Raw genomic sequence first — 72089 nt, forward strand, 5'->3', positions numbered from 1 at the left:
CCCTCTCCCAAGTGGAAACTATTTACACAAAACAAAAATATTAGAAATAGAATCCTAGGCATTTGGACAGTGAAAGAAAATCTTGTTAAAACTTGAGAGTAGAGTTGGCTTTAGGCAAAATTGTCAAGATTCTTTTTGTCACCTTTCCTCACCTCTCTTCGGTTCCTCTTATTTTCAAATTCTCCTCTCTCCCAGATATCTTCATTACTCTGAGTCCAGTATGCCTTTTATTAATTTGTTTTTTGTTCAGCATTGAATACTTAAAATGTTCTAGGCACTAGGTACTGGGAACATATATATAAACAAGAAAGGATTCAGACCTCCCAAGAACTCAGACTCATTTCTATAGGCTATTCACAACCTCCTAAAACCTACCTACTAGCATGTAAAAACCAAGCTATGTTGAAAGATACAGGGAGAAAACACATCAACACACACACACACACATACACACACACACACACACACACACACACCAAAAATGCTCAGAGAAACCCAAAGTTATCAGTCATGGAGCAGTTTGTCATTTTTATCGTGATTGGCTGACTGTTTTCTATTTTTTATTTACTTTTTTGTTAACTTGACTTGGGAAATGAGCCTTTAAGATGAAAATAATCTTCTTCCTCACTGGTTTTCAGATAACTAAAGAGACCTCTGGGCTTATAATCAGTGGATTTGCCTTCCCAAAGTAAAGAGTCACTACTTGTATATTCATGTATATTTTCAACATTAAAGGTGAGAAAAGAACTGTGATTCTTTATTCAGCAAATCAAACAGCCTGGCTAACATTCACACAACAGAAGAACTAAAGGTAGGTAGGATTTCATAAGTATACAGATTATTTACAATAAATTTGATTTACATATTTATCTTAAAATAATTTATAAAAATTAATAAGAAAATTATTAACATTTCCAAAGAAAAATAAACAAGATACATTAAAAAGGCAATTCCAAATAATAAATACAAACAATCAATAAACATTATTATTTATATTAAATATATTACATTAAATTAATAAAATACTCTATTCACTTATGAAACTAGAACAAAGATTTTTATACAGCGCCTCTTTATTTGAAAATATTGCACATTCTACTAAGCCATGTGAAAGCAAAGAAGTAAAAGGATACAACATTGTTCTGACGTTGTGATCTCAGTGCATTATATCAAGAGTCACATGATGTCAATTTGTCTCATTCTTAGTGACTTCAATTATAATTATGTGGTTAAGGAGTTGTCTTCCAGTTTCCACTACTATTGTTTCTATTTTTTCCTTTGTAATTAGCAAATGTCTTATAGAGTAATATTTTGATAGATTTAGAAATATTTGATATATAAATCATGTTTCTAATTAGAATTAAAGTATCCACTAACATTTCTTGGTTTGAAGCAAATATTTCTATAATGGTTGTCAAATGACTATCTGATTTCATTATTTCTTCTACATTTCTCAGTTGGAATTTATATTTCTAATATTTCTAATATACATGTATGAAATATATAATCAGAAAATTTTTCTCATTATTTTGATTATCAAATCAATTGATTAAAAAGTGAGAAAATTCAATTATTCAACTTTAATTATACCAAGTCATCTGCTTAAATCCTGCCTTCTCTTGATTTTTTATGATCCGCTTTGTCCTGGATAAAAGGAGAAAAGTCTTCAAGGTGGAAGCAAGGATTTCTAATTCCAAATCAAAATATATATGGTATGACAAAAAGGACAAAGGAGTAAACCAACAAAAACAGCAATAGGATTTTTTTTTTTTTTAACTTATATCATGGACTCAGATAGTAGGGCACAGGTCCAAGTCATTGCAAATGCTGGGGAAGCAACATGATTCTTGAACTCCCAGGCACTTCCTGGCTATATTCTGGGAGAGTTCAACCTACACCTAGGAAACATACTGTGGAAGGATATGCTGAGATGTAATGAAAGCTACACTTTTACAGTGAGACTGAGAATGTCTTGTTATGCTTTTAAGAGATGTGGTCATGGTATTAAAGTGCACATTGAGAAACTGAGTATCTCATATAGTTTTGCATGTATCACTCCTTTAATCATACCAGGACAAGTGATGAGTAAAATCTTACTGTGTACTTCTTTAAAATGACTTGTTCTCTTACCATTCTGGCTATCCCAGAGAAGGTGTCTTGGTTTTTTGTTTTGTTTTGTTTTGTTTTGTTTTCATCATACTATTTTGCATGTTATTGATAGATATAGTGACAGAGGTAGGTATAGAGATGCAAATATTTTAGTTAATTGCTCCTTTATAAATGCTTCTACCTGAAGGTAGGTTCAAAAATTTTATCAAGAAAGGTTTATTGTAGAGGATGATGAAGTAAAGGAGGAGGAGAGTTCTAGAACAAGAAGCAAGTAGATGTCATCTGGTGCACCCCTCTCACTTACAAAAAAAAAAATAATAACAAAATTGGGGCTCAAAAAATGAGATGGGTAGAACTTATCAAATGAAATAGAGGTAAGAACTGAGGTGTCCTGCCACTTGTTTCAAGGCTCTAGAACTGCCATCCCTATGGCTCATCTAAGTCATGCATACTTCTGGGACTATATTAAGAAATTCCAACTGAAATCTATCTGCAGAGGCGAGATGAAATACAAGAGTAGGACTGTCATATAAAATAGAAGATGCCCAGTTAAATTTGAACTTCAAATTAAAAACAAATTTTTTTTTTTAGTATAAGGCTTGAATAGTTCATGGGACATATTTATATTTCAAAAATTATTTGTTGTGCAACTTAATCTCAAATTTAAGTTGGTAGCCTGTATTTTTACTTGCTAAATCTAGTAACTCTACCCAAGAGCTACACAACCAAATATTTACAACTGTGGAGCCAAGCAAAAAAATTATATAATGTATCAAGGGCAAAAAATAACTTTAACAAGGAATCCTTGATTTATGAAGTGGTATATTATATCCATTATAAAATTTAAATTTCCTATGCTTTTAAGTTAAGATTATTAATTGATCATCTACTAACCTTAACTGTACTACCTCATAGATTCATTATAAATATTCATTGAGATTTTACATGTAATACACTTAAACAATTCCTGAAAAGTAGTACCATAAAATTATATATATATATATATAATTATACTTCATTTTAATGTCTTCAGTAATCCTCTGAGATAAGCATAAGTATCCCTATTTAATAGAAGATGAAACTGAAACTCAGAGAAGTTGAAGTTGAGTAGCTCTCCAATAATATTATCTGTTTTTGAGCAGTTTTTTCTCTTTTGGTAGGCCTGATATTTAGCCCAGTCTATGTGACTTTAAAACCCCAAATCTTAATGATTATACTGTAAACATCATCCTTATATTTTTAAGAATTTATACTAAGAAATTAATCAAATAAGTACAAAAATGTCTATTTACTAGAATATACACCATAGTTATTATAAAGAAATAACATTTTTTTCATCATTACCAGTAATAAAGTTAAAGATCATACATTGACAAAATACTACGTTATCATTAAAAATGGTGTATTGCAAGATGAAACTCAACTAAGAATTAATTCTATGGTAAGAGAAAAGTTTATCATATTAATCTTCAAGTATATAAATAAAAATGTTATTTCCAAAAGTGGAATTCTTCATTATTTTAAATTTGTTCATCATGCTTTTAAAACTTTCTACAATACACTTTTCTAATCAGAAAAAATTTATAAGCATTTATTACATGAATTTGATCAAGTACAAAAATATACTTAATATAATCACGTTTGTTCCTTTTCTACTAGAAAAGGAACAAAGAATACCTTTAACTGTAGGAGAGAAAACATATGGAACAGAGTCAAATCAGAAATATAAAGTCTGAAACAAATTTGCAGTGGATTAAAAAATAAACTCTTACTTTTAACAATACATACATATAACTTTAATATATGTATGTATATAGATATATATAGATATATACAAATATATAGAGAGATATAAATATAGCTAACTAGATATTTCAGTTTTTATTACAGTAACTGTAATTCTGGCTAGATGTCTGGTACATTTGAGACTGGTTATCCAAAGCCATGGCTGAAATATAACAATCAAAATATAATTTAGGTATTCTAAAACCTAGACATCATCTGTAAGCAAGAGAAAATGTTCTATTCTAGAGTAAGTATCAAACTTTAGCAACTTTAAACTATCAGATGCCTGCAAAACTGGAGTTTCTAAGTTTTAATAATTGTGAAATCTGAGATCCCTCTTGCTCAAGCTCTACACATCCATGAGGGCGTTTCATTTCAGTTTGACTGTAGAATTGATTCTGGGCCTTTTCTTCCAATTTCTTTGGGTTTTAAGTATAGCTGGTCTTTTTACTTCTCTTCTTTGCGTATTTCTCATGGTGCCTAATAAATCGATCATCATTAAAGACAAGTAGAATATTAATGTTAGAATTTCAATACAATTTGGTTTAGTAAACTGTTTCTAGGCACATTGAGAATATAAAGGACAGAATTTAAATGATATCCTTTTGAACATAGAGACATATGAGCTGGTTAGAAGTGTCGCCTGAGTGTGAGCAGAAGAATCTTCTAAACTAACAGTCATTCAGGCACTTTATGGAGCAATACCTAATTTGAATAAATCTGAGCTTTGCAGAGAATAGAGGGGGTGATGTCAGCAAAGAAGGCAAAAGAAAGGCAATTCCTCTATCAAAGCAAGTTGAGAGCATTTATCTTTAGAAATAGGAAGATACAAACAAATGCAGGAAATATCAGCTAACCATGCAGCTCACTCTATGTAGAAGAAGCCAAATCCTATTCAAATTGTAGAAGTTTCAAATGGCAGAGATTTCCATTGGTATTTGTCCCCTAAACTTGGCTCTTATGAGTACCTACAAATGTATGTTAAGGTGATATATGTCCTGGCTCCCAGTGGGTGTAGAGAACCCACCTTTTAATTAGTTGCAAATTTAAACCTTATTGATTCTATTAAGCAGGGAAAGGCTCAAAGCTGGCCTGATCGGGTTCTTAATTTAGGTTTTATGGGGCTGAATTCAAGGTTATTACACCAGACAAATAAGAAGTAAAATCAAGAAGGCTGGCCACCAAAAGTCTGTGGGGTAAACCAAGGTTTGGTGAGGACAGGCAAAATTCAAATGCCCAACCTAGAAGCCAGAGATAGGAAGTAAAATCCCAAAGTGAGGTCAGAGCCACCTGAAGATGGAATCAAATGACAGGTACATAGTACAGAAGTGAGTCAGATTTACTGAAAGCTACAGGAGTAGCATGAGCCTTCATCATTTAGGATGTCACAGTTTTTTCCCCCTCTGGATCTCAATTTCTTCACTAATAAAGGAAAAATATCGATTACCTTCCCTTTAGCTCCAAAGTTATTTAGAGAATCGAGTCTCTTAAGAAATAAAGAGTGAGAAATAAAGATACAGAGGAATAAAGGAATAAAGATCATTATAATTTAGAATACTGATAAGACCATAAACTTAATAATTTTTAATTATTAAACACATTATAAGTTAAAAGTTAAAAAGTCCTTACCTTGACTCTTTATCACCAAAAAGTGACCCCTTTCTTCCTAGACAAAGCCCATCAATCTAGATTTACTTTAGACCCTGCTCATCATTCAGTCTTTTCTTAATTCAATAGAACTTTCTTCCTTAATTTGCTCTTCTTTTCAAATTTTTCTTCTCTCCTAGCTCCTTCTCAGCATATAAAAATGCTCATTACTCTCATTTAAATTTTTTTCTTGTGCTTACATTATAATAATCTCTTAATTTCTCAGTTTTTTAGGACTAGTTAGCAATCTTAGTTGCTTTAACCACTATAACAAGGCTTCTACACTCACCTTACTGAAATGGTTATCACTAGAAGAAAAATTAATAATAACAACAGTGATAAAGAAACCAGCATTAAATAATATTATGGGTGAAGCACTATAAAAACATTTCCAGAGCAACTCTAAAATGTGGGCAAAATTATTTCTTTTTTACCGATATGAATTTGAGATCTAAAGTATTGAAATAACTGCCATAAAGACATAAAGCTAGCCAATGTTGAAGTCAGGACTTGACCCAATCTCTATCAAATTATAAATTTCCAAACTGGGGTTTCCTCCTAAGCTCCAGATTTTTAAAAATTAATTGATTTATTTATTTTAATTAGTTTCAATGTACAGTCCATCAGTTAGACATCTGTACAGTTCATAAAACAATCTCCACAATTGCTCCCTCCCTCCCCAAGCATATTAATGCTAACTGCATTCTCTATTCCGTGCTCCCCCTTTCCATGATCATCTATCAAATACTAAGCTCCAGAGTTTTTTCATAGTTGCCTACTGTCCATTTTCCCCAGTTTTAGCAAGCTCCACAAGTCTAAAATCAAATCCATAATCTTCTCTCAAAATCTGTATCTCTATGGCCTCCACCGCCTACTATTTTGAAAGGCATTACCTTTCCTTTGTTCCTTCTGATGGTCAAACTCTTTCCATTCTCACAACAAGTGAGCCACATACTAGTCCTGATCTTGCTTTATCTCTGAGAAGCCTCTTATCATTTCATTTCACAAATATTTATTGAGCAGTTGCTATGTGGGACAGAGTTTAGAGACTAATGACACCAAGAGATATAAAATATGATCTTTATACTCAATAAATATCTAATTGACTTAGAAAAAAATCTTTTTTAGATTGGGTTGAAATCTATCTCTTTTTTTTCTACTCCCTGAAACAACAAATAATAAATTCAATCATTTTATTCTTTTTCCCTTCACTATTCAAAGTACGTGACTGCTGAGTCCTGCAATTATGCTTTCAGATTTCTTTATAATTCTGGTTGGCCCAATGTAAAAATAATACATCACATTATCATAATTATCATGTACTATTAATCAAACCCCACTGTAAACCAAGAACCGTGCTAAGAGATGTAGATACATAGCTGAATAAGAATAAATCTTATCCTCAAAGATGTTATAAAGAGTCTAGAGTGATAATACATGTGTACAAAACCAGGCATTATCAGTGGTGAAAACTGAACTAATCTGCTCTGGGAAGAGTTTTCGATCAGCTGAAATGTCGCTTGAAATAAGGACAAAATCTGGAATGACCATACCCAAGAGAATATGATAGGCATTTATTTAAACTATATGTTTATTTATAAAATATAATACATCTCATATATGTATAACATGTTTATTTTATATATCTATATCTATACTTATCTATTTATCTATCTACTTATCTTCTTATCTATTTATATCTTGTATGTGGAATGCTTAAAAACCATGTCTAGCTTTGAAATGTACCCTTTAGTTTCTCAATCACCCTTGTCCATCAACACCAGCTAGTAGCTCCCTCCTAATTGTTCTAAGACAAATGTTTACGAATACATTTTACAAATACATAATACTCTGTAAGCATATAAAAACATGCATGCAGAAAATGAAATGGACTCTCATTAATTGAATATCGCTGGACAAGCAAGACATAAAGAGTGAAAAAAAAAGAGTAGAGCAAAGGAAATACTTTCTGCTGGCATTACTTTGCAAATCTATCACAATGATCTGTGTGTAATAGTTAGGTTTGGAATTGTAAAGAAATTTCTCTTAAGATATCCATCTTTTGGAATAAAGTGTCAGGCCAATTTCAAAAACCTCAAGTGATTATTTGCCAAAACAAAACAAAAACAAAGTCATTTCCTTCATGGTAGAATGAAATTTATTTTAGTTTATAGGAAATGAAATAAAACAATTCCAAAATAAGCTTCAACTTCTTTGTAGATAATCATGTTTTCCTAATATAGATATTAAAAACATTGGCAGTATATTAGTTTTGAAAAGTTAATATATATAAAATATATATTTGCCATCATTTATTTCATTCAAATATTAAGTATACATAGGAATGTCAGGTAAACTATACATAAAAACATGAGGACAAATTTTCTAACGATATATAACTGTCACATAATATATTTTTAGAAATCAAATAAAAGGTACATATTACCACATAAAAATTAAATTATAAATTAAAAATATACTATTTTTTTTTCAGCTTGAGTTTTCTAAACTGTATATACACATTAACAAAGGTCATCTGTATTGGGCGATAATGACGCTTTATTTTTTCTTCTTTGTATCTCTGTGTCTTGAAAGTTTATTTTTTTAAAATAAATACTAATAAGGCTATAAATCATCTCTTCTCCAAGAAAAATGACCCCAAAATTTGAGGGGTTTTTAAGTACTGTTTATTTCTCAATTGTCAAATGTTGGAAGCTGAGATTTTTGTGGACTAAAGGAGCACTCCTTATTTGGGACATGTTGTTCCCTTGGCAGAGATAAAAAGCAGGAGAATTGGCAAAGCCATGCAATAACTCACCAAGTTTCTACCACGCACGTCTTATGACCACCTACTCTGTTATTGGCAAAGCAAGTCGCATGACCAAGCCCAACTTCTGGAGCCCACAAAAGACATAGACAATAACATGGCAATGAGCAGGTACCTATCTTTTGGCTGGTAAAAGTAATATTATTGAGTGTGATAACAGCATCTACCAGAATGTATAACTATTCAATTCTAAGGGAATATCCAGACACAAAGTATACGGATCACTAAGAAAACTTTAAATAAATAATACATGTATTATATATTTATATATATATATATATATATATATATATATATATAATGTAAAATGTATCAAGCCAGAATAAGAACATAAAATTTTGATGGGTATTTTTTAAATATTTAAGGTTTATTACCATCATCAGGAATTTAAGCATGAGCAATCTTGTTTATCAAACTCAAAAGTAGTGTCCATCAATAATTTTGTGAAGTTATAGAAAAAGAATGTGAAATATTCAAAATAGCATCCCTATTTAGGGTTCACAGTGTTATCAGTCTGAATGATCTTCTCTTGCATATCGACATGCCAAACTTGACTTAATCCAAAAAGTACATATTGAACACTTTTCTCTAAAAAAGATCACGCTCTCAAAAGAGAATCAAGATATGTGATATGGAGACAGAATTGAGTCCCGAAGTCACATTGAAGAATACCCCAGCACCCAAACGTAGCAGAGAAAGTCAGTCCCTCCCCACTATAGGAAGTCACCGTGCTGTTTTTTTTTCTCCCCACCATAAATATGTTCATTCATCTCAAGGAAGATGCTCAGATGCTGCTGTCCAGTCCGATACCTCAATGTAGGTATTTGCCCACTTTGTTAGGAAATAGGACCACACGTGAGGCCAAGGAAACCAATGTTTGATTTGAGGATGAAATAAACACTCATAACGTAAAGGGAAAGACACCTAAATAAACTCATTAGTACTCTTAAAATTCTTTTTTGTATTGCTTATATGGAGGAGCCACAGCTTCGTGCCTATGTAGCAGGTTTAGCTAAGGGATGTGGACTTAGAATTAAATGATAAAAGAGGCATAATGATAAGTTTGTGAAATAATCTGAATAATTTTTAAACTACTTAGAACATAAAGGCTTGTTGTAGCTTGTAAGTTAGAACTGGCAGGCTCTTTTAAAAATAGAATCGAAGAAAAAAAGGAAAAGAAAAAAAAAGACGAGAGGAATGAAAGTGCACATAATTCTTTCTTTTCATTATTTCAAGTCTGCATTCATTAAAGGTAATCTTTAATTTAAATATCATGCTGTTGTCCTATTTATTTTAGAAGTGGGTCAAGCTGCAACAAGGTGCTACTAAGCCTTCTATTTATATTCTTATCATAAACTATCTCATCTTTAAGTGGTTTATAACCAATCATAAAATTTCACTCTGAGATAAAAACATAAGGTTTCAGTTTAGAACCAGTATTTTCGTAAATGCTTAAAAATATTCCAGGCCATTTTGGATACAAACAAATTAATAACGGAAAGATTGTCAATAGCAGTGGAATTTTTGGGGAAGTGCTCTGGTCTCCTGAGAAGGGGGAGAGAGTGTTTGACTTCACATCATTTCCCACCAAAATGGAAGTTCTGCTTTACACACTCTTGTATTCATACGACACGATCTGTTTGGCTCTCAAGACTGTTTACATAGCTTTGAAGATTAGCAGAGACCTGTTTAAAACTAAGTTCTTTGGGACTTGGATCTTCCATCTTGCAGAACAGAACTCTATACAGTTGCTCTAATCCTGCCAATTATGTCCAAGAACAGCTCACTGGTCAGTCAAACAAAGCTGAAAGGCTAGAATTAGAGCAAATATTTTGAATTTCTGTCCACATTATGTCAGGAGTAATAAGTGAGCATCAATATTTTTAGAGACCTGCCCAATAGCAAAGTAAAGAAAAAGAAAATTATATATATATATACATACGCCAAATATAAATATATTCTGTAGCTAAACTAAACCCTCCACCTGAGCTGAGTACATTCTTGCTCATCCTTATGAAAACAGGTGAGCAAATATGGTATTTGATCATGTAAGTCCCAGTATTTGATGCCAAGGAGAAAACTTTTTCCTCTGTCTCTTGTCATTGCCAAGCAAACTGTGAATCCATCTTTAGTAAATGTTATGTGAAAAAGGTAAGAATAAAGATATCATATTAAACAGGAATCCAGGTATCAGCTCCTATACTGCCATTACTAGTCAAATGCTCATGAAATTTTGCTTTTTTATTTATATTTTTAAGCCTTGATTTCTTCCCCTTAAAAAGGGATTATTGAACAAGATTCTATCTAATTATTTTTAGCTTTAAAAATAGTAGTTTTTGTACTTTTAGATGTTATTTCCTCTATGAATTAGATATACATGGAGAAATAACAATTTTTTAACAACAGAGATACTGTAAAATTTTTATTTCTTCATTGTAAATTGACCTATTATAAATGAAATAATTGGACATGGATCTCGATAATTGCAATCATTAAAAGTTTTTCTGGACCTATCTCATTATGCTCAATAATCTCTTGTTCACAGCTGTATTCCCATCACTGGAATAGTATTTTGCACATAGGACAAGCTCAGAATATGCATTAAATAAATAAGACAATGAAGAAATGAATGAATTTGTGCCCCTGCGGAGTGTTGTCTCTTTTTTTGACATATGTAAAAATCAGGAGAATGAGCATAAACACAGTGATATAATGAAAAGGAGATCTAAGGCCACCAAATTATATTTTTTGTTACACTGTTGCTTTCAGAGCACACTAAAGATATTTGGCTTAGCATGAAGTACTTAGATATGTTCTATCCGGAGCTACTCTTACCTCGACATTCTATTGACCTTTTCTGACTCCTGAGGAGCTATGGAAAGTGAGGAATCCTGGAAGCAAAACCTTTTTTGCAAGTGCAAAGGAGTGGATCTCTCTTACCTGTCCACAGTAGTAACTCTACTTCTGCTTCTCTATGCAAGTAAAAATACTACTAATGCTTACCTAAAAATCTACCCTTCTTGAATTCTACTCTCCTTTTTAAAGGCATCTATTACTGACATCCAATTATAAACACTTCTTTTTCACTATGACCAGAGAGTTCAAGAGGTGAAATCCACTGTTCTTTTTTGTTTAAATGGTAATTCACTCTTTATTCCTTGATCAGAAAATATATGAAGGAAAACTGTTAAGCTCTCGTTATCTTGTTTCAAGTCTGATATCTTCTGAGTCATATGTGTATTTATCATGCATCTTAATATGTAAAAAGAAGAAACAGAAAAGCGAAGAAAAACTAAAAGATAGAAAAAAATTCTCTGTTTCAAATAATGAGCATGTGCACCTTTTTGCCTCAGGCCTTCATACACAATTTAGCCAGGAAGCCAGGGTAGATCATGATTTAGCTTTTGACATCTCCTGCCTTCAGGCCAGGAGAGACTAATACCGATTTCTGACTCTGAGCACGCCACAGGAAAAAAAATGTGTGAGAGAGAGAGGCCTTTTATTGACTAAATGATAAAGAGGTTTGTAATGATAAATAACAGTCATTTTATTGTGGAATTCCCCAGAAAAGATGCATTCTACAGTATCTGAAGGAGCCTAAAAGCTGAGGTTGGTTCCCTATGGAGCCGAACCTGTTAAACTCCAATTTTTACAGCCAGGGATAGGGGTCACAAATTGCAGGGACCTCTGGCTATTGAAACTGCTATACGTACTCATGGTTGTAGTCTGTTTCTTGGTGGAGAAAAATTCCCAAAGGTTGCATCCCAGGATGACTAGTAGAATATGTGTCTGTCTGTCAGTCTGTTACCTATCTGTCTGCATCACTTTCTTTAGGCTTCATGCACTCAGGTTCTGATGCAGTCCAGTGCTTTGATGCTCAGTCTGCTGGAGGAATCACTGCCAGTTTTGATCGATAGTTTAATTGTAAACTTTGGGAATGGTAATGGATAATTTAGCTTGAACCGTCCATTATAAGCAATATTGTCTAGGAGAAAGCTTTCAAAATTAAACAAGAGTTGGGTTACGTTATTGCGTTTGTACAACTCACCCAGAGTTAAATAAATCCTCCTTTACAAATGCTGTCTTGGCATTCTATGAAGTTTAATAAACAAAGGCTCAGGCAGAGAAGAAGAAAAGAAAATAGCAAATAGACCAAAGTTAGAACTATTTACCTATCATTTCTTTTGAAAATTATTATTATTATTACTATAATAATTCTTTAAAGTACTCTCTTAATAATGAAAAACCAAAATAAGTGAATGAATTATTTTTCAGAGGAAAATTTAATGGAAATTGAAGTTGGTAAAACTAAGAAAAGATGGATGTAAGTTACTTATCGCAGGAAAAAAAAATATCCCTAAAATAGGTATAGCATTGTTGACTGCAGTAGAACAGATTTCTCAAAAAAATACATAAGACCATTTGGGCATAAATTATTTTTTCATAAAGAAACTCTGAATTAAAAAAAAAATAGCAAAGAATCATTTACTTACATTCAGGGTTTGTTTTCGCTTTTGTTTTGTTTTTGTTTGTGTTTTTTTTCCCCTTTTTTCTTTTTAGGTGAGGCAACTCTTGGTTGACCTCACAGATTGCAAGGACCTTGTCAGCTTACAATCCTTATTTTTTAAATTTTTTACACCTACAGCACCTAGTCTTCCTAGGTAGTCTCCCATCCAAGTACTAACCAGGTCCAGTCCTGCTTAGCTTCCAAAGTCAGTATCAGGCTTATTCAGGGTAGCATGGCCATAGACAGGTTCAGAGTTTAAAACTAGGAACATCAAACCACATGTTCATCTCAGACATTCAACCATGAGTTTAGAACCAGTTGATGGGAGACAGGGAAGGATACAGGGGTGAGTCTCAGCTCCAAAGTTCAGTGAGAGTTTAATTGTTATCTCACAGGAGCATTTTCCCAAAGAAATATCCAGCAAGAGATTGAAAAGTATATTATGCAGAATAGAGAGACTCTATTATGTAGAGGTAAAAAAAAAAGAGGAGGCTCTGAAGACACCTGGATGCAAGTGCCAGCTCCATGACTTATTAATTGCATGACTTTGACAAGATGCTCAACCCTTCTGTGCATGGGGTTATTATAAACACTAAATAAATTCAAACATGAAAAGCACTTAGAACAATAGAAGGCACATAAAACTGTTGGGCTGAGTGATGATAAATTTGTTATTCCTAAAAAGTGATGAGTTTTCAATAATATATTTTAAAAAGTCTGTATTTCTATCATAAAGATTTGGTAATTCCTTTTGTGTGGGTAGAGGAATAACTTTCTTTTGACATATTTCCTTGTTTTAATCCATACTTATGCTAACCTTTACTGAAGCCAACATTCTAAGTTTCTATGAGATAGAAAGTAAAGAGTGATTCATAGTTGTCTTGCACCAGGCACCTCATGTCATCCTCTCAACCCAATAATGTTACATTGACCAGTATGATAGTAAATTACCTTTCAGGTCAGTACTAAACTTCAGGACTCACAGGTCCCTAGCTCTTACATTTTATCCTTTTAACCACCTCAGGGCCACTGAGCTCTATCTTTGCACTCACAGCAACCCCTAGATTCCTTGGCAAGGGAATATGGCACGGAAGCCATATTTAAGAGGCTTGGTGAACTTGATCATGAATAAGGGCCCCAGAATTAGATTGACCTGCCTGTGATGTCAGACATGTACTTTATTACTCTGAGTTCCAGTTTTATCATTTGTAAAATAAGAATAAGGATACTGACCTCTCAGGATTGTAATAAGGATTCAAAAACAATCGAATAGATAAAACGTGAATTTAAAAAATAGCAATTGGTTGTTGTGATAATTAAAATTATATTTTAATCAACAAAGTTCTTCTAGCAGACATCGAGGCAGTGTTCTATTACTTCTACAACAGTTCTTCATTTTTTCTGGATTCAAGATTACTTCATGTGCTCTGTTTCACTTAATGAGGTTTGTGCCTATGTTTACATTTTGCAGTTTCCATGATGACAATATGTCCAATCTTCCAGTCTTTGTTGAAAAAATATAGACCTGACTCACTCTTTCTAAAATTCATGTGACTAGTGCCCCATGAATATATATTATTATATCAAATAATAAGATAAGGCAAACTTCTATTATAATTGTAGTGCTTAAATAAATAAAGGTAAGGAACCTTAGCTATCAATGTCAAAATACATACGGAAGATGAGGCTCCAAGTGTAAAGAGGCACCACGAAAAACTAATTATGTTCAGAAGAGGGTTACCAAGATGAGAAAGGGTCTGGAAATCACTGTATACAAAAAACCTTTATAATGAGAAATAGGAGAAAATTTGGGGGGAGAGTTATTAGGTGTCTTAAAGGGCTGTGACAGCGAACATACATAGTTGTAATTATGGTTAGAACCAATATCGATAAAAAGGACATCTTTTCAACACTTAGAGCATGCATTAGCATCAGTGAAAATATCTGTCCCAGAAAGAAGAGACAGTACCATTCCTGGAAACCGCTTGCTGTGCCAACATATGGATTGAAATGAAGAGTCTCATTTGAAGGAGGGGTGTGGGATTAGATGGCCCCAAATGCCATTCTAAACCTCAGACTTTATGATCTGATCATGCTTCAGGGGATTAATGCTGTAGAGTGCCTTGGTGAGTCTCAGATGCCAGTACTGTATAATGAATTTGACATCTAGTGGCAAGAAGCTCACAAATATCCTGTCCATTTCTCAGAGGCCCAGCTACGGCTCAGGTGCAGAAGTTTTTTTTCCTGGACTGTCACAAGGTGAGGAGGGCAAAGTGACAGCAACATGCATGAATATCAAAATATCATTTTGACTGTAAAATGTTTCTCTATCTTTGGCAACTTTGAACACAAAAACATTATAATTTCATTAAATTTGGTTATCTTAAAAGTAACCTCACTATGAAGAATCTGTATGTAGAATAAATATTAAATTATTCTATAAAATATTTCCAATACTCTCCTAACTTGAGGACTTTTTTAAAAAAAATTTTCCTTGATTTATTTGAGAAAATATTCACTCAGATCCTTATTTCTTTATTCTTCAAAGCTCTCTTTCTATGTTATTTAAGAGCATGAATCTTCTCACTGATGGAAATATCAAATGCCCTTTATAACCAGATTTAATCTTAGACTATTCTCTTCTCTTCTTCTCTTTGTAGACATTTGAATTAGCTTCGCCCACACAGGAACTCAGGATGGATAAGCTATTCTTTGCGTTGTTATTGACAAATACTTACTTGTTATTGCAATGGACTATGACAATAAGTTATTTGTTATTGACCAAATTTTGACAGTGTCATAAAATATTTTAACTTGAACTGACAACAGGAGTAGATGATCACGCAGTCATTCCTCCTAAATAATACCCAGGGGGTGCCTAGATACTCTTTTCCAGAATGAAGACCCCTCCAGGGATTAGAGATGAAGGACCATTATTAACAAGATACAGCCAATCTGTAAGGGTTTTTATGAAACATATTATATTAAAAATGCATGTAAAATTGTAATGCTTGCAAACGTGCCCTTGCCATTCTTGATATTTTACAAGAAAACAAATTAAGGTGCTCACTATGGAAGCATTTGCTAAAAATATTTCTACATGGCCTCCTTATTTGGGTGACTGACACATATGTGAATCTAGTAAATTAAATCCTGTGGTCAAAAGTCTTCAACCTGCATTCAACCAAACAATGGCCTGGTGAGCATCCTCAAAACAGCCAGGCAATCTGGCTTTGGGGTTGAATAAATGTCTTGACTTTTATTCATAAATACTGTGTTTTTCCTCCTTAAATTTAGAATCCTGGATATCTGTTGACTTTTTTTGTTTTCAATGATGAGTTAAAATTGCCAGCTCATGTAGAATTATTTTTTTCATAATTAATTGTATTTTATTAAGATAGATTTCTGAGACTTTATTTTTTTCATATCTCTAATTATCTCTAGAAATTTAAATCCTAGGGCCAGTTCCCCCACAGCTACAAAACACATCAAATTTGAAGAGGTTTCCTAAATTAAATGTCTGCATAGGTCACACTTGAGCATGCTCATGGATTCCTTTGTTCCTGTCACTGGGAAGCTATGAAATCTATCTTTATCCTGGTTATGGATATTTCACCTGAGAAGGAAAGCAAGGCTATCAATATTTTAATTTCAGTTCTTTTATAATGAAATATCTTTCTGCTGTAGATAATAATGTTCATTTTGATCAAATGCCAGTATGCTATAAATACCATGTGTCCTCTTTATCGATACCCATTGACTATTGTAACTTGGAAAACTAAGTAGTTACCAAGACACTGAGCTTTTAAGTGTCATTATTTTTTTAAGTCCTCTAATGGTCTTTCTCACTCTAGTAGGGAAAAGGTGAATATATTTATATTCAGATATATCTATTCCCCAAAAGAGGGGCTGTGTCATGTTGCATCTGACTTTAGACAAATTTTGATTAAGCATGATTTTTGATGGCCTATTCATTTTCTTTTTAGGTGTCATTTTACTCTTTTTGAGCACCCTTCTTTCTTTTTTTCCTGAATTTTCTAAATATCTCCTCTTCACTTTCATTCGGTAATTTTCCTCTTTTTTTTTTTTCTTTTATCCTTTCCAGACACTTTGGAATGTCTCAAGAAAGCTATAGATTCCCTCACCAGAAAATGCACATACCCTCAAATCCTGTTGACAACTTTGGAATATTTATAAGTACCAGAAACATCTTGATGACCTAAGAACCTATAAGCTCAACAGAAATTTTAAAAGATTAAAAGATTATTGCTATGACAATAACCCTCATACAAGTTAGTTCTAAACTCTAACTACTGCTTAAAGGGGTATCACATGAGTAACATTGCAAGAGTTTCCTGGGAAACACTAAAATAAATATAATACACATTATTCAGTTCCAAAAATTTCCTAGGGTTTTGATTTTTTTCAAGAGGATGTTAATCATTTATTAACTATACATGAAAATTGATAATACACTATCTTCATTCCCATCTTTAATTTTATCTAGTACCTTAATTCAATTTAGATATATTGCATAGGAGGTGCAACAATCATTAATAACCAAATAAACTTCATGACTCTGTTTGGGTGATTCTCTTAACAGTGAACTCCAGGTCATAATACAGTAACTGTCAACTCAATTACACCAAGGTTTCTAAAGACAGTGGCTTCTGCATCCAAGCAGTTTGTAAATAAATTTCTGATGGAACCTGGCATCACCTTGAATGAATTATAACGTCACACTGTTAGGATGATTTACCAAGATAGCTTCAGAATAGACTAACCTTACATAGCACATTAAAAAAAAAAAAAAAAAAAAAAGGCATGTTACATTTAGCAATCAGCAGTATAGATACAAAAAACAAGCAAACAAAAAAACTACATTAAAACCCTTTGTTGGAATGCTTTACACTTTCCACAGAACAAACTAAAATAAGGTGTTATACAAATGGTCACAGCCCTAGAATTTTGCCCATATACATGAGTATTGTATAAAACATGTCTTCTTTGTAACAGCAAGACCCTGTCAGCACTGTGCTTGGCTGAGTTCACAAATCTGTTGTAACCTGTAGCTAGCTTCTCTGTCATTCCTCTGGCTCTCCTCCCCTGCTAAGCTTTGTTTTCTAGAAGTAATTAAAACCTTCTGCCACAGCCATCGCCACTTATTCTGCTGAATGGCCCTCGCCATCTAGGTTTGTGGCTCGTCAAAGTATTGGCTGCCACCACTGTAGGGACAAGAGTGTCTACCTCCAAAGTTTTCTTCTTTCATGAATCCAAAATTTGAATATTTATTGCTATAATTGACAAAACTATTGTAGCTTCTTTTTGCCACCTCCAAAATTGCTTCCATTATTATGAAATTCATTATAACCATCCCCATTACCACCATGTCCCTCACCACCATGGCTGCCACCAAAGTCACCTCAACCACTGAAGTTTGTTCCACAAACAAGGTTGTAATTCCAACCAAAAATGCCTTCATAATCACCACTGAAGTTTCCAGAACCACTCTGACCTCTTTGACAGAACGAAGCATTGGCCATGTCTTGCTTAAATAGAGCTTTCCTTACTTCACATTCATGGCCATTAACGGTGTGGTATTTCTGAATGACAATCTTATCTACAGAGTCATGGTCATCAAAGGAATATTATTCAGCTATAGAAGAGATGAAATACTGCTATTTGCAACAACATGTCTGGATCTTGAGATAATTATGTTAAGCGAAATAAGCCACAGAAAACACTGAAAACCCCATATATTACTCCTATGTGGGATATAAACCTAAAAGCAACAAACAAACAGGACAAACAAACAGAGACTCATGGACATGAACAAAGATGAGTGGTTACCAGAAGGTTGGCATGTGAGAGGGAGGAGATAGATGGGATAAAACGGGTCAACTATGTGGTGACAGAAAGAAATCTAACTATGGATGTCGAACATACAATGCAAACTTGTGTGTGTGTGTGTGTGTGTGTGTGTGTGTATTCAGCAGCAAGGCATATATATGCCTTGCTGTTGAATTGTACATCTGAAATTTACTGAATTTTGTTATCCAATGTCACTATAATAAATAAATAAATTAAATAAATAAATAAATAAATAGATAAAGTAAGTAAGTATGTTATAAACATAAAGCCTCTTTTCTTGTTGCTGCCTCAATCAGTCATGATTTTAATCACATGAATTTTCCCATACTGTTCAAGATAATCTCTTAGGTGATGTTCTTCAGTGTCTTTTTTAATACCACCAACAAAAATCTTTTTCACAGTTAAGCAGGCACCGGATCTTTGAAAATCTTTTCTTGAGACAGCCTCTTTGTTTCCACAACTCTTTCTTCTATTTTGTGTGGTCTTGCATTCAGGGCTGCATCCACTACCTCCACAGTTGCATATGTGATAAACTCAAAGCCTCTGGAGCTTTCACAGTTGTTTGGGCTCTTTGAGAGGTTCTGACTTAGACATGATGACAGCAGGAGAGGAGATATCAAGGATGCTTACCCAGCAGAGTCCTCTGGCAAAAAAGCCAGCTGACTTTTTTTTTCAGACTGATTTTTAAGTTGATAAAGCGTAATAAAGAATACTATAACTGGAAAGATTAATTTATTTTATTCTTTGAGTGTTTACTGAGTGCCGAGTTGTCAAGAAATGTGGGTAATATAGCCTTGCTCTCTTAGGGGCCTTCAATCAAGGAGAGTGTCAGATGAGTCAGTCAATAAGTAATTCTTGTTCCTCATTGTAAGGGCTTTGATAGAGACATGTTGGGAACACTGGTGCTCCCAAGAGGGTCAAGGATGCCCTGTGAGGTGTGGAGTACTAGTAAAAGTCAGCTGGGTGCCATAGACTGAATGCTTGTGTCCCTCCAAAATTCATGTTAAATCCTATGTCCCAGTATGGTGGTATCAGGAGTTGGAGCCTTTGGGAGATGATTAGGTCATGAAAGTGGAGCCCACAAGATTGAGATTAGTGCCTTTATAAAAGAGACACCAGAGAGCCCCCTCACTCCTACTTTCATGTAAGGACACAGCAAGATAGATGGCCATCTTGAACCAGAAAGCTCTCACCAGACACCAAATATACCAGTGCCTTCATCTTGGACTTCTAGGCTTCAGAACAGTGAGAAATACATTTTTGTTGTTTCTGAGCCACCCAGCCTGCAGTAGTCTTTTGTAGCAGTCCAAATGGACTAAGCAACATGGTTAAAGGGGAATGTATGTGTGTATGTTGGGGGAGAAATGGTATGCAGAGAGAGGGGAAAAACATTCAGTTGATAGCAGTTTGAAACAACATGGTGTCTTAAAAGAGCAACAAGTAAATTTGGAATTGCTAAAGCACCAAGTTTGAAGGAAATAGAGATGGGAAATGAGAAGAGATATTTGACAGTGGTTTATATATTATATTAGGATGCTTGAAAATTTAAAATATGTGACATGAAGACATTTGTGGAATTTTAAAAGAGGTGAATGGCATAATAGAATTTTCACTTTACTTGCATATCTCCTGTCGTGTAAAGGAGCCCATATTGGAAACAGAAAAAAAGGTAAAGAGACAGATGCAATACAGTTACCTTTTGCTAGAAAATTTTGCTTTTACATCATCACAGAAGACTACATTTTTTTCTGTGATAAAAAAGAATAGACTTGGAAATACAAAGAAAGTTTCTTTTTTCTTTCTCTTTCTTCATGGAAAATTTGTTTTCCTTTCTTTCCTTCAGCTTCTCCTAAAATCTTGGTCCTAAATCTTGTATTTTTTAAAAAAGTATTTTAAAGCAACTAAACATCCTTGACAAAAACAGCTTTGATATGTAATGTTCCATAATTTAAATAATGACTTTCTCCTACAGATACACAAAACCTTTCTGAGAAGTGGAAGTTAGAGGATTATGCACTAATTTAAACATAAATTCTTTGAGCACTGCTTTGGTATTTCTTTTTTTAGTTAATAATTATGCTTTTAAGATGCCTTTACTTGCTTCCTGAGTAATGGGTACAGGGATTTAAATTTTTTTTTTTCAAATTTGGAATATCAAGTTGGATTTGTGCCATTCTGAGAATCCTGACCAAAAACTAACTTACCTTCTGTTGTCCATCATAGTGTTCAATAAGATAAATCTTCTAAGTTGACTCAAACCAATATGTCTTTTCTGAGGAACATGAGTACATCAAAGTTGTGCCAAGAGTCTTCAGATCCTAAAAATTCTCCTGCTTGTTGATAGACTGTTACCTGGAATGGTTACTGGTCATAATTCTTTGCCCTACATTTTCTATTAAAGATCTGCTATTTTTTGTGTCCATTCCTCCCCTTCTTCCTTCCCCTTCTCCATCTTCTTCTTCCTTCTTGAAAAGGCTAAGGTTTTCTCTCATTTTTAATTTTCATGAAGTCCAACTTTATTTTGGGGACTGCGGTTTTAATATTGCATCTAAAAAGTTAGAATCATGTTCAAGGTCATTTAGATTTTTTTCTGCGTAATCTTCTTGGTATTTTATAGTTTTGCATTTTGCATTTCAGCCTATTATCCATTTTTAGTTAAATTTTATGAAGGATGTAAAGTCCGTATATAAATATATTTTTTTGCACATCGATATACAGTTGTCCCTGCACCATTTGTTGGGGGGGAAAAAAGCTGTCTTTTCTTTACTAGATTGTTATTGCTCCTTTATCAAAAAAAAAATCATTAAACTATATTTATGTGAGTCCATTTTTGGGCTATTCCATTGATCTATTTTTTCTATTTTTACCAATTACCACATTGTCTTAATTACTGCAGCTTCATGGAAAATATTGAAGTCGGGTAGTGTCAGTCCTCCAACTTTTTGTCTCCTTTAATATTGTGTTGGCCATTCTGTTTTGCCTTTCCACATATAGTCGACCGTTGAACGACAGTGGTGCAGACCATCTGCACAATAGAAAATTCATGTATAACTTAAATCAGCCCTCCACATAAATTCTTAATCACCAATTAACCTTTGAATAACATAGATTTGAACTGCACAAGTCCATTGAACTATGCCCTCCACACTTCTGTTCAAGATCCTAGAGAGGAGACATATGGCCTTTTCAGATCATAGCTGGAAAGCTTATAGATTCTCATCATTAAGTTAGAGTTAGCTGTAGGATTTTTTTAATAGATATTATTTATCAAGTTAAAGAAGATCTCTTTTATTCCTAGTTTGCTGAGAGTTTTTTGTCATGAATGGGTATTGGATTTTGTCAAATCCTTTTTCTGCATTTATTGATTAGATCATGTGATTTTCTTCTTCTTTAGTCTGGTGATGTGATGGATTATATTAATTGATTTTCAAATGTTAAACCAGTCTTGCATACCTGAGGTAAATCTCATTTGGCTGAGATGTATAATTATTTTTATACATTGTTTTATTCAATTGCTAATATTTTTTTGAGATTTTTGCTTCTATATTTATGAGAAATATTGGTCTATAAGTTTTCTTGTATTATATTTTCTATTTTTTGGTATTAAGGTAATGCTGGACTCAAAATGAGTTAGAAAGTTTTTCCTCTGTTTCTATACTTTGAAAGAGATCGTTAAAAATGTGGTATAATTTCTTCCTTATATGTTTGGTAGAATTCATCATGAACTTGTCTGTGCCTGGTGCTTTCTGTTTTGGAAGGCTATTAATTATTCTTTTTGTTTGAGTTTTGACAGATTGTGTCTTTTAAAGAATTAATCCATTTTACTTATATTTTCAAATGTATGATCGCAGAGTTTTTCATAGTATTCCTTTATTATCTTTTTATTGTCCATGGGACCTATGATGATATTTTCTCTTAATTTCTGACATTAGTAATTTGTGTCTTCTCTCTTTCTCAGCCTGGCTAAAGGCTTATCAATTTTATTGATCATCTTCTGATCATTTTTTTAAAACAAAACCTTCTCAACCACATTCTGTGGTGAGACTCCTTTCATGTCAGTTTCTACAGAACAGCACCTCCAGTTATTCCATGTTAGGCAGCATCCATGGGGTGCCAGCACAGACCAGCAGTCAGTATTACATAGGCAATCTTCTTTGTATAGGAAAGAACTTCAAAGTCATTTATAGAATTCTTTTCCCATGTTTAATAATATTTCAGCAAAAACAATAAGTAAGGCTCAAGGAGAAAAATTATGACATTGCATTGTGTTAATGGCTATAAATAATAAATAAACACTTCCTTCTTTTTACTTCAGTTCAAGACCTTAGATTCATGACAATTAACAGGATACTAAATTTTAAAGTTCATAGATAACTATTTAAATATAATATTCAATTGCTACGAATCAGGCACTCTTGCTATTTGACCCAGATTTTTAAATTTTTGCTTATATTTCTATAAAAGAGACAAATGTATCTTTTCAATTTGAAAACACACGCACACACGCACGCACGCACGTTATTTCTTTGGATATTTCATATTTCATATCCAAAGAAATAACCAAACCACATGTTTGCCTCGGTATGACCCAAGTAAAAATTATGAAAAAACATTGAAAAACTATTTTATTTTATTTTCACTTTATAAGAAAAAATATGTAAATAAACATATGTCGAAAGTAATGATTCATAAAATTCAAAGAAACAATCAATAAAATTTAAAAAAGCAATCTATTTTATTCAACAGATTGTACTTTGATTATAGACCACCAGAGCCCACTAATAAATAAAGTAATATTTGCTTTTGATTAATATCTTTATATGTCACTAGTTTTAAATTTCATTTGGTAACTCAAGGCCAGTGAATATTTTTATGAAAAAATAAAAAACAGAAACTAAAACCAGGCTCTGAGAAGATCATATATATACAGCAGGTTAAATTATTTAAGTTATTCTTTGTAATTTAAAAAAAAATCTAAGTAATTAAATCATAAATTCTGCTAATAGCCCTACTCAGTCTGGAGTCTGATGTGGGAAAAACCTACACTGTGAATCAGGGTCCCTGCGTGCTGGTCTAATCTCATTCCCAATTTCCCTGGCTCTACAATTTCCACATTTATAAAATAAGGACATCAAAATGCATGATTTTAAGTCCCTTTTCATTTCTAAGTTAGAGTTATACACCACTACCTGTAATAGCAAATAAACATACACCTTAAATAATGAGAAAGATAAATGTATATGAGCATGCCTCTGAAAAGTGTTAAGTATAAGACTATTTTCTAAATTCTTATTTTAAAGTAAATTTAGACATAGAAATGTTGCAAAAGTAGTATAGAGAGTTCTCATTTACTTTTCATCTACTTTTTCCTGATGTCAACATACTACCTAACCATAAAAACATGATCAAAACTAAAAAATTAAAATTGGCAAGATACTATTCACTAAACTACAGTCTTTATTCAGATTTTACCACTTTTCCCACTATTGTCACTTTTCTGTTCCAAGTTCCCATTATGCATTTAGTTGCCATGTCTCCTTAGCCTTCTCTAATCTCTGACAGTTTCTCAATCTTTCCTTTTATTCTTTAATTTTAACACAGTGTTTTAAAGAGTATAGATCTTCTATTTTTTAGAGTAAATGTTGGTCACATGTCCCTCAGTGAAGGTTTATCTAATGTTTTCTTATGATCACATTAAGCTTATACATTTTGGCAAGAATGCCACAGAATTGATGTGCCCTTCTGCATATATCATATCAGAGGTACATGATGTTAATCTGTAATTCATATATTTTTAATATTTTTGGAGTATATGTAGATAATATTTATACTTCTCTAATCACATTTTAAGCTTAGAGTAAATAAGTTTTATTAGTTTTTTGATTTAGCAATAACAAATATAAAACTACATCACCCCTATGTCTAATAAGTGAATAAAAAGAATAAACTATTCTTTCTCTTAGGAGCATGGAAAAGAGGGATTGGAAATGTAAAAGAAATGGGAAGTCTTTTTTAAACTCATGAAATTAATATGAAGTTTCTTTGTACTGGGAGCAATTGCATTGGCAGTTAACAGCATAGTCTATCAAAAACAGTGAAAATATAAAACACATGACAAAATAGAAATGTCTTGGTTAAGTATATTTGTAAAAGAATAGTGTCTTAGTGAGGTTTTTTTTTTTTTTTTATCTAAGCGGTATTATAGGTCTTGTTTTCTATTTATTTTTAATTAGCAAAAGTTTATCTATAGTTATTTTTCTACATGCTATGTAAAAAGCTCCTGAAATATGTAAAGCTGTACAACTTAATAAACCAGTTTTTTACTAGTTTATCCAATGCATGTAAACATCTTTTGTACACTTAATTGTTTTTACCATTAAGATGTCTACCTATTATAAATATCCTTTCCCATTTAATACCTCTATACTTTCTTCTTCCATGTAAAAAGCAAATACACTGCAGGAGAGGAGGATATTACATTCTCAGTGATCAGATAAGATAGTGTTGCTCCATTTAATTAGATATGTGTTATATCTACTAAAATGTAATTTGAAAGAATTAAACAAGAGGTTGATAAATCTCGAAAGTAAAAGAATCCTGGAAAAAGAAGGAAGAAACAAATGGGAAAGACATTTGAAGAACAGAATATGTAGGTATGAGTTTAAGAACAGCAATAAGGTCACTGCATTTAAAGTTAGTAAGGCAAGTGTGCTGGGTTAGAAATACAACTCAGAGTTTTAAAAATACAAGTTGATTTTAGAAATGAATTAATCGTGGTAAAAAAAAAGAGAAAATGAAAAGAATTGCTGAATCCCTTATAAATTAAATTAAAATAGTAATATAAATATTCACAGACAAAATAGCAAAAATGTAGAGAAAAATAATTATGAAATTCTTATAATGTTCCTATTTTCCATCTAACAACCTAAAAGAGCAAACTTCCCATGAGAAGCTCTTTAAACTGAGCAATGATTTTTTTCCAAGACAAAAACCTAATATTATCTCTGATTTCCTTTTTATTTCTTTGTGTTTTCTTATTATATGCTTTTATTAATGCAAATCTTAGTCAATAATTGAATGAGAAACCACAAAACTACAAGTGTAGGGACACTTGTGAATCCAATAGATACTGTTTTTTTTGCAAACTAGTTGTAAAAGATGACAAAAATTTTTTGTTGTTGTTGTGTTGTTATTTCAAGAGCAAAGATGACTCCATTCCATTCTGACTACCCTGGGGCACTGTGTTCAGGTCTGTGTGTCTAGGTTCAACAGGTCTTTGACCAACAAAATTATGAGTAACAGTTAAAACTTTTGAGAATATTTAATAGGAGATGGAAAAAGAGTGGACATATAAAAGCCATTTCTAAATATCTGAAGCATTAGCAGGTGGAACAAACATTTTCACTGATTGAGACACTTGGACAAAAACCAAATAGGTGAATATTTCAAAAAGGACATTAGCTGATTATAACGAAGAACTATTTAAAATTTATTTTGCCTGAAAATATGTCTGGGCTTCAAGACTTCCCATTACTAGAAATATAGAGAAAAATGGAAAGGCCTCTTATTATGAAAGGTATAGACAGCACTCATCCATCCGATAATGTTGTACTAACTAATCTTCATGTTTCCTACTAAACCAAGACCCTATAAGTGTAAAATGTTTACGTAAACTATATTTTACATATTTTTAAATATTTAAATTTAAAAATATCACAAAATATTTTAAATGCCTTAAAAGCACTGTTTTTTTTTTAAAACTCCCAGTCATTTATTTTATACATTGCTAAATTAAGCTTTTGCAATATAAGAAACTCTTCTAACTTTCAAAAGTTTTAGGATTTAATAAGTTGTGCATATATAATGTGATAGATGATGATGGATAGATGATAGATGATATAAATAGACAAATGATTGATAGAAAATAGATGATATAGATAGATAGATAGATAGATAGATAGATAGATAGTAGAGTTATTCACTTATATGCTAATATATGTAGTTATTTAGGCTAATAAAGTAAATGAAATAATAAAAAAACAAGATTGTAATTTCCACTTCACATGGCTTAATGTTACCATTTTGTTGCTGTCGAAGCACATACAGGGCCTAAAATAAATGAGCTTATCTTTTTAAATAAAATTTTAAAACGTGTTTTCTAAATAAATATTTGTCTTGTTAACAATTAAATTTATTTATGATGAGTTTGAGAAACGTTCAGAGAAAATTAATTTTTTGTGAAGACTATGTCCTATTCCATTTAAATCTTCTCTATTACTATTATTTGTAAATGGTCACATATTTCTACATTTTCTCCATTTCTGTCTCTGGATAAAAGGATGTTAGAAAACATAAACAACTAAGGCTAATACAGAAAAAATAAAATAAGGGTGGGAAGGAAAGGCCATGTTTCTCAAGTCATTATTCCAATTTTTAGTTTTTTGTTTCCTCATTTATTGAGGATGAATGAAAATGAGACACTGAGCTTCCCTCCCGGTAACAAGAATTGTCCAAACAAGTGAAATAGTATGAAATGATTAGGGCCAGGACTTAAAGAAAGCCAAATAAAGAAGATAGATTGCAACAGATACTTAATGAATCAGCAGTATACTGTATATTGAGACTGGTGAACATGTGTGGTACATATAAGGCAGCAGAAAATTGGCTTACAAAGGCAAGATAACTAGAAGTGTCCTCAATTATGAAAGACGTGGGATTCTAAAACCAAAATTCTCAGCTACGGAGTCTTGATACAAATATTGAAATATGTAAATCTTACCCATATATATCTACTATCTATGGGACTATCTATGCTATTATGATGATAATAATAATGAAAGTGACGATTACAAAAAATCAAACATATTAATTGACTGAAATATGCTTCGCATTTGAGCATCTTTTCTTATCGATGTCATGAAAAAGATTAAAAAATGCTTCTATATACACTCTTCTGAAAAAGATGATAGAAATTTAGACGAAGAATCTATTTTCAATAACTCTTGTGTAGAGATATTAAGATTTTTATTTTTTCAGGCTTTGAAGGGTACTATGTACTAACAAATGTTTATTAAGTGCCCTAAAGATATCTGCCTCCCCTATTCTCCACATTGCAGCATGAGGTATCATTCTAAACCTTAGACCTAATTAAACTTTCAGTTCAACCCTTCAAAGCCTTCTCATTATGATGGCAAATCAGACTCTCTACAGCCTCATCTCTTACCATTCTTCCTTTTATGCTTTATTATTCATATTTTAATATTTCTTTTGTGTTTCCTTGAACATATTCTTCCACCCTACACTTTTGCATAAGCAGTACCCTCAGTATAAGACTTTTCATTGCCTTTTCACTAACTCTCACTTATCTTTTAGGTTTCTGTCTAAATGCCCCTTCCCAGACCTTCCCGAGACTCTCTTAACTGGATCAGACAGGCCTTCTATGTGCTCCTAAGTACTCTGTAGTGTACCTACAAAGACGCCTAACATTTTATTATTTGCCCCCATTTCTTTGTCTATCTTTTTTCAAAAAAATGTAAATTCTATGATAAATGGAACACCTTATCTCCAATACCCAACACAGAGCTTGATACATAATTGGAATATAAGAAAAACATTTGTCAAAAGATGAATAAATTGAGTAGAGAAATAGGAAATATAAGTAGCCATTGTGGGAATAAGTGAGTTGTTTTAACAACTGAGTGTATTTCCTCATCTATATGTAACACATTATCCTCTTTCCTAAGAATTTAGCCACAAGAATGGTCCTTCTTGCAAATAGAGAAATGGTGGCAGAATACTAGATGCCTCTTCTAAATCGCATAATTAATTATTCGCAGGGATGGGATAAGGACACGTCTCTAGACATTTTCTGTCTCTCCTAGCAAATTAAGATTTATTTTAGTCATGCTGTCACAGACAAAAACATCATACACTAGATTAAGTTCCCCAAAAAAGGAAGGGGAAAGATATCAAATGGATCAATATGGAAGCAAGACGTAAGTGTAGTTTCTCCAGAGGCTTTACTTTTATTAACTAACTTATGGAGGAAAAGTGTTATACAAATAATCCATGGCTGTAAAATGATCCTAGTGTTTGGAGAGAACTAAGAAAAGGACTGAATTTGCCTGGAAACACTTCCAGGTTAACTTATCTACATTGTGTCCATGTTTCTCCATTGGAATTGGAAGTATCAGAAGAAATAGACATGTCCACACCTTGATTTTTAATCTATTGAGAGTTTATCAGATTTCCGGCATCATCATGTTTTTGTAATTCAGCAGAACAGGCTTGCTCACGTTAATAACTAAAAAAGACAGTTTCTCTCATATTCACTGTGTTCTCATTTAATAGGACTGACTCTGGTGTGAAATGAAGGGAGAACACTCTGGTTAGCATAAAACAAACCACGCATTGCTCTCTGGTCTTGCTCTGCTGAGACTGAAAAGATCTTATTATCCTTTTCCAGATTATATACTCCATGGAACTTTGGGCAATCTTCCATTTCGTTTTTATTTTTAATTTCTTTCTTTCTTTTCTTTTCTTTTTTTTTTTTTTTGTTTTGTTTTATTTTAGGTGAGGCAACCCTTGGTTGACTTCACAGATTGCAAGGACTTTGTCAGCTTACAATTCCTTATTTTTCATTTTAACGCCTACAGTACCTGGTCTTCCTAGGTGGTCTGCCATCTAAGTACTAACCAGGCCCGACCCTGCTTAGCTTCCGAGATCAGATGGGATCGGGCTTGTTCAGAATAGCATGGCCATAGATGACAGTCTTTCATTTCGGCATCCACTTACCTTTATGGTATAATTTGAGATTAAAAGTAGGGAGAAGAGAAGAAAAAAAAAAAAAAGAAGAGATGAAACACTTAAACCTTGAACACCAAAGGTCATGCAGAATGCTGCCATGCCCTGAGCAACAAATCAAACACACACAGCTGTGACTACTATTTATGTACCCAAAAGGCTCCCAGTTGAAAGATGAGAATCTACCTTTTCATCTTCATAGAAATGGAATAGAAAAAGAGTAGCCTTAAAATTCTCTTGGTTGGGGAGGGGGGGGAGGAAAGAAAACACCTTTAATTTATGTTTGTAGAAATCTGTTATAAAGTCTTCATGCCATACTAGGTTTTTATTTAGCATATGTAGGCAAATGTGTAGGATATTGGTGGGCCAAAATTTACCCATGAAGATTTAGGCATTGCTCTTTATCTTGAGAACGTTACTACATTACCATTCACTGCCTTTCAGAAATTTTGAACATTGGCCACTAAACCCATCACACCCCCAGTACTTAATCAGGTAGTCTTCTAGATGGGCACAGATAGATGTTTCATAAACTTGTTTGTTCCTTTCACTTGAGGCTATAGCAATGTGTTAGGAGCATCTACCTCAGGGCAACCAATTGCCTAGTACCCTCCTCTGTCTGACATTGATCAGTTGACAAGATTATATTTTCCCAGGTCATCATTTCTCTTTGGCATCTAGTAACAAATCTCTGAGAAATTTCACTTAGCCAAACAAATATTTGTTTTCAAATGTCTATTTATCCTTTAAAAAGCTTCATTCTTCAAAAATTCATTATTGGCCAATAAACTTATGGTGTGCTCATTGATCTTAACAAATTTTCAGGTGTGTCTGAGACATCTGTCAGTGCCAATTATCACACTCATTTTATTAACAGAATTTATTTAAACATATTAATTGATATTTAAGAATTTTCGAAAGCTTTGATTTTTTACCACTTTTATGATGAAAGAAATTTCCTGTTTTACTTCAACTTGTTTTTTGTCTTTTGCCCTCTGATCCATTCTTGGGTAATAAAATTAAGATTTAATTTAAAAACAAATAGAAAATGGGAGAGAAATCATTCCTAGATCCATGTTTCCTACCTTATCTGTGTCAACTTTCTTTTGAAAACTTAATATGGTGTTTAAAAGAAACCAGATTGAGGTATTCAAAAGTTTATCGGTCAATTCAAGAAAAAGACCGCAGAAGTCTTTTACAGTGAGCCGTTTTTCTGTCAGGAAACATTAGAGAAGGTGGTTTGTAAGAAATGTGCATTTTCACACACACACACACACACACACACACACACACACACACACAAGATCTCATTGGCATCGCCTAAAGAGAAAAAATATTTGAGTATTTTATTTTCATCAACTGAGGTTATCCAAAAAAATAAATATTAAATGCAGTCTTAAAGCACTATTCACACGTAATAGTAATTACTCTAACGCACTGAACTGGAACTAACCAACAGAATTATCCTGATTTCAGTAAATGATAAAGTGAAATGAGATAATGTTCAGAATATCTAAATATTATATTGAATGTTTATTGAGCTTGTTTAGGAAGAGGATTATGTCTTCCTCAATATTATAAATCTATGAAGTTGAGAGTATAGTTTTCTAAGTCTCTTGGTGTCAAATTTTAGTATAACCTAGTATTGGTTAAAATTGTAATAAGAGTAATTTTATTCATAATATTCCTTAAATCAGTCTTCATATTTGACTTCCTAAAAAAAAAAAAAAAAAAAAAAAAAAAAAAAAAAAAAGTTCATATAAAAAACAACCCAACCACCACCTCTTTGCACATTGGAGTCCACTCCCTGAAGCCATGCACAGGACATAGCAAGGTGATAATCATTAGAACCACCCAGCATAAACTCCGAGGATCGGCCACTGATCGAGCACTTTGTGTTCTTTTCTCTCACTGATGTCAGAGAAATAGAAAAACATGAACTCTATTTCTCCCTTTCCATCACCCTAGAAATTCAAGTAGGCCTTTGGCTGTAAACTTTATAAACATAAGAGGAACATGAGGAGGGACCTGAGACTCTCAGAGGACTGAAGATGAAATGCTAACGCGGCAAAGTGGGATTTCCAAAGATGAGCTCCATGTTGTTCATGTGTTCATCAAAAAGGAAAAAATCTTCTTCCCCTATCTTACTCCCCATGGCTTCCTGACTCAGAACTTAAAGAAAAATAAATTGTATGACCCTTAAGAGTTTGTCAAGTGCTTTAATATATATCTTTAAATTGAATCTCAGAACTGTGGATACAACTTTTTCTATTTTACAAATTCTGGTTCTATTTACTAGCTGTGTGACCTTGGACAAATTACTTAATCTCTGTATGTCTCATGTATCTCTTTGATAAAATGGGACCAATTATAATAGTTACCTTAGAGAACTGTAAAGATTAATAAATGCACAAAATACCAATAACCAGGTTCAGCACATAGGAAGAGCTGGAGTATGGCTGCTGGTATCGCTATTACTAACAAATTAAGTTTATGAAACATGATTTAGTGAGGAGTGCTTTCCTTTACTCGAAGATTCACAACCCTATTCTCATGACCCCAAATTTATCTTCTCTCTACTTTCTCATACTGCCTCTGATACACAATCTTAATCTGCCAGATAGGTTAAGTGGACTAACTTCAAAGTTAACCATCTTTATAATAATTATCTTCTGATTCAATGAATTTGATTTCCAAGCAATTTTCAGAATAAAATACATTAAAATCAAGGACTGTTCTCTGCATTATCATATCTGATGTTTAACATGATGTGGGGGCTAATGGAGGAGAAATAGGGAAACATTTTATAGCAGAAGCACACCATTGCATGAATATAAACATTTAAGAAAATCACTGCGTGAATGAATCTGATAGTAGGCTTTGTGCATCAGGGGTTCTGACGAAGTCTGCCAGCATGTACAAAGTAGTTACCGTCTTGTTTTTAAGTGCTTCCCAAGCATTTGGGCAAGTTAGCTTATTTAGTTTTGCCTTTGTCCTAATCAAAGGCAGCACAGATGCATTTAGTTAAAACCTCTCATTAACAGCTGAATCCCTGCAACACTAATTATTACTTTCTTTCCTTGTGACCGTAAATAGATGAATAGGATCTCAATGGCTTGTCCTGAGTAATGTTTAATTCAAGTGAACTATCAATTTAATAATCAAGTATTTGCTATAGATTTCACTTTTTTAACACAAAAAGGTAATTTATAGTCACCTTTTTTACTTTTCCGATGTACATCTTTTCTGGGGAAGAGCAATTGACTACTCTGAAAAGAGTGTGGCCTTTGGATTTGTCAGACCTGCCTTTAAATCCTAATTCTGTAACTTTGTAGCTGCGTGACTTTGAGAAATTTGTTTAGTTTCTCTAATACTGTTTTCTAAACTATAAAATAGAAATAGAATGCTCCATGACAGTACTGCGGTGAACTTTGAATGAGAAGTAACACACCTGGGCCAGTGCCTGACTCATGCATGATAGGCATTTCAGAAATGTTCCTCTCCTGTCCTTTCCTCTTGTCACTGAGTGCATCTCCCAAAGTGGGTGAGTATGGAAAAGGTATTTGCTGCTCCATTGATCCAGAGCAGTGTTGTCAGGCCATATTAACCTAGGACTAAAAAAGTAGGTTTCACATTCTTCCAGGCTGTTTCAGTACCCCCTGATAGCACCTTCAAAGCAAAATCCCATTTTCCTACGCACCTTAAATGTTTCTCAGATCCTAGAAAAATCATTGATTTTCCTCTTCTACCCAGATTAAAATAGTGGCTCTGCCATTTAGGCTGTGTGACATTGGACAAGTTACTTAACTTCTCTGTGCCTCCACTTCCTTATCTCTATAAAATGGGAATAATAAAAAGACCTAACTCACAGAGTTCTTTTGAGGATTACAGAGTTAATACAGGTAAAGCACTTAGAGCATTATCAGGTGCATAGTCAGTGCTCATATACTGGCTATTCTTAATATTCTGTTCCTGCTCCCTGATTATTGTGTTTTTTGTTTGTTTTATTAAAGTACAGTTGAAATACAATATTTTATTAGTTTCAGATGAAAAACATGTGATTCAACATTTATATTCCTTATGATGTGATCACCACGATAAATCTATCCCATACAAAGTTGTTATAATAATAGATACTACTTTCCCTATGCTGTACATTACATCTCTGTGATTTTTTTTTTACCTGGAGGTTTATACCTCTTAATGATTTTTTTTCCTAGGAGTTGGTGCTGTTGAAGTTCCCTGCACTAACTTTGTGTAACCTGAAACTCTCCAAAGCCAATCTGCCCATAGCCACTAATGCCTACAAGTCAGGGATATGTTCTCTAGTGCCTCTGAGGAGTCACTTATGAGCTGAGCTTTCTGCTACCTGAGGACATCCTGCTTTTACCACATGATCACCCACTCCAAGGTCCTTACAATCATGCAACTGTTTTCCTACAAAACAGAAATATTTATCTCTGGGGTTTTGTTTTGTTTTCTCTCTCATAGCTCCCTCCCTAACACTCAGGCATGACTCCGCACTATTGGACCAGAGGATGATGTGAATGACAAATCCTCCTCTGATCTCAGAATCACCATTTCTGATCATGAAGCACTTTTCTTGGCTTCAAATCCTGTGCTTTTATTTCTCCTATCCTGAAGGTGAGTTTAGTTTAAAAATGAAAACTAACAAACAAAAAGCCCCTCTAATACTGCCTTCAAATAAGGTTACTTTGCATCTGTTCCACATGTCTGAATCCTGGGCCCACACTATACTTAATGTTTCTCCTCTTGGCAATGCAAGTCAGTGAAATTCCTAGGAGTTTTGGGCACAAATATCCTTGCTAGAAATTTAAAATGTGATTTCCAGAAGCAGCCAGAGTACTTGCTAGTAATGTCAAAAAAATTCAGAGGAAGCCATGATAGATATTACAGGAGCAAGACTGTTTTCTCCCCCGTCCTTATGATCAGCTTTAGTCTAATCTCAAAGAGAGGAAACACACATGCCTCGTATAGATATTTGTACACAGATAGCCATTGGCACGTGCTAAGTCATTGCCATTTCTAGCCAGAAGAACACTTTGGAAAAAAAATTAATGAACGTATTCTACTATGGTTCCAACAAGTTAATGCTAAGTAGAATTCTGAGATCATAGCTTAGATAACCCCTAACAAAGCCAGCATAACCAAGTGTATGGGCCAAGGTACCAGCAGGAGCCCTCACCATAAGAACTGCGCCTGCGCCAGTACTAATCCCACAGGCATCCGCTGCGTATTCCTGGTGAAGAGCAAAGGAAACCGCTGGCATCTAAAAGAGAAAAATAAAAATAAAAAAATCTTCCCAACTGCCTTGGAGTTTAATTTGCAATGCATACATATTTTTGATGACATTTCATCATTAGAGTGGAATTTCCATGAGGGCAAGTATTTAATCTGTCATGTTTACTACACAATTGCAAGCATCTAGTCTAGACTAATTATTGTTTTGTTTATTCAGAATTAGTGATGATTTCATACATAAGCAGTTATGTTCCAAGTGTATGAAACTTCACTCGTACTCATTTATTCTTCCATTTAGCAATTATTTATTTAGATCCTAACAAAGGCACATGGAGGAATAAATTAATAAGTGAATGAATAAGTGAATAAGTGAAATTTTTAAATATCAGAATTTAGTAGATCTTACACTTGAATTTATTAATATTTAGAAACAATTTGGCCTCAAAATTGACAGTCCATAGAATGATTTTTCAAATGTTCATTCAGAGCCAATGGTAATTTCAAGCATTAAAAGTAAACACTAAAGAAAATTGACCAAATGTAAATGATAATATTTTAACAAAAACAGCTAGTAATTTTATTTCAGAGGTGACATTCAGCAAAATCTAGATCAGATGTGTCTGAATCTATATCTAAATATTTGACATCTATTTAATCTTAAATTGTGGATGATTATGAACCTAAAATATCAAATTCACAAGTTCTTATAAAGGGTCAATGATTACAAGATATTGACAAACCAATGACATTACCTAACTCTTTTGGAACTTGAACTTGTGATACTTTTTCTTAACTCAGATTTTTACTCTTCAGTTAGTTCTAGACCTCTTTGTAAAGAAATACATGTATGCTCTGTGCAAATAAAATTAAAAGTATTAGCTTTACTTCATGTTTTAATGAGGAAAAAAATCTGTTTTCACAGATCTTACATTTATGTAGGTATGAGTAGATTAGTGAGTCACAACTTGAATTGTGTCCTGTGATGTGAATGTTGTGTTTTGGTTTCATTTATGGTTTTATTGCAATCATGGGATAATGTTAAATTTCCTACTTTAAATAGAATTATAGCCTTTATGTATGACATTTTTATTTAAAATATATATATATATGAAAGCCCAAAAAATAGTATTAGATGCTGACTTGATTTTTAAATAATTTTAATTTGAAATATAGCTTATATCTGATGTTCTAAATTGATTCTCTTTTGTCATTATTCTTCAAATTGTCCCATCTTTACCTAAAATGTATCAATAGCTATTTCAATTATCACATTAAAACAAAATGAAGTAAGTTTGATATGCAGGAAACTTTGCAGCCTTACTGAGTTACAGATTTAAACATGACCTGAGGAACTAACTATCTTTGTGTATGTTTTGATTATGGTTCTGTTGTGCCTACTCGCCCCTCCTCTCTGTGTGTGTGTGTGTGCGCGCGCATGTGTGTTAAAAGAAATTGGTCCAGTTAAAAGACACTGCATGAAAGATGATTTGACATCTGCATAGGGTTTAGATACCCACAGATAAATACCAAAAAAGATGTTAGGCAAAAAGTCCCAATGAAAGTTGTTTTAATTTAGCTCCTTAAAGAGCTAATCTTTAAGGTTTGTATCTTATTTTATGCCAAAAATAATCCTCTAAATTACAACTTTATCAATCTGAAAATATTTGTTGCTAGCTTTTTATCAACCTTATCTCCCTATAACCACAGAACAAAATACTACCAGCTAACATGAACAAGATAAACAGTTAGATGATATTGTTTTTCAGTTATTTTTTTTTGTTTTTCTTTTTCTTTCCACTGTACTTCCTTCCCCACACTCCTCTTCTCCTCTCCTCTCTCTATATGTTCCCATTATATGTGCAAATGATTAAAAAGCAGAGCCTTTCACATCACAGAAATGATAAAAGGGCCACTACATTCATGATTCCTTTCTTATAAAATAGGAAGACTGGCTTAGTCCCTTGTAGAAAACTCTTTTCTAGTTTTAATCTACCTTGCATACCTGGGTTGAATTTCAATTCTACTTCAAATACAAGGGCCTTCAGGCATACATTGCTTCTTATTTGTTGTCTCATTAGAGATTTTCAAAATGCCTCTATGTCTTCCAATAGCCACAGGAAGCTCTTCAGTCCTTGGTTGTAAGTCAGAACTGGTTGATTAGATAAGTAAATGTATAAAAGAAGTGGGTTATTGCTCAAAAGTGGCACAGAGGATTTATTTTAATTAATCTTCAAATTTAAAATGTTTTGAACCAGTAGTTACAAAATAGGTATGGGGATGTAAAGTGCAGCATAGGGAATACAGTCGATAATACTGTAATAACTATGTATAGTGCCAAGAGGGTACTAGACAAATCGGGAGGATCACTTAATAAATCATATAAATGTCTAATCGCTATGCTGTTCATCTGAAATAATATAAAATAATATGCAATGTCAACTGTAATTAAAAAATAAAAACTTAGAAAAAGAATAAATAAAAAAATACACTCAACTTTATTTTCTATTGTCACAGCTAAAAGGTCAGTTTCAAGGAATGTTGACCAAAATGCAACTATTAAATTTAAGAAGAATCATTTGCAAAATAATAATGTTTTAAACCACAAAATATCTGTCTGCACATTGAAAACTACTATATGTATATACATTTTAAGTAAAAAAGCATAGAGAATGATGAATTTTTTTTCAAGGGACAAGTCTTGCATCTTTTTGGAATAAACACATTTAGAGATCCTAACACACATTTCTTCTGGGAACATACATTTTTCTCTAAACTGAACATGTTTTTGTTTGAGTAAATGAAAAATGGTTTTATTCCCAAGCTACAGAATTTCAAAAAATTTACCAGAAATTGGCATATATATAGTAAAGTTTTCATGTCTTCCATAGACTCCAGATCTTTTCATTAAAATGGTCTGTATTAATTATTTGTTGAGTAAAAGATACCTCGTGAGAGAAGAAGTGGAACTATGAACATAAGTAATATACAATCCTTACCTATAAGAATCTTTTGTAAATAGATAAGTCAACTAACTACTCAAATAAGCATGGTAGAAGGTGTAGCCAGATAATGAAATCTTCTATGGAAATGATTTAACCTGTCCATGTTTTGTTATTTTATATTAAAAAAAAAAAACTGTTCTCTGCCCTCTTTCTTCAGAGGCTATAGAGATAATGTTCATGAAGTTCAAAAATAATTGCTATCATTATTTGTCTTCATTTACTTGAATTAACTTAATCTAACTCCTGCCAATGTATTGCCAGTTTATGATACATACAGGCACACACACTCCTTCTGGAAGGATTTGCAGTACACCGTCCTAGCTGATTAGCTTAAAGGAACAGCATTAGAATACTAGATAGAATGTGTTCTGTATGCGTAAAATTAATTTACATTTGCCCTGCTTTTATCATGAAGGCTTTCTGATGCTTTTTAAACATGATCTCATTGTATGAACATGTGTATACATGCAACTCTGCATAGAGCCCTAAAATTAAATCGACTTGCTGGCTAAAGTTAGAGCAAATACTTTTCTAGCTTCTTTCTACCACTCAATAAATTATTACAGTCTGTGCACAAAACACAAATTACATGCTTTATTAGTATGTTCTGTGGTAACCTCAAAACCACAAGTGTTTACATGTGCGGCACGCATGCACTTTGGGGCTTTTTAATAGCTGGTTGACAAGAGATTAAAGGCAGAAATATGGCATTTTATTAAAGCAAACATATCAGTATGCCTACCATGATAAAATGATCTAGCTTTCTTGAGACACAAAAGTTTCTTTTGAGTGATACCTTTGAAATTCCTTGAGGGCACCCTATTATTCACTTTCCTCAACAGAGAGCAGCTGCAAATGGTCTCCAATTTTCAAAGAGTATTGCCTGGTCATTCTTTACTGTCAAAATGAAGAAGAGCATAAAAGTTAAGTCAATAAAGTAATATAAAATACTTAATATAAAAATTCAGGAATGAATGATTAACCATTAAAAACTTACAGTAGCTATTTCTTCCAGGAAAAAAAAATTAACATTTCCCCTGAAACCTATTAACACTCCTTGTAAACAATATTCTTTTTTGAAATATATGACCTTTCTTAATGCTCTCCACACACATGGCATTTTTCTTATATTCACTTTCCTCTGCTGATATGAAGTTGAATTCCTCAGGAGAGAGTGCTCAGAGCCCCTTCCTCAGATATATGTGATCTTCAACTAAATATTCCACATGGATGTATACATCAGTGTTCAATGCTAACTCTGACAACCTGTTGTGTGTGTTGCTGACCCAACTCTAGAATTATAGAATACACCAGTGGATGAACAGGTGACAAAACATACTGCCTACCTTTAATCCCATAGCTTCTTTATCAATTTAAAAAATTTGAAAAATTAATAATTATGAAAATTGTATAAATACCTCTTTTCTTGCTCTCATTCATTTCTCACTGACATCTCTTTAGTACCAGTGAATATTTCATAGAAAGTCATGTATGGATAAAAGCAGAAGTAAAAACTGTTTCTCAATATTTTTAAAGAAACTGTTTGAAAGAGCAGGGTTTAGTTTTGTCTAGGACTTCTTTTCAGAAATTAGTCATAAAAAAGCAAGAGCCATCTGTCTTAAAGCTAACCCTTCAGTACCCTGATGGGGCTAAGGAAAACAACACCCTAGGCATAATACATATGAAGAATAATTTTGATTGAAAAATTATAAAAATGAAATGTCCAGGGTCAGTAAGACCATCCCTTGAGCCTGCCAAACGTTTTCTGCACAATGGTTCTAGAATCATTGAGCTAAGCCCCATCACGTCATCCTGAGAAAACTGTCACTGTGGCTATAGCAATTTGGTTAGCATGAGAAATGAGTATGATCTAGTCCTGGGAATAAACTCACATTGTCGGAATTTTAAAGATTTTTGTAAATATCTCCTTTCACAGATTTATTTGCTTTAATAAATATTGCAAACGGCCAATTCCCAGAAGTTTTCTTCCACAAATTGGACAGAGATATCCAGGCCATTCTTACTAAGGAGAAAAGAAGCATAATGAATGGTACCTTTATTAAATTATTAAGTATTTGTTTAGCACCTAAGAGGCACAAAAAGAATAGGCGTGTGGGCAAGAAATAACTAAAGAATGCAAGCACATTCAGAACAATTATGGTCAAATGTTTTAAGCAGATATAAATGATATGTGAAATGTGTCATGTATTTGTTTGCCTTATGTTGACATTTTAATAATCTAATAGTAGATTCCCTTCATGAAGTCTATAACTACTGTCCACAACATTGATGATCCTTGCCTAGCCACTCTTACCCTCTAGAGGTAATTTCTATGATTTCCTGTGTGGGAAGATGGGAGGTGAGCAAGGCCAAGTCAGAAAGTTTACAGTCCTCCCTCCACTCTGCTAAATTAGGGAGGTATTGTTTTGTGATGATATCTTCTTTTGACAGCCATGCCAATAAAATTTTAAAATTATAATCTTTACTTATATAATTACTTTTTTTCCCCCACATGCATTTGACTTAAACTACTAATTGGCTGAGATACAAAGGAAATTTCACCAGATGAGAATAATACCCAGGACCGCAAGAACTCCGCCAACACCTGCTTGTTTCCAGATAGACACGGGAGTCATCTTTCCTGAGGCGTGTGAGGCACTACACCATTGACAATCCCTGGGCTACAAGTACCAAGATATCCATCCGCCTCTGGGAATGGACCTGACCCTAATGGGAGATGACATACCCAAAGTTATGCCCCTTCCCTGGAGGAAACTACATCCAATGACCAGTCTGAGGTGTCCAGAGGTCCAGCCATATTGCTCAAATAAGAGTGGATGTATTATTTCTGGTAAATTTTATTTATGTTGTAAGGTGGTGGTTGTTGTTGGCTGTGGGGTGGGGTTGATGTTTGTGGCATACATTGTGCTACACAATCTAGAAATAGAAAACCTAATGTAGCAGTGAAGCTAAAGATATGTGGAAATCTTGAATCTGAATGAAATTTCAAATTTTTCTCTGTAAGTCATTATAAAAACTCTGGTTATATTTTCTGCTGTATCTGAAACAGGTGCCCCAAAATGTGAGTTTTTGTTTTCTCATCACTTTTATCAAAACGAAGAAACATCAGGTTTACTTTTAAGTGTTACATAGTTGTTATAAATTTTGCCAATAATATCAGTTTCTTCTTTGGCTCTTCTGATCCTCCCTTTTTTCTTCCACTAACACTCATTAAACACTTGTATGTTTTTACATATAAATATGTTGGTCATGGTTCTAGATTTTGAACATACAAAGGTAAATTAAACATAAAGCCTGACCTCAAGGAAATTGCAAAGTAATTCAATAAATATAATAATAAGGATAAATAAAAGATTATGTGCGATAAATCCCATGGTTGTTTATTGACCTCCTGTTTTAAGCTACACAAGTGCAATAAGTGGCCTATATATTTTCTAATTTAATCCTCAGAAGTGAGAAAAATAAAATGAGACTTGAAAAGGAAGGCCCTTCTAAAGAGGGCCTTTGGAAACTCTACAGAAATTGAAGAGAAATCTACGAAAGAGACCAAGAACAAATAGATATGGAGGAACTAGAATTGAGTCATGCAACTCAAAGGTCAATAGTAAATGATATCAAGTGCTGCAGAAAGATCAAAAATTGACATGATAAATGTTAATTTACCAATTTCTTGAGAAGCAAGCCATTATCAACCTTTGAGAAAGAAGTAGAATGGAGACATTCGATTAATCATGTCAAGTTGAACACAGATATCTATCTTTGCTCTCACAAAATTTTATTAAAGTAGTGGTGCCTTGCTGTAGATTCGAGATTCCGAGGTAAGGGGTGTGAGGCTCACAGTTGAAAGTAAATGCAGGGAGCCGTAGGCAACTGTGACATAGCTCTTTATTCCGTCAAGGGTACAGTGCGCCTCACAGGGCGGCAGCACTATCCAGCAAGAGCACTGCCCACCATGTAGGGCAGCGGCACCTTTTATACATAGGTTAAACAATAAAGCACACTGCCAGATAATGGCAGCCCACGCATGCGTACCAGCATATGGTTACACAAAAAGGGAAGTGCTGACTCACTTACGCCAGGAAGTTAACCGCTAAGGGTGTCGGGAGGGAGCCTGACCATGGCAATCTTTTCTTCTCCATGCAGATGGTGAAAGAATTAAATAGGAAAATACCACAAAATAAAAATGTATTGGAGAAAACATGATAGCAGATAAAAAATTTCAAAAATACTCAAGAAGATGAAAAGTTGAAAGATGTGTGATAAAAAACTTAAGTATAAGCATCCTCCATTCTATTAAGGGCTCCAATAGGAAGCAAGTTAATTTTTACCAAAGAAACCCAGATTATCTCAAAATGTGGAGACAGCTGGTACATAATAAAAGCAAGGACATAAATTGGGGATAAGAAAAGGGAGGTTGGAATTAAGTCTATATAAATAGTAACTACACCCCAGGTACCCTTTGCTATCCAATTCAGTCAAGTAACTACATATCTGTCACCCTACAGAGGAAGGTAATCTTGCTATGGAAATATTTTGAACCAGAGAAGATCTAGACTCACAGATATCAGACACAGTTGAGCATACGAGTAATGTATCAAGGAAGGAGAGAGTGAATAAAAGTGAATATTAAACTAAGAAACCTACCCACTCCCCTTCCTTTTGCCTGATAGTTAGAGCCCGGACAGACAAGCTAAATTACACTCTCTCCTTTACACCATTCTTACTCTGGACTCACAGGCAAGCAATTGGAGGGTTTCTTTCTGGGAAACTTTCCCAGTGTAAGAGAAAAAACCTTCTATAGACTGGCATTTGGACTCCCTCAACCCAAAGGCTGAGTTTCCACACAGTCAACAAATCTACGTGTTCATCCACCTAGAACTTCCTGTTAGTGTATCACTGCATAATTTTTAAATATAAACAGGAGCTAGATATATAAAACATTTTTTAAAGCTTCCAACATAAAAGACAAAGATTAAAGGAGCTAAAGAAAGGAACTCAGAGAAAATAAGACCATTAAGAAATAAAGGGAAAACAAAAAACAAAACAAAAACCACACACACACATGCAAACCAAGCAAACAAACGAACAAATCCCTGGATTGATAACCTAGAAAAGATGTAAGAAAGTCAAAGATTTATGAGATAAAGTAGGATACTATTAAATAAGAGAAATAATAAAACAAGAGCTCTTAGAAATTAAGAGATGTTAAAAATTCAATTTAAGGATTGAAAGATAAAATTAAAGAATTCTCTTAGAAGTTAGAACAAACACTACTTTAGTGAATAAAAAGAACTCAACTAAAACGTCACTAATTTTTTTTTTTTTTTTTTTTTTAGGCCACAAGAGTAAAAAGATCTTGAAATCTTATAGGTGGATGTTTCCAAAGAAAACTTCACCATATCCATAAGGACGTGATAGTTCTTTCAGCAAATCTACAGATAAATTAATAATAAATAAATAGGAAATCTAAGAAAACAATACAAACTAAAATACTACTATACTACTAATGGCCAGGCCAGTATAAATAAAAGAAAATGTAATTTTAGTACCCTATATTACTTAACTGGGTACAATATGCACATAGTCATAATGCTGTTAACAATAACTAGTGAATTAAGAATCACAAAAATTGTAACTGAGATATAGCATATAGGCAAGTAGAAGAAAATGAAGGGGTCTTGGGTAGGATAAATTACGTTGTTTTGTTATAAGAAATCAATAGACAATGTCTCAATTAAGGTAGTCTAAAAATAGCTGTATAGAAGTGTTACTTTGAAAACCAGACATTAATGCAGAAGAAACGTCCAAAAGAATTTCTGAGGAGTAGTTTAGATTGAAACAGGGTCATCAAATGTCATTTTTATTTTCAAGCATCATAGTAGTAGGTGCTTTAAAAGTATGTATATGTATTATGTAGCTAAAAAGTTTTAAAAATGAAAACATTGTATGAAGTAAGTATAGATGCATTGATGTGTTACTATGTTCAAGATATTAAGTTATATTAAGTGAGCTACAGAAAAATGCATTTAGTACAATCCCAGTTATCTCATTAAAATTGTATATTTAGGTGTATATTTACATGTGTATTTATGTTGAAAAAGTCTTAGAAGGAGCCACATAAAACTTGGGTGGGAACTGAATGGGAGGATCTTTGACTTAATTCGGTATAGGTTGGATTCCTTGAAGTTTTTATATTTACGATGTTTTCAAATATTACAAGTATGATATTTAAATATTTGAATGTTTTAAACAGTATTTGTGGGTCCCCAGTCTGGCTGTGATCCAGGCTCACAGCGAAGAATAGGACTCCAGATTTAGAATGTTATATTAGCATAGTAGGGCGTTTGTGCCTAAAATATGTAAACATAATTCAGCTTATTGTATCACGCATGTATGGTTGAATGCCACTATTGAGCTCTAATATATGTGGAGCCATGAGGTCCCCTGGGAAGCAGAAGAGGATCACAAGAAGGAGAGCAGAAGAGCAGAAGCAGAAGTGTGCTCTTCACAGTAAAGTTGGTGCCTGCTGTTTCATTTTCATGTCAGCCCCTTGTGCACTCTTCCAACTGGGCGTCTCACCACCAAAACCCTCCTTTCTCAATCAGCTGGGCGCTGACAGTATTTAACCTATATGAAATTATATGCGAATGAACATAGTGAAATATATAAAATCGTGATCTCTAAAATATTGAAACGATATCACAAGGTATCGAAATTTCATTTAATTTTTACCCTATGTTCTACATTATTCTCTGTGGATTAAGTTTTTAAAATGATAAAGCAAAAGTTAGCATGCATGAGTATAGGGCAACAATGACTTCAACATAAAACTGCAACATAAGAGTATATATACATGCAAGTAACAGCTGAAGAGAATGATAAAAAGTAAACAGTTCTATTAACATAGTATAATTATTTTTAAAAACTGTCCACATTTTGCCTTACTTTAGCTCCAAAAAATAAATTTAAATAAACAGGAAGATATTTGGTGAATGTGGAAAGAAGTGGGGGCGTAGATGGAATAAAAGAATACATGTTGTTTAGCATTTAGTGTATGATAAGTACTAGGCCAAGTGTGTCTTGGTAGCAGTGGCAGTGACATGCATGCATGGGTTTTTTTTCCAACCCCTTAGCACAATATCAGATGTGTAATAAACAACTTTAATAAAGTATATATCTAGAAAGAATGAATTAAACTAATGAGTTATGGAATATCTTTAAATTTGGCAAGAAAAGAAAGAAGGGAAATTATGGTTCCCATGATAGCTGTAATGAGCAGTAGCAATATTGAGTAATGGGGTTCTATTTGGTTTCCAGGACAATGGAAGCTGAATATGTTTAAAGAAAGAAGGGGTTTCATAGATGGTTGCGATGTCAGATGAGGTCCTGAAAGGACAAAAAGATCAAATGCAGGGAAAAAGTCAAGCATTACCTACAGCTGCCTCTACTGAGAGATAAGGAATAAGTATGGCAGCTGCCCCATATAAGGATAGTTACTTGTGAAGGTGATTTTTAAGGTATCTTAGGGAGTTAGCTTTGGATTGTCTCAACTCTATAAGTAGTCACAAACTGTGCTTGGGGAGTGACAAAATGTAAAATGAAAGCTTTATAAAAATCTCAAAAGCTATTTCTCAAGCTTTCTTGGAATAGTTCTAAAACCTAGCTGCCAAAATAACTTAGAAAAAGTTAACAAATGCAAATTTCAAAAGCATCGATATGACATTTCACTAACGTGTATGATAATTGTAGAACTGCCTGTATTGAAAGAGCATATTGGACTGTATTAAATAATTAGATACTTTGTCATAATCCCAGACCTATTTTATTGCAACAATTCAGAAGAGGAAGGATCATGAAATTTAAATTATGTTTTTTTCTTTCATTTAAACTATTGATAAATTTGGATATTCATTTTAGATTGATTTTAAACTCTTTAGAATTTCCGTACTCACACCTATAAATTAGGATTAGAATATGTTTAGGGCCTCACAAGCTGTTAGCTTTTAGAACTATAACTATGACAGTAAACGGATGTCGTCAAAGGAATCTTCTCAATAATCCCAAAATAAGATAAAGACACAAAACTCTTTCAACTCACAGGTGAGAATAGTGGCTTATAAAGGCATTAAGGCATATGATTTAGATTAAGGATATGATAATTGTAGGGAGAATGGAGAGGCCAATAAAATCTCTCAGTGACTGAATATTGTAATTTAATGAAATGATTATTAATATGCATTTAAATGGAATATTCTTAAAGACACATATCCAAAGCATGCTTTCTCTAAGGTGGTGGTCTCAAGGTGTCCACACAAAACTGAGAACTGAAGATGTGACCAATGATTAATGTAATGGATCCCTTTAAATAAATGAATTTTAAGTGAATGGAATTAAACTCAATTAAAAATCAAGTAACTAAGATATTGGATATAGTGTACATGTAGGTTTACTTCATTTGTGTTTGAAAAAAATTCTGAATATTTTCTCATAAATATCTTACTCCAAATTCCTTGATATTAATATTTAATAGAAATTTTATACCTTGAATTTCAATTTTAAATGATGTGGAATGTATAGTGAGAAACTGGATTCATTGAAATGGTCAATGGTAGGACAGCTCTTCTATAATCTATAAATAATGCAGAGAGAAAAGCAGAAGAATAAAGACTACAATATTTGTCAATATTGAAAATATAGCATATAAAAATAATCAGAAAATAATGTATTTATTTTAAAAATAGACTAAACATATGTTTTAAGCATGACATCATGATAGAAACTGACTAAAACTATGTCAGCATCAAACACTGACTAACAGTCCATGTCATAGGATATTTGACTTTCAAGAACATTTTGAACACTTACCAAGGACATGAACCAACTTTAAAAGTCCCATGGTGAGGTGCATGTGAATAACTATAGGACTTTGTAATTTAACTAGAAATGGATTTTAACCAAGTAGTAATATTATGGGTCATGCTCAAATGCTCCTGTATGCTGAAGTTTAAAAAGATTTAGACTTTTTTCCTCTATAGTAGGTACAGATCATAGATTCTATCTTGCACTATATATCTCTTGGGTGCTTGGTAGACATTGCTACTTTTCTGATAGATCGAGAAAATGAGGTTACAAAATTGCTATACTATCACTTATTCTTAGGTGAAACAGGTAAAAATCCTTAGGGAAATCATGTTATTGGGCTATAAGTTTTTCAGAATTTAGCTATATGCTTGGGGAAAAAAAAGGGTAGAATGCAAACTTTAGATTTGAGCAGCACCCCCAATTTTATTTCTTATAATAGCAGTGTCATTTGGTGAGGTATTTTAAATTTCGAAAAACATGGCTAAAATCTCTTTTTAAAATAAGTGTATTCAACTGGAAAACTATTTTTTATTAAAACATAACACATTTATGGATATGACTATTGTAAGAAGTTGATATTAGTGCTCAAATATAGACTTTTTTATTTTTCAATTACAGTTGACATTCAATATTGTTTTATATTAGTTTCAGTGGACTTTTTGATAAAAAGACTGCTTAGAGATGGGTATAAAAAGTTTCTTTTTTGATGATTAAGATGAATTCTTATCTTGTGAAAAGATGAGAATATGTTAAGGTCTAATATAAAATAAAGTCTACCCTGACTCCTATAAGCAATACAGTACAGAAAGGGGGCGGGGATGGGTGGAAGAAAAAAAGAGAGGGCAAGGGAAGTGAAATAAACAGAAACTAATAAAAATGAGGAAAATGTAAACATTTACAACTATCCCTTAAAACTGCTTATTCAAGTTCATTACATTAACAGAAAGGGAATCGAAGACAGTGCTCTTGTTATCTAATGTGAATATCGTTAGCACATCAGCATGTGGCAAAGTTTACATTTTTCACTTATAAGCATATGGCTTGAATGGATATTCAGCATACCAGCAATCTGTTCTAAAATTGTGTGTATGTTTGTGTATTTGATATTCCTGAACTAGTCTTTTCTTAAATATTCCCTTCCAGTAAAACTCTTGAACAAAGAATTTCCATTTACACTGACTTTGGAAAAAAAGGCTGCATCCTTAAATTCCTCATTTAAGGACATACAATGAAATGCCTCGTTAAGAACCTTAATTCAAAGAGGCAGACAGTTCTGTATGTCGGAGGTAATAATTACCTTCTTTAATGAGCCTGGCTTTTCTCTGTGATAAGTAAGTCTCTTTCCGCTTTGTTTATAGTGTCTCTGTTTTTATTTCTGACTTTCTTCAAGTGCTCTTATTTTTAAAAAGTTAACATTATGTCCATCTTCCTTAGGTCAAATTCTGCCTACTCTATACTCAAACCATGTGCTGTTCAAGCATTGTTAAAACCAATTACCCATATATTCCTGGGACATGCAGGGGCCTAATTTATATCTCAACTTCCAGGTAGAGATACAAGTCAGCTATGACAGGCTGACAAGAGTCTAACCTATGATGGTAAATAATGCCCCTGTGAACTATACATATTTAAAATGTCTCAGTACATCTAATTAAATTAAAAGACTCTTGAACAAATTGATTTTATAGATATTTATTACAATCTTAAGAATTTAAGATTTTATAGTCTGAGGAGGACTTAAAGAAGGGTGCCCAGGTATACGTGAAAGTATTTGGAAACTTGCCTTAATTAAAATGTTTAGCATTTCTTGGTTTTTATAATATAGTTAGATTTTCCCCCGTCTTATCAGCTAACTCTAATGTTCTGCTTAACTTTTATGTGCAATTTATACAAAATAACAAAATTTATTTTTTAGTATTTAGACATTTAATTTAAATCACATGATATAATTCCTTCGGTTTGCAGGTAAGAATCAAATAAGGAGATGTTAAATGATTTGTCTAAAGTCACAGGATATGTATGTGACAGAAGTAGAACTTGAACCCAGATATTTAGTATTTGGTATTTGAATCCAAAGCTCTCTAATCTATTAAAATCTGCCCCTTGTCCCAGAATAAAGAGAGAACCAATTGTTATTCTTTCTAGTGTTTTGTACAATCCATACTATCAGCCTAGGTTCACTTAAAAGAAAAGTTTTATCATTTTACAATTTGAAACTAGGAGGCAGGGCGTTCACTTCTCATTCCTTCTACTCTACTACCCAGTCTAACCCAGAATCACAGATTTCACATTGGAGAAAATCCTAGAGAGTATGTGAATGGATATTTTATGGAGAGTAAGGCAATTTCATTAGGAGTCCTACCTAAACTTAAGCAACACAGTGAAATCCAAGGCACAGGCATGCCCACGTCATGTAGCAAGTCACAGAGAATTGAGACTAGCACTACTGTCGCCAATTCTCAGTACAGCTTTTATTTATTTATTTATTTATTTATTTATTTATTTATTTATTTATTTATTTATTTATTTTAGCTCTAAAGTAGACTTATCAGATGGAGGCTTGACATTCGGTTTATCAGTTCGTTCATACCAAGTGAGAATGAAATTGCAAAATTGGGCAATAATGTGCATTAAAATGACCCTGATTCCTTAGCTCATGTAGCTGGATGAAAAAGATATCAACTTGGATTTACTATACCTTTCATTGTTCCCTTGATGTTATTCTTAATAGCCAACTACACACAAGTTTCTATATACAAAGAAAATTTATTCTTTAAGCTTCATGAATCGACACCAGCCTTTCTATTTTTTTCTGTTTTTTGTTTTCTTCACTTTAGTGTTATATCAATTTTCAAAAGAGCATTGATCTTTCAGTTGTACTCTTCTGCTACTAGAAGTTGGAAAAAAAATTTAAATCTCTTTGTGCCTACAAGAACCAGCACTTGATTTTTGTTGTTTTTAATCACTCAGGTCCTAGCCAATGGAAGAACAAATGCAATGAATGATGTTAAACAGCACAGACCTCAATTTAATAGAATTGTGTGTGAAACTTGATATTTTTTTTTGCTTTTAGCTATAGCACTTAGGAAACTTTTCTAAGCCTTATTTTCTTCGTCCATAAATTGGAGCTAAGTACCTAATCTATAAGATTTCTGTGAAGAATACATAAGATAATCGATGTGAAATGGCCAAACACAGTTATTTGCCATGCGGTAGAAACTGATTCTGAAAACCGTGGCCCAAAATGAGTTTTAAAAGGAGTGGTAGCATTTATAATCTCAGTAATTGACATGCATATGATAACCTTTGTTCTTCCAACAGCAGGATGCTCATAAGTCTAAAGGAAAAGTATCAAACCTCACAACTTGGTTTTCTTCTTTACATAGGTGTTGAAGGTAGCACAGTCAGGCTATAGAAACTTGCAGAAGTTTTTGTCTGATTTTTTAACCTGTTTATCTGAGATGATATCCGTTTGAGTTGAAATAACTTTGGGTTATAGAGTAAACTAAATAAATTTGAAATATATACAATAAAGTGCAGTTCTAACCACTAAATTGGAATCATTCAAGATCAATATGTACTTAAAATTTGCATTGCAACACCCTGCTCCAGCTCATCAGAGCCTTGGCTCAGGATCACTCAAAGTTGTTCTAATAGGTGCCGAATAAATTATTAGATAATCCCAAGTACCTGGTCTTGGGTAAAAAAAATGGTGGTCATTAGTGCCCAAATGTGATTCCTCAGTACCTACAACATATTATTCTTCCAGAGAAATACCAACAATAGCATCAATTAAAAACCAATATATAAAGACCTTAAAATATTTATTAAAACAACTATATATATATATATATTTTTAAATTTTAGCCTCAGCACTTGACATCTGACAGAGGCCATACCCTTTGGTAGCTACTTTAGAAGTCGTTTATCCTTTTTGGCAAACAGCATTTAAAACTAGCAAAATTCAATGACATTAAGATTCAGCAACTAATTTAATTAGAGCTTTCAACATTTTCCAAATGTGCAGGCTAGATAGAACTAGCATAACCATTCTCCCAAGTTAATCTATATACTCAGTGCTACAATTTTATTTTTCTGAAACTTGATCACTTTATTTTAACGTTTATACAAAAGAGCTAAATGGCCACCAATGGTCAATTTTATTTTGAAAAAGAAAGTGGTGAGGTATTTAGCTTATCAGATACAAAATGTTCTAAGAGCAGACTGAAGAGGAGGAGGAAATAAGGGGAAGGAGGAAAAAGGAAGGAAAATCTCACGTAACTATGAAAATTGTATACTGGTGCAGGGCTAGGAAAATAGACCAAATGAACAGAACAAAGAGTTCAGGAATATTTATATGGAATATCTGGTTTAGCATTCAGAATATAAAAATAAAATCTTACAAAGCTATAGGAAAAGCCCAATAGGAACATTCCAACTTCTCTAGTTGTAAGTAAAATGAAAATTTAAAATACAATGACCTACCTTTCCACAGTAACCAGACTGAACAATAGTAAGTTATTTTAAAGTGTTAAGAAGGATGTGGAAAAATCAAAGAAATTGACAATATCTAGGAAAGTTGCAGAATGTCATCAAGAGAACATGACCACCAGTTGACCCTTGAGCTCAACCTGGACAATCAGAGGCTCCTCACCCTCTCCTCTGTCCTTGGATTGTATGTCCCACCCACAGTTCCACAATAGGAACTGTTCCAAGGGCAGCCTAGAAAGTATAATATGCCATTGAGACCATCTGGACAGTATCTGTAACTAAACTCTGTTAAAGGTCTCTCTATAAACTTTTAAAATTTTGGCCAGTGGTGCTGAGATCTGCTCATCTTGCAGTCACCCAAGACAAGCCTTATATGAAAATTTCCTTGTTTATTAAACCTAATATGTACCAATCTGGAGTGGTCTGCCTCTTTTATTTGTCTCTCCAGCCTTCCCTGTATAGGGACCAGTTTCTGATTTCATTCTGGGATCTCCCAAGGTTCCAAACTAACACTAGAGCCGAAAATTCCACACTGATAGAAATCTTGTACATGTGGATATAAAAAAATTCATATACAAGAGTATTCATTGCATTATTAGTTGTCATTAAAGAATAGACTCAGGAATGGGATTGCCTAGGCTATAATCCTGGTCTCAACACTTGCTAGCTCCATGGATATAGGCAAGTTACCAATCTCCTTGTGCTACACTTACTTCGTGAGTGAAAAAGTCTCATACTATTATTGTGAGGATTAAGTAAGTTCATACACAGAAAACATTTTTTAAAAGAGTCTTTCACATGTGTTTCCTGTTATTTTTAATTATTATATTTGTTTAACCTACTCTTGTTATTTATCCATGACAGTTTATCCACATAATGTGACAGAAAATGAATATATTTATACATCAGAACGGTATTATTCCATGCTCCACTAGTCCACATGGAAAAAAACTGGTCTTCTAGTCTTTAAACTTTATTTCAGCTGTAGAAAACTTTCTTCAGCAAAAGCTTAAGTAGAAGCAGGTAACAGAGACTATGATAGATCTCATCTTTCAGCGGTCAGTATGACATGGTTAGCCGACAGCAGGTCACCCAGATATCAAGGGTAAGTAGAAATAAGCACAATTAAAGAAAACCAGATGTACCAAATCCTAAACCTACAACCTAGAGATATTAGAAGATATTACTTTTTTGTAAGAAACCTGCTCTAATTTTCCAAAAAATAAAATTCCCCTACTTACTTTAAAATATGATTTGGTTTGCAAAATGCACACACACTTTACCAAAATATTTTAGAAAGTGTGCAATTCAATAGGAAGAGGTTTTGTGTGTGTGCGTATGTATGCTTTGAACTGCTTCTTTTATAATTATAAAAATAATAAAAATTTTTAAACATTAAAAATTTGTATATATAAAGATTAAAAAATAAAAGCTGCTGTTAACCTCTTTGCTTCACTCTGATGATTTTCTTTATTGGCATTACACACACAGACACACACACACACACACAAGCCATTTTAAACGCACACGGGATTGCATATTCATTACATATGTATAGAAACATTTTTTTTCCTTTATTCATTAACAGTGTATTGGCTCTCTTTTGTGTAGATTGTTTATACTATAAGGTAGGGTTCTAAATTTTTCTCCACAAGTATATCCAATTATCCCAATATCATTTATTAAATAATTTTTCCCACTGATTTAAAATGCCATTTTTATCACAGTCTCTTTCTGTAATCTAGTTTATTTTATCAATTTATTTATAATTCCATTTTCACGCCAAAACCACATAACTTTATTTACTCTAATCTTATATTATATTTTGGTATCTGTAGAAAAAGTTCCCTTTCACTCCTATTTAAAAAAATTTTTTGCCTATTCTTATGCTTCCTTTCCTCAATATAATCTTTATAATTTACTTATGAAATTTCATAAAGTATATTTTGGAGATTTAGATTGACATTTCTTTAAGTTTATTGATTTATTTGTAAAAATGGGATATTTCCAATATCCCAAGATATACTGTAAGAAGAATAAAGTGGATTAGAAAAAAAAATACCTTTCTTGAATATTGAATGTCAAAGAAAGGTAATTTTCTAAAGATAGATAAGTGAAGGTACTCATTTTTATTGTGAAATAAGAAGGGAAAGATAAAGTGAAAAATAAAAGCGCAAATAATATAATGCATTATACTTTAGCAGATTTGATTTTATGAAAAGTCTCTTTTACCGTGTCTGAAACAAAATGTTCTCATCTATTAAATAAGAAAGTTGGACAGGATGCGAGTTAAAGCCTTTTCCAGCTCTATATTCTATAATGTCCTTACTCTAGGCAGGACAAAATTATAAGCCAAACCATAAAGAGCTAAATAGTTATCGAGACAAACTTGGTGTTTGACTATGCTCATACCTTATCTGGGAGGAAAATAAATTTGTTGTCCCTCATATACTTGTGGATTGGTCAGGCAGCCTATAAATGAAGGTGTTATCAACCTGATTGTTCACTTGAGACTATCGAGGCTCAGAGGCGTTAAGTAAATTTTCCAAGATCACACAGCTAGCAAGAGACAGAATGTCATTTCAGTATTAGATATGTGATTACAAGGTTGATTTTCTTTCCAGTGTGTGGAACAATTCCAAGTGCTTGGTGAAGAAATAATTGAATAAGTAGATGGATGGATGGATAGATGGATAGATGGATGGATAAATTGATGAATCAATAAGTCAATTGTTGGATCAATGTCTGGACAAATGGATAGATGAAAGAAATGATCACATTTCAATTATGTGTATCTTAATTTCAATGTAGACAGAGATATTTTCTGAGAAAAAGAAAATGTAGACGTTGTTTTAGTATTTGTTCTTTCTTCTTCAGCTAGTTTTCGGAGGAATTACTTTTTAAAAAGCAGTGATCAGAATGGACTTAAACTGACTAATCTTCTAAGGCATAAAAGCATAAGGAGAAGTCATTCTGTGCTCTATCATATTAGAGAATTCAACCAATAAAATGAGTGTTGTCAGTATTTTCAATTTTCTGAATTAGCACCTACTTTATCTATTTTACTTATAACTCTGTGAATGATAGCTTTTGAAGAATTATTTCTGCAAAATCAGTGTGGGAGAGAAATATATTAATAAAAATGGTTTCTATTTGTTGTGTGTATTGTATGTTGTATTGTTCTAAGTTTTTACATTTATGAACTCGTCTAATCCTCACTGAAAACTAATAAGCACTGTTTATTCTTACTTGATAGTTGAACACTGAGGCACAGAAAGTAGGGAGATAAAGTAGTTTGCTCTCAAAAACACAGCTAGATAACAACAGTATGTGCATTAAAATGTAAGGTCACTAAACTGTCCTTTGCCAGGGCTTTGAGGATAGAAGAAGAGGAAGAAGGAGAAAGAGAAGAAAAAAGGGGAGTGGAAAGGGGAGAAGGAGAATAAGAAGAGGAGGTCGCAGTTACAATGCATAGTAGATATGACCACTTGCCTATGCTCTTTAAATATATTAATTCATGACTGCCCTACAAAATTCAATTTCAATTGATATTCCTTAAAATTGTATGATTTTTTGGGTCAAAGTAAGTAATATAGCTAAGCTTCAGTTTATATAATACAAGGATAAAATAGGGATGTAACACATAACACAGAGTTTGTCTAAGGTTTAACTGAGAAGACCTATTCGAAGGCCTCCGGCATGTAAGTTCTCAATAAACGTTTGCAAATTTTATCTTTCTATATAATATCTTCCATGTGACTTCAGAGTTCTCATGTAAAAGAGGAACTTCAAGGGTCTGAACATTTAAGAGCAACAAAGTGTTCAAATTCATCATGCTAACCAACAAAATCCAATCTTTCTACTTACATTTACCATCTTAGTTTCTTTTTCTCCAGCATGCTAAGATAAAATAATATAAATAGCAGCTTACCCACAGTTTTTAAGTTGCTTTTAAACACAAAAATACTTATAAATAAATTTAAAATAAAAATAACCTTGTGAGAAAATGAGAGTATGTTAATTAGGTTCATGCTAGACCAGGAGTCATAGAATTTCAGAGCTGGAAGAAATTTTACTTACCTTGTACAATAGCTACATTTTACAGACAAGAGCATTAAGTCTCAAAGAGATAAAGTGAGTTGTCCAGTTCCAAGAGTAGCTTGGGTGGCTTAATGAGGATCAAAAACCTGGTCTTGTCTCCTGCAAGCATTGAATGTGTTTACAAACTTATGGCATTCTCGGCAGTTACTTGGATGTCAAGTGCATAAAGCTGAGCTGAATGTCATTATACCATGTCCTCCAAAGCAATGACAGCACTCACTAAACAATTAGACAGCTGTCATTGCCAAGGACAGATTATTCTTGACCTAGAGTTGTACTCAAGAGCAGTTTTGTAAAGTGATGGGTTATCATATGGTGAATATATATAATGTCAATTGTTCCTCTATGCTGTAAGAGCTGAGTAGAGCAGAGGCTCACTTCTTCTATATAAAAAAGGTAGACTAATTAAGAGATAGTAGTTCCCAATTATATGCACCAAGATACTTAAAAAAATTATCAATCCCTCCACCTACTCCATGATTTGGAAGAATTTATGGGCCAAATTATATAAATAAATAAATCCTACCCATAGTGCTACAATTCACCTAGAGCACTGGGAGAATACCTCAAAGCCCCATTTCAACTTTAAACTTCTTGGGAAGTTTAGGAAGCCCAAGTTAGAATATTTGCTCCTTTGAATGCTTTCAGTTACAAATGAGGTCTGATGTTTAAAGGTATGTTACTCTAATTTGTATGTACGCATGTTCAGGGAAACTAAAATAAATGAAAAAAACACAGAAATATGAATTTAATAGTTTTAAAAATTTGATTATTTCTTATTGATTGTAAAAGGAATCATTAGTGAGAATGACTGATGTTGAAAAATTTGGTTAGCCTTTTCACAGAATTTGTAAGTATGAGATTCCTTCAGGTGTAGGGAGGATTTGGATTATAGAAGACAGAAAGAAGGGAAAATCAGCAATTAATGTGCCAGGAACTGTAATGAGCACTTTACACACATTATTTCATTTAATACATACTGAAACTCACAAAGCAGGTTTCATTACAATTACATTAGCAATGACCTAATACAATAAGAGTCCTTAAGAAATGTGCCCGTTTGAAAAGTATATTTCATATGATATTGTTTATATTTGTAATTATTAAAAATGGAAGCAAAAAAACAATATTTGCTTATGCTAAAAAAGGAAGAATAAACCAGAATTTTTTGAAGGACACCTAAAGGTGAGAGGTGGACAGAATAGGAGTAGAAGCTAGACTTCTTTGAATATACCTCGCTTTTTAGAATTTATTTTGGAACCATGTAAATAATTTACATAATTATAGATAAAAATTTAATATTAAAAAGAAATCTGTAATCTAAAGCCACATGAAACAAATGAATCTAAATACACATCAAGTCGCCACAATTAAAAGAAGGGAAAATATTTAAGTGACCTTAAAACACAGTAATGTAATTATATATCCCTAGCAGAAGACACCTCATATACAAAAATAATCATGAAAAAATTTTAGGTTTTCATTAATCATAATGTGAATAATAGTATTGGTACTGTTATTTTGAGACTATTGTGCATGGATTATGTAATAAAGTAGATAGGTATTTATGTTGGCATTATTGAGAACTGGAATTTTCATTGTGAGTTGGAGATGTAATATTGATGAAGGCAAATAAAATCCCTAGAGTATTAAATTTGATATGGAAATATCAGTATGAACTTATTGAGCATTTTATCTTTTTTTTCAAACCTAGTACTATCCACTTAAAATGCCTAAAAATCATTACCAACACCGTAGCTGTAAGCATCATTAATGGTCAGATTACTGCATCTCAACAGTATTTCATACTAAAACCAGTATTCTGAGGAGAAATGACTGATGCCAAGCCTAGAAAAAATGTACAAAATGAGCCTAAAACATCTCGTTATACCAAAAAGCAAGAAAACAATCAAAGACTTTTAAGGTTGTATCAAAAGGACTCAGGAGTTAAACTAAAGATACTCCCACATCAGCCACAGATGGGCATTTGAGGCATTGATAAGGGTAATAATTGAAATCTGAATTTAATAATTTAATGTGTTCTAAAACACATCAAATATATTTAAATCTATGAGTTCATAAAGATAAAAAATATTAATTTCTTACCTTTAGAGGATGATAAGGAACAAACTCATTATTTTGAAAACTAGTAAATAAAGAAAAATAATCATGTATTTATCTTGTTTTCTATACAAACATGTTCTTTAGTTTTAAAACAATTAATGTTAAAAGAATAAATTAAATTTTAAATGGGTAAATCAAATGTAGTAAAATTTTAGGTTCGAACTAAAATTTTCACATACCAAACAATATTACCATACCTTGCAATTCACATCCTATTTTTTAACCTTTTAAAATATCAGAACAAATAACTTCAAGTGGCCCCACAAAATGACCACTTGAGAACTAAAGTAACTCTTATTCTGTGTATCCCTCTTTATGATAACTATGATATCATTATTTATTTTAAATAAACCATAGGTCTATGTAGCCCACAGGTATTTGAGGCACAGATTACACCCAAAGCAAGCTCTAATGAATTCAAATCCTATTAACTTATTCTCAAAATGAAAACATTTTGTCATGTCCTCATGTGCCAAGATGAACTGTGAAACTGGACTTCAAACTGGCTTCCAGTAGAAGAAAATGCCTATTAAAGGATAGGTAATTAAAACCTGGTAAGTTGAAGCTTACATACATATTATTTAAAATCAGTGGTAACCACAGCAGTTTAACACCTAGCCAACAAAGAGTTATTTTCAGAGACATTATTTAGATAATTGGCGGCCATAGTAATAATAAAAACTATGCCACGTTTCACTTGGTTTTATTATTGCTTTTAAATCATCTGTAGGATTAAATTACTGCACCCCCTATTTCTCGCAGCCTAAAACAAACCCTTCCATTGCCCATGTCCTCAGTTGTGTGACACTGGATCTGGTAGCCTGCCTCCAATATCATACAGGAGATAACCAGACATCATTACCTCCTAACTGAAGTATAGAACACTATCTAAAAATATTTATTGAAGAAAATATAAAATTTGAATCTGACCGAGCTTCTAGATTCAACTGCTAGTTTGTGGAAGCAGAGGTTTCGGAATCTGCTAAATGACACCATAGGATACGATTAGCAAAATTCAGACTGTGGGAAACTCTACCTAACAAATGATACAAACTTTCAACAAATTAATTGCAGAGCGAGAGGAAGAAAAAGAGAAACAGAGACAGAGAGATAGAGACAAAGAGAGACAGAGACAGAGGTAGAGACAGAGAAAGAGAGAAGGAAGAAACTTAAGAGATGTATTAACTAATTGCAAAATATAATCTTATTGGAATCTTAATTCAAACACTCTTTAAAAATTATTTGAGACAATCGGAAAAATTTAAATATTAACTATATATTTGATGACTAGTAAAGCATATTATTAATTTTAATGTGTGATAATGACATTGCTGTTATGTTTAATGAAAAAGTCTCTTATTTTAGTGATAAATACTAGAGAGAATATAATATCCAAGATTGTTTCAAAATAATCTGACATAAAGGCAATGAGTGGAAATACAGATGAAACAAATTGGCCATGATCTGGTGATTGTTGAAGTTAAATGTTACACGAAGAGGAAGTCATTATTCTATTCTCTGTATTTGTGTGTATGTGTGTGTGTGTGTGTGTATAAATTTCCCATAAGATGTTTAAAATATTTTTCAAAGATCATAAAGTGATGAGAGATTTGAATGGAGTGCAATTTGATTTCCTTTTATGGGAAGTAGAAGTGAAGTTAAATTTTTAAAAATTTAAAACAATAAAGATCATTGCTAGACGAAGACCCCAAAGTAAGCAGAAGAGGACAGATTCAGGGCTCAATGGGAGGATTATCTTTGCACTTTATACCTGAGGAAGGACACTTTCATGAAATGTGAGAGAAGAAAAGAAGAGTGTGTGAGGATACTGATACATCTATTTGTTGGAGAAAGAGAGGGAATATGGGAAGCTTGAAGGCCTTGAGCAATTCACTTAACCTCTTTGTCTCTGAAGAAAAGTGAGGAGGAGCTGACCAGATGATCTGCACAACTCTTTGTACATACAATTCTATCACATAATTCTTTAATGTAAGTGAGAGAAGAGAACTCATGGCAATAATTTGAAGGACAGTGATTACTTTCACTGTAAAACAGCATTTTTTTTCTGTTTCTCACAATATCTAGTAGAAGTTCTCACAAATATTTGCTGAGAATCACCTTTTGGTGATTGAGAGTTCTTCATTGCCCTGTTAATGATATATATATTTTTTACTATTAGATAATGACTAGAATTTATTTATTTTGCTGGTTAATAAAATTAGGCTTTACATCACTGGTAACTCATGAAACAGAAGGCCATCCTTGCAATAACTTTTTGCAAATTCTGATGAATATATATAATATTATGTTATGGTTATATATATGTATATATATACATGTATGTGTGTGTGTGTGTGTATAATGGTTAGTAGAAACTACTGAAATTGGTTGTGTGACAGAGATTTCAGACTTAAATATGGCCCTTTAAAGGAAATCATCTGAGAACAAATGAAATTTGGTTTTCATGTGGCATATCCAGGGTGCCTGAGGCAAACAAAGCTCACAGAGAAGAAGATGGCCTGACCAACCTGAGAATTCTGAATTCATTGCTTTCCATCTACAACAGCTGTGGGAAGTGCAGGACAGGCAACAGTATTTCTGCTCCACCAAAAATGTGTTTAGTAGCATTTCACACCAGGATTCTGGAACGGAGTACTTATAGAAACTGACACTTTGATCATACATACATTGACACATCACATTGCATCACGTCTCCTGAACTGAATAGGCGAAAGAAATCAGAAAAGGGTGGCCACATTCAATGATCTGAATTCTTTGGAGACAGCTCAGTATTCTGCAAGTCAAAAGAAAAATAAATTATTACAGTAGATTTCCAATGCAGCTGCTTCATATTAAACACTGTCAAATAACTTTCAACTTTCTTTGATCTGAGTGAATTCTCTCTATTACTTTGGTGACCTCTAGCACATCTCTCCTTGACTTCCATTCCTTTGTATTTTATTCTGTTTCTACCGGTAAATTTTATTCTCCATTTTCACTAGTGTGTGTGTGTGTGTGTGTGTGTGTGTGTGTGTATGAGAGAGGGAGAGAGAGATAGAGAGAGCGACAGAGAGAGATTCATTGCTATTTGGGTTTTTTTTTATGTATGTATAAAAATCAATAAATAATTTAATAACTTGAAAAAAATGATAAAGACACAAGAAATAAAAATGTAATGTCCTGAGCTGCTAATGTATTCTCCCTCTAATGGTTTGTGGCTTATAAAAGACAAATCACATAAAATCTGTATCTAATGACTTCTTATACTTTTCCTAAGAGTAGCAGTAATGATTTTGAAACCTTGGGAAAAATGGATAAAAAAAATATAGAGGGAAATAACTGAGTATATATTGAAAATAAATGCAGTACTCTGTGAGTAATAGAAACAGAAAGGTTATATACATGGAGAAAAAGAAAAAAAAGAAAAATTATACAGACAAAGTGAATTCTGTTATTTCAGGTCTAAGAAAAAAAATAAACTAGCAACAACAAAAATTAATTGTGCATACCAAAAGCATACTTATTACATACTAAGTTTATTTTAATAATTTTATTATAATAAATATACTTATGTAATTTGTATTATGGTTTAGAATAATAAAAACAACCTCATTTATTGTGTTATGCTAAATTCTACTCTTTAACAGCTATGATCTGTTAAATATTTTATTGTTACATCCTATATCAATCTTCTGCAATCAATTGCTTAAAAATAATATAAAACAATGAGCAACACATTAGTATCCTGTAATAATATCTTGGGCCGAAAACGTATGTGAAAATAAGGCAGAACGCTGTGCTTTGGAATTTTTTCTTAAACAGATTAAAAGATAAGACCAGTTTAAAACTTTTAACAGGTTTTCATTTTTTCTTAAGTAAGTCTAATAAGCTAAATAATTTTTCTGGAAGGGAGAATAAATTTCTATTTGAATGAACTCAGAACAGCGACATTCTTTGAACACACGCATCTGTATTATCTGCACACTAGAATAAGTTACAAATATTACAACTTAATGCACTTTTTGGCCAAGAATTACAGTAAAATAATAAAATACAATAGAACTCAGAAGTGCAAATTAATCACTTGTAGAATAGTCGAATAATACAATTGTACACCCAGAACTAAGTTATGTTTTGTCCAGGAATTATAGCAAAAGATATCATTGCCCCTGCCTTCATATTATCTATTGAGGTCAAAACATTTCACTTAAGATTTTATTCTTTGCCATGTATAGATAGACAACTCCAACAGCAACTAATACTCATAATATTGTTGCTATTTCATGAGATCACTCATTTTAAAATAAAAATAGTGTTCTGGCATATTTGCTGAAAATGATACATATAAAATAAGTTAATGTCAATACTCTAATCAATCCCAATTAAAAACATTTCATTTTCCACCTCCTTATTGTTTATTTTCCAGTAGTTTGAAGTGAAGACTAAACTTTCTTTATACTGAGCATTGAGTTCTGAATAGCCAATATAGCTTGTCTTAGGAATGTTTTTAAAAATTTTAATTAGTTAATGATTATGAATAATTTTAGACCCATAGATGGAAGAAGCTGCAACACACTAAATTGTTATTATTATTAAAAAATTTTAAGTATAGCATTGCATTAATTATGATTTCACATAGACTATAATTATAAGGCATTTAATTCTGGAGATAATTTCAATGTTGACAAACTTCTTAATTTGTGAAGTCATGCAAAATTGTTGTTACTAAAAAATGCTATGCTATGGATTTGATCAATCCATAGTGTTTCTGATTCTGTATAAATTTCTAATTTCTCTAAATCAAAATCATGTTGTGCTATAGATCTTTTCCCCAAAAATTCCTCTCTCAACTCAGTGGAAATCTAACAAGGGAAGTAACTTGAAGATTACTTGTCACCTCACTGGTTTTACATCTTTTGCTAGCACTATTTTATGTTTCTCATACCTGAAGTGAACAGCGTCATTTATTTATTGTTGTTGTTGTTGCTGTTGTTGTTTTGTTTTGCCTACAGAGTCAATAGCATCAGCATATAATTTAAGTGGCTTAGAATGACACTGCTATCATCATATAGAAATATGTGTGGAAACAATAATTAAGCTATACAAATCTTTTCTTCTGATTTTATTGATTAAAATCCTTCATTGGCTTTTCATTTCAGTAGAATAAAGTGCTAGTATAGAAAAGATTTTACCTTTGGGACCAATTGTATCTTCTAAATCTGACGTTTCTCCATCTTTCTACTACTTCAACCTCAGCTTCACAGGTGTATGAGCACACACATGCACACACACACATACTCTCATTGTGTTTCAAGATCATTGGATGGCCAAATTCCCCTTGATTAACTGTAAACTTCCTTCTCCTTGGTCTCTGTAATATCATCTCTTTTGCAAAGACTTCCTCAACATCCCAGGCAAAATTCATCCATTATTTCCCTATAAGGTCCAGTCTACAACTCTGTTAAGCATTCATTAGATAATATTATAATCTTATTTTTTATTCTTATAGTGACTACATCTGCATATTATTAATTTAGGAGGTCTTAAGGAACAATAAAAGAGATAAAACTAATATTTTTATAGTATTTATCCAACTTTGAAATAAGCAGTATCTTCCCCAATTTCCCTGGGATAAAACTGGGTGACATACAGTTTTGATAATGACCAAGATCAGATAGCTAATAAGTTAACAGAGTCAGAATCTTGAATCCAAGTCTATATGATCCATGAACTTCTACTGTGTGAACATGATTACATCTAGCTTATTTTTTTTGCACAATGCCTGGAAAATAATGCTAAATAAAACAATAAATAAATGTATAGGTAAATAAAACTCCTAACACATGAACTGGACTACCCAGATGGTAGGGATAAAACTCTTTAAGAATAATGTGAGAACACTAGAGTATACCCACATTACAAGCTCTACCTTTTACTAGCCCAGCCCTGTACTGAGTGAAAGAATTCTCCAAGTGACCCATGCCAGTGGTTTGCCTGATTGTGGTCTCTTAGCATACATAATAATAATTGTTATTCACACCACTGCCGTTTAGGCAGGACTCAATATTGAACTTTCTTCTTCCAAACCAACATATTTTTGTACATGTTCTACAACTTTATAGTTTTTTAAAGGCAACATGATATTATGAAAATAAATAATGATTCCCTGATCTTAGCTCTGCTGAATGACCTTGGACAGGTTGCTTAACATCTCTATCTGTCCTTTTTCTCATGTGTAAAATGAGATTAACAATACATACTTTAGAAGATAGTTGAGAAAATTATGTGGAAAAATGCATGGAAATTGCCCAATAGAGACCCTGAGATAAAGTAGATCCATCTTAATATTAGTGTTCCCTCTAGGAATCTTAAGAACATTCGTTGGCTGTGTCTAACACTTAAAATGATGTGGTACTGTCACATTACTCTGTTTCCTACTGCAGGGGAGGTGGAGTATCTGAGCAAATTCAGTGGCATGATCATGAAGAGCTGACACAGATAGGGCCTAAAGATGGCAAGCACATTTATTAAAGATAGAGTCCAGAAAGAGTCCTGACCAGGATACAATTCATTCATTTGTTTCAACAAACTTGAGTTTCAATACAGAGTCTGTGTTAGATTAATAACTTTTACCTAAAGGGGGAAAAGATGGTTTAAATGAAGAATCTCCCAAAGAAAGCACTGCTCATCATGTTATCATTCCCCTAGGGAGACTCTACATTCTCCCAAGAATTCATCTATTAATCTTGTCTATTAAGCAAAATTATAAATCTTCCAGATGCAAATAAACTATTGATCAGTGTTCACCTCCTTATTCTCAAACACCCCAAAGTCAGGCTACTCTAGTTTATGTTTTGCTTTCTCTACTTGCCTCTTTACGCATTCAAATTGACAAATGTCCTTGTACATTATTTTTAACCTGCCCATATCTAATGCATCAGTATCTTGTTATGTTTCCTTTGATTTCATTGTTTGCAATACTAGTATCAGCAGCACAGAATTGCCAAAGCACTAAGCAGCCCAATTTTTCTTTAATTTCTCAGAAAATTGACAGTTTTATGAACTGTCTCTTTACCTATGCCCCATAAACATGTCAGGCTGTGGAAAACCATTCTAATTAAATCCCAGGGGGATTGCAATGGAAGGTTATAGCTTCTTGGCAGGTTATTAAAAAACAGTTGTTCATATATACACAAGTATGTATACTGGAGCCTAACATTTGACAGAATAGTCAAGGAATTAACCCCACTAGCAGCTTCAGCTCAAACTGACTGAAGAGCAATGAGAAAAGTGAGTGGGAGAGGAAGACTGCTGCATTCAGGCTTTTATTTTTTTTATTTTTTGTGTGTTCCTATAGATTACCAGAGCATTTAAAAGGTGTCAAAGGTCATCACCTTTCTCAACAGATTTTATATACTTGCTGGAGAAAATTTATTCAACTGTTGTCTTTCCAATGAGTAATTTCTGACACCACATAATTGTGCCAGTGGAAAACCAAACAAAATAAGAAGAAGTTTTTTCTCTTGTAATCTCAGAATAGAAACACCTGGTATATGGGACGTCAAATTTAAGGATAATTTTTGTTTATGATGCAGCATTTGCATTTTTGCCAAATGAACTCTGCATTCTAACTGGATAGGTAAATATTTCAATCTAATTGGAGACATTTCTCAGGTGTTTAAGTTTGAATCCAACATCAGGAAGGGTGATCTATGAAGTTCTTGCTGGATTATATGATTCATAGAAATGAGTTTAATGTTTAATTTATTAGTTTAATTGGGAATTGCGTAACAACTAAATGATAATTCTGGTTGACATATTCAAAAGTTGTTAAAGTGTAATCCTGAAAATACACCTTCCCAATTCCCAGTGAAAAACAGGTGGATAAGACATCATCTTCTGAGTTCAGTTTACATAACTTGGTCTCTAAAAATTTCCTTTTATCTCTTTCATGGCCAAAATTGCATCAAAGTCTTTTGGCAACTATTCAAAAAATTTCATGTTAATGGTCTATAGGAAAACTGAATAAGTTTGGTTGGCTCATTATAAACCCACCATCACCACTATAAAATGGGTCTCAAGTGCCTCTCCTGTAAATAGTGGTGATATCTTCCTAAATGAAATTCTTGCTGTATTTCATCTGTAATCTGAGCCAGTTCCTAGTTGATACTACTAATATAAACTGAGCCTACTCATAAATAAGATCCTATGGCATAATAAACACCACGGCATCTTAGAAATCAAATGAAAAAAGTGTCCAATGCTTGAAAAATTAAATTGATTTGAGCTACATTTTTCTGTTTGCTGAAGTTTGTTGTTGTTTGATTTCTTTGTCTCTTTCAAACTTATTTCCTCTTACTTCCATCTTCATATCCCCCTTGTTTTCCAGAATTCTTTTCCTCTGCTTATAAACATTTCCAACTCTCTTAAAACCTAATAAATTTAAAAAGTATGTCCTGATCCTACTTTACCTTGAAACCACTTTTTCTTCCTTCTCTTAACTGAAAACTTTTTTTTCAAAAGAATTCAGACCTCCTAATTCTAGCTTGTCTCATCTCACTTTTGCAGACTTCTTTTTCACCACTTCTAGTACGGAGCTTAAGAACCACAAGCTCCTATTGGAAAATACCACAAAAGGAGGACCAAAGAATTTCCAGTCATGTAACTTGGCAACAATATGTCTCAGCTTTTGACAACTTTTAGCATATTCACTCCTTGCCTGGATCATCTTCTTATGTCTACCTTGTCTGTAGCTCTTGATCACCTGTTGATACCCTGGCTCTAGTCTTTGGCTGCTCCTCATGCAAGTTACCGGATCTCCCATAATATACCTCCCAAGATGCATTATCTTTCAGGTACTATGGCTACAAAGGATTTCCAGACTTCAACCTCTTAACTCTTAAACCAGGTATCACCCATTCCTGATCAGCCCCATGTTTGAAGTTTTCTCACCTATGTCATACCTTCATTGGGTCAATGAGTACACACTTGTAAAATAAAATGACTTTTCTCCATTTTCTCTTCTATTGAATCTTTCAACTGAGTACTTCCTTGTCCTTGAGATCACCTCATTTTTTAGTTTTTATGCTACCAAAGTATCTTCATTTCTCTTAACTCTACGAACTTTCTTTCTTCATCTACTTCAACAAATCCTTATAGTCTTTCTTCTCTTTAAATGTTGAGAACTATGTGAAATTCTTTGTTAAACCATCTTTCTCTCCTTGTACTATTTCTTAAATCAGTATTCCTTTCCATGGATTTATTGCAATCTCAGTATCAAACACTGCCAAATTTCTCTTTCACTTTTGTGTCCTCAGCTTTATACTTAAGTTTCCATTTGACTTCTGGACATTTATATTTAGATACTTATGTTCCTTAATATGTTCCAATGCTAGTGTTCCAATGTTAATATGTATCAATGTTAGTGTTGCTCTTCTTAATCTTTCTATACTTGTTGAAAGACAATTTCATTAAATTTTTTACTCCAAATTTTTGCCAAACCCCATATAAAATCAGTAGCCAAGTACTGTGAATTTTATCTGTAAAATATTTCTCACATCTATATAATCTTGCCCAATTCGATTGTAATTTTCATCAACTTCCATTGCATTTACCGTAATAGCCTGGTGATTAAATTCTTCACAATTTCTTTTTATCTAACATATTATCTTTAAATCTGTTTTTAAAATTCAATTGCAATCAAGGCATCCGACTTTCTAAAAATGTTAAACAATAATGATAAGGTAATTCATCATTGCCTACAGTTTTCAGAACCAGTTCCCTACAACTGAACTATTTGTAGTCTACCTATTCTCTATTCCTTTGGGTATATTTACCAAAATAGTTCCCTATCTCAACTCCTCCCTCAACATGTCTGAATGCCTTCTAAAGCTTTTCCCCATTATCTCAAATTTTTAAAAAGTGTTGCCCGTTATGATTCGAAGTCTAAGGCAGGTATTTAATATGAGCCAGGGTATCTCATCAGGAAAGCATGGAAGCCATGAAAAACAAATTAGGTCATTTCTAAGACATGGGAACAACATAAAGGGTCCTCATTGACCAAAGGTTGGGCTTTAGCTAGCCAAAATGGATATCTGAAAAAGATGTCAACACACCAAATACATAAAAAGTCATGAGTTTATATTTTTAAATTTTCTTTAAAAAAAAAAGTCCCATCTTTTAAAGTCCACTTCTAATATTGACCTGTTTATTTACCACTTTTTCGTTTCCTATAATGACTTGGTTAGCTTCTTCCTTTGAATCCCTAATAGCATTTCACTTTTACTAGAAGTATTCTATTTTTCTTAATATATATGCATCTAATAATATGGAGGAATATGATTCATGAAGACACTTTTAGAAGTCAAGATTTTATTTCAAATGTATGTAAATTTTCTTTGAGTGGTTTATGACCTATTCTTCCACCCCTAGAATTCTAATAAAAATCAAATCTTAGGGAACCAAAAATTGTAAGTAAAATATTCTATTTTTGTTAATTTTTATATTTTTAAAGTTAATTTTACTCAATTTATTATGTATTACTTTTTTGTGGATTACCTCAAGTACTCCAGAAAGTAAAGTTATTATAAGAAAAGAGAATAACATATTAGCAGCCTATTAGAATACAACTATTGATATCACCATTTATTGCTGCTCAGTAAAGTTGATTATAGGTTAATGGTATGTAAGAAACCACTATTGGATAATTATAAAGAATAGACAAATAACAGAGGAGCAAAACAATTTTAAACATTTTTAAAAACTAAGATTCTTATATCTGATTTATTATTGAAAAAATAATAAAAGTAATGTGGTTTATTATTTTCTTTCATTACAACCCCTACAAAAATAATAAAACATTGTTTCCAGTACTTCGGTTTTCTTTGATTATTCTCATCCACATATAGCATAAATTCCCATTCCTGATATATTTGTGGATGACTTTGTTATGTTATTATCAGAGTTACTTTAAGAAATTAAATACATCTGAAAATCTCAACAGAACTAGAAACTTATGAGAAACTATAGTAGCAAAATAAAGTAGGTATTTAAGGTAAATAATTAAATAACTCATGTTTCAAAAGACACTTTCATGTCAATAATCTGAGTTATCTAGATCGGCGCTGTTCAGAGAACATTCTGTGATGAAGAAAACTTATCCAAATCTACACTGTCCAGTATAATACCCAATAGACATATGCGACTATTGCCATTTGATATGTGTATGATTATTATGGTTAGTGTGGCTGAAGAACTGAATTTTTAATTATTTATTTATTTTATTTTATATATTTATATTATTATTTTATTTTAATTATTTTAATTGTCATGTGTGACCGTGGCTACAGTATTGAACAGTAAATATTTAAATGATTGCTTTCATCCTTCACTTTTAATTATTAATTAATATTGACATTTTCAGTAACAAAGCACACAAAGAACACAAATAGACCATTCACAACTGAAAATATAAAAATAATACTAATAATCACCATCTATATGTTCTAAACACTATTCTAAGGTCTTTACATATGTTATCTGATTTAATACTAGAACGTTCCTTGGATTTGCAAACTAGAAAAGAATCATAGAGAAGTTAATCATATTATTTAGTAACTGGTAGAATCAGGATTTGAACTCAAGTTGTCTGACTTCATAGCTCATGAAGTTGTTCTTCACTATTACATTTGCTGGTGAAAAACTGCCTAACCACCTTATTAATCAAGGAATTATAGGCAAATTAAAATAAAACAAATTATAACATCAGCCATGAAATTAGTAAACATTTAAAAGGTTATAGTATTCAATAAATAACTTTATTTATTACAAGTAGAAGAACATAATAGCTAATTAATCTAATTTGGCAATAAGAACTAAGAATCACAGTAATATCCATACCTTTTACCAGTTCCAATTTCTGGAAATTTATCCTAGAGCAAAAAAAAATACACTATAAATACTTAAAACATATACAGATATTTATATTTACTATTAGGCATAAGCTAATATAATATGCATTAAATAACAACTTATTAGTTAAGTGAATATGATACCCAATGGAATATTAAACACATAATAAAAATAATGTTTAAGTCATAACTTTTGTGTTAGGTAAACATTATAAAATAAAAGCTGTGCATACTAAAAGCTGTGAGTAATTATAATTACTCACAAAATTGTGATAATTATCTTATAGTGTATGAAACAAAATACTTTTCCTTTACTTCCTAAATTATGACCACAGACATGAGATTTGAGGAGGAGAAGGTATAATTCATCATTGAAATAAGCTCATCTTGCTACTCAAGTGCAGCCTACCTGAGAGATATTTAGAAATGCAGAATCCCAGGTCCCACTCCAGAATTGTATTTTAAGATTCCAGGTGATTTTTATACATATTATGGTTTGAGAAACACTGATGTAGCATGCTACAGGGAATGAACAGTATTGCTGCTTCGTGGAATCTATCTCTAAGCTGTGATAGCTTACCAAGAATTAAAGTCAATTCCCTTAATTATCAAGGACTTATTTCCATAATGGATATCTTTATAAATAAATACTAATTCTGCCATCACTCTTGGAGACTTTACTATGTATGTAGATGGCCCATGGAACACTCCAGAACTTTAGAATCTCGACCTCCTTAACTTCAGATGTTTCCCCTAGTCTACTTCAGTACCTCACTTGGATGGTTTGATCCGAGACCCAGGATTAAATAGAAGGTATAAAGTCTTTACTAAAACTAGGGATTCATTCTGCAAAGAATTGCCATTAAGTTCTTCCTTAAATGCTGTGATAGTTTCCAAGATTACTTTCTGTTTACCGTTACTTCCTTTATAGCATCCATCAGATCATTTAGTAATTTGTGTGTATATATGTGTGTGTATATATATATATATATATATATATATATATATATATATTCCCTCCTCTCATTCCCAACACTTAGATTATGGGACAATTTCTTATTATCTGTGACAGAGATGTTTAGCCCAGTTCCTATCTCAAAGCAGGTACTCAGCAAATGTCATTTGAAGAATAAACAATCATGTTTTGTTTTTGTTTTTTATCCTCTTTCAAGAAACTTTACCCTCAGCCATTTTGCAAATGAGGATGCCGATGCCCATGAATTTCCAAATATTAGAACTTACAGGGCATACATAAAAACACAGATTTTCTGTCTCTAGCAATAATGTTTTTATTTTAGTAGGTTTTTTTTTTCAGTTTACAATTATGCCACAACTTCAAGTCCTGCCAGTCGGTTCCCTTCTTGTCTACCCACTAAACTATACTTTTTTTGGTATATTCAGATAAACCTACTTACTGACCCACTTATACCATGCTTCTTCCCTCCTATATGTCTATGTTCAGACTGTTAGCCTAAAGGAATACCTTAAACTTTAAATAAATCCAATTCATCATTAAACTAAACTCTAAAATTATATTGTAATGTCACTCAATACTGTCTAATTTTAGTATGTCTATTTCTCTCTTTGCACAGCTCCAATATGCACAAATTATAATTATTATGATTTAGTTAAATAATACCAATTTCCACAACAACATGGTTACAATTTCAGTTATCATGGCATATTAACTGTGAGTAATTGCATCAAGTAAAACTGCTGCTAACTCTTCAGTTCACAATTCAGTATGTAAATAATAGATGTGCATCATGCTGAGTGACCAACTCTGTCATTTTCTTTAGAATCTGTTGGTGATTGGTCACTGTGCATCTTTATTGGCTCTCAAAATGATAGCAAAATATGTAGTATTTTTCTCTCAGTGATAAAACCAAGTGACATTTTACAAAAACGGATAACAAAAAGAAGGAATTGGTCAACAAAGAAAAATAAAACAAAGAATTGAAAAGTGATAGCAATGGAAAGAAAAGTAGAATCAGATGTAAATGAAGTTAATAGAAGAAATAGCTGGCCCTGGGAACACTGGCACTGCTATTTTTCAAGAGTCTACATATGCAGCCAGAGAAACTTACCAAAGGTGAATTTGTTGACACAAATAAAAAAAGTAGTTGTGATTAAAGGATGAAGGAGCTGATCAAAACCAAAACAAAACAAAACAAAAACAAAAACAAAAACAAAAACAGATATTTCAAGACATTGAAATGCAAGGGCTAAAAGATAAGCTGGTTCAAACTTAGAAAAGAGCATGAACATTTTTCAAGGCATAGAAAAGATGGATGTTACAGCAGACATTATGTTAAGAGAATGAAGTGAACCCTGCCCAAACTACTCTCCATACTTTTTTCATAAAGAAATAAGAAAATTTAATTCATAATATTTTAATGCATTCGATTATACTTTAATAAATATTAGTTTTACTATTTTTTTATTGCTTTATATAGTACAAGAGTTCTTAATGTTTTAATGAAATGTTTAATGCTATGAGACAATAATTTTTTCTATTGGTTATTAAAATCTCTTTGAATGTACTACATAGGAAACAATCAACAGAGTGTCGATGCAAACTATAGACTTAGACAAAATATTTGTAAATTATGAGTCTGATAAGGTTTTAATATCCAATATACACAAGGCACTCAACTAAGCAAAAGAAAATAAATAACTCAATTAAAAAATGAGCAAAAGATCTGAGTAAACATTTCTCAAAACTAGATATACAAACAGTCAACAGGTATATGAAAGGTGCAAAACAT

At 32.7% G+C, this 72089-nt stretch overlaps 2 pseudogenes; both read right to left on the minus strand.

Annotated features, from left to right (window-relative positions):
- Positions 1-18063: 18063 nt before the first annotated feature.
- Positions 18064-20964, minus strand: LOC107507197 (annotated as a pseudogene).
- Positions 20965-29392: 8428 nt separating this feature from the next.
- Positions 29393-29511, minus strand: LOC118606571 (annotated as a pseudogene).
- Between the last annotated feature and the right edge of the window lie 42578 nt (positions 29512-72089).

This window comes from Rousettus aegyptiacus, unplaced genomic scaffold (assembly GCF_014176215.1).
Source record: "Rousettus aegyptiacus isolate mRouAeg1 unplaced genomic scaffold, mRouAeg1.p scaffold_m13_p_1, whole genome shotgun sequence".
Classification (NCBI taxonomy): domain Eukaryota; kingdom Metazoa; phylum Chordata; class Mammalia; order Chiroptera; family Pteropodidae; genus Rousettus; species Rousettus aegyptiacus.